The sequence below is a fragment of the Ctenopharyngodon idella genome, chromosome 22, assembly GCF_019924925.1.
Source record: "Ctenopharyngodon idella isolate HZGC_01 chromosome 22, HZGC01, whole genome shotgun sequence".
Lineage (NCBI taxonomy): Eukaryota > Metazoa > Chordata > Actinopteri > Cypriniformes > Xenocyprididae > Ctenopharyngodon > Ctenopharyngodon idella.
This window is the reverse complement of record NC_067241.1, coordinates 23696413-23747472: the sequence shown is the minus strand read 5'-3', so window position 1 is coordinate 23747472 and position 51060 is coordinate 23696413. Positions and strand designations below refer to the sequence as shown.

The window sequence follows — 51060 nt, the reverse complement described above, 5'->3', positions numbered from 1 at the left end:
GCACAATGTCATCAGGGAATAACATTGTGTTAACACAGGCACCATGTGTATTTTCTTTTTAATGCCCTCCACATCAAAAGAATAATTTATTCATTGAGAATGAATTTACCAGAGTACAGGCAAGAACCTTATTTTCCCATGCTCCCCTGAGGCCGTCATGGCTGACTTGTGTCATATTTACAGTGTAATTGATTTTTAAATGCATTCTTCATCTTGTTTGCCTCCTGTTTCCCCACCCAGAGCAATTGATCTCCCTGCACTCATCTGCCTCACACTTTTCTTTTTCATAAAGGAGAGGAGTTTGATAAAGAGCAATTTTGCTCTCCTTTTCATTATCACTCGCTCTATCTACCTCATTTGCCACCGCCGAGAGGACACTCATAGGGATCCGGAGCTGAAAGGGAACGAAAGAAGGGAGGTCAGTAGAAAGCAGGCACAGTCTTCTCACCCCTGGGAGAGATCACATGAGATCAGAAAGTGCCGGCATGCACAGTACTTCCTGTAGGAGGCGGAGAGAGAGAGGCATTGCTAATCAATCCATGGATGCACTGTAAAATCAATGCACTGTATAATTAGGGCAATCCAAGGGTAAAAAAAAATTGCTGCTCTGCAGTTTAGTCTCTCTGCAGTTACAGGCCTCTCTCTCAAAGTGGACGGCGCACTTTACCTGGAGCGCGCATTATGATATCTCTCTTTATTCCGGATACCTACAGTTTTTTTCTGAAATATTTAACACTTCATTGCTTGAGCCTCTTACCTGGAATCAGACATTGTGATTGTGTATATCCAGCGGCAGCTCAGATTTGTGTTTCCCAGTAGAAAGTGAGGTGTGTAAAAGATGACAGAATTTCATTTTTGTGTGGACTATAAATTCAATGCGATAGATGTCGTTGTGGAACGCACAAGCACAATGATACCCACTAATGCTTTAGCTCAATGCTATAGAGCATCAAATACAGGAGTCTTTGAAAGATTCAGTTACTGTATGTTACAGGTGGTACGGACGTCATGATTCAGTGCATACAGTCAGATGATGAATACAGTCAGTCACAGGCAATCCACACTCCAATCCAGAAGGGGGCGTGCACAGTAATGCAACGCTGTTTGCTAACCGCCACAACAAAAGAAGAAGAGACATCTATGCACCAACCCAAAACAAAAATGGCATGAGTTCAGATGGCATGCGAGAGCTTGTTAGCAGCTTATACGCCAAGTTTCAATTAATTTTTGCATGTCCTGAAAATGGGAAGCCTCAGGTGCTCCTCGTGGAAAGGTGAAGTCGACTCTTTTTCTCCTTCTCGCTCATATTTCTGTGATTTCTTGAAAAGCGTAATATTGAACTTTGTGCATCCGCCATTGTCACCACATGTTAATGAAGTTTTGTTTTTCATTATTGTATTTATTTTGTACTTTTATAAGACAAGAGATACGTTTCAGTTTTGTAGCTGATTGTGACCAAATACCTTTAGTTTTTATCAGCCCTACAAAAAAATATGACCTATACATTCCGTTTACTGCTTCATGCTTAATAGGAGGTTGTACCGTACCAACTACCTCAGGGGGGACAAAATGTCATTAGGTGGAACAAACTGTAATTTGCACTACTGTTTGTTTAAAATAAATGAAAAGAAGCCTAGCATTGGGGATTTGTTGCTTTTTCCTGTTGTACCAAACTAGTATCGAACCGTGACAAAAAAACCGAGGTATGTACCGAACCGTGACTTCTGTGTACCTTTACACCCCTACTGTTGTATTTTGTGTTGCAAGTGGAAGCTAATAAAAACAAAACTACTAAATAAAATGAAATTAATTTCTCCAAAAAAGAAAAAAAAAAGAGTTAACCATGAACATAATGAAAATTGGAGATGCAGTACACTGTAAAGGGAAACAACTTGGTTCGATTGCCTGGTCTGAACCAGAGTTCGATTTGGCTTCAGCATTCTGTGCTTTTTAGGGTGTTTTTGGTTCATTTAGATGTCTTTGGTCCGTGTTGTGTTCATATTTCAGACAAACCGCATCTGAGTTTAAGGGTGTGTTCACATTTGGCAGGTTTGGTTCTCATACTCATTGAAGTATAAGCGCGAGAGATCACTTCTGTCATCAGAGCGTGTTCAGACCTCACACACCGGATGTGCAAGGGAGTTGGACATAGTGGTGTATTAGAGGCAAAAAATGATATAAATACTGTTCGGTTTCTCGCACAAACTGATCGTTTCGTGTCTTATGACATCAATGTGTCGTCACGAGCCGCAGGGTTTAATTTGGATGTGCGTGTTTTTTTACTCTTATAGACGAAGTTCCCATTGACATGCATTATACGACTGACAGACTGCAACGGTTGGAGTTAAACATCATCTGTGTGTTCTACTGAAGAAACAAAGTCACCTACATCTTGGATGCCCTGGGGGGAAGCAGATAAACATCAAATTTTCATTTTTGGGTGAACTATCCCTTTAAAGCTAAATGAGAATCAACTGGAACTTATTACTGCAAACCTTGTTGAAGTTTCTCGTTTCTTTCAATGCCTCTGATTTTAACACAATCCCATGTAATTTATGTTCAATATTGACTGTACAATACAAACATCAATTGAGATCTCAAGGTGTTCTGCTGTCCTTCAATCAAACTGAGCTTAATACACAGGTGACCAGCGACTGGTGTATTTCTCAGTCCTCTGGATGTCCATTAGCAAGAAATTCTGCTCATATTAAAACAGGGCCAGCTGACCACTAATCCAGCGCCTCTGGCCTTTTCTCCAAACCGTCATCCATCCCTTTCCTCCCTCTCTTCCTCAGCCTGTTTAATCGCTCTAAAGCTTCTTTCCTCCTCTTTTACCTCTGTCTGCTGTGGTCTAATTTCTATTTTCAGGTTCGTTGTAAGTAGGGCTGCTATAGTGAGATTCAAGTCTGCTCTGCTGAGGTCTCAGGTCTCTAATACTCAGTTTAACCTCGTACAGGACAATGCAGATTCAGATTTCTAGTGGGTCAAACCTAAACTGGCATGCCTTATTAAACAAATTGCACCTTTAGGCAGGAATTTACATTGGAAGTTGTTTTTCAATCAGGAATGTGTATTTTTCTATAAATGTTCTCACACAGAGTAATCAGGATTTACAAAGCTTGGCACAATAATGTTAATTGTGTTTTAAAAAATAAATAGTTTTTTTTTTCAATGTCACCTTCTTGGTGTAGATCAACTCACAACCTATATTTTAATTTTGTCACCAGATTCATTTCGATTTTTTTCTTTCAGTATTTTATCTTTTATCTTTTCAGTATTCTAGCTTTTATCTTGCGTTTAGTATCTTTCTTTTTCATTACTAGTGTTCAAATGAATACTTTTATTCAACAAGGACACATTAAATTGATTAAAAAAAAATACAGTAAAGACTTTCTATTCGTCAAATAATTTTTTTTAACATTGATTATAATAAGAAATGTTTCTTGAGCAGCAAGACAGTTTTAGCTGCGTGAGATTCTCCAGTTTTGTTGTTGCTGGAATATATGAAGCGTGAGCTGTAAAGGCTCCGCCCTCTTCTGGAAAATCAGCATATTAGAATGATTTCTGAAGGATCATGTGACACTGAAGCTTTACTATCACATGAATAAATTACATTTTAAAATATATTAAAATAGAAAAGTTATTTTAAATTGTTCAAATGTATTTCACAATATTACTGTTATTAAACCATATAGACTGGGTGGAATGTGGATAATTTATTAGGGACAGTAGAAAAGATCTAGAACTAGTGCACCTTTTTTTTTTTTTACTATTAGACTAGTTCATTTCACCCAATATATTTGTTAGACAAAAGGTGTTATTTTCTAGCTTAGACACATTCACTTGTGTTGCTTAAGTGATGCATAATTGCACATGAAAAAAATAAACCGAAAATGATAAAAAAAAGTAGTGTGAATACCTATACATTGTATTATTTGCAGAATAATTTCCAGGCTGTATATAAACTTATTTGAGGTTGATTTACATTGTATGAACTAAGAATTTGTAGCATATATCAAGAGGACAGAGATGAAGTGCCCACTGATTAGTCGGCAAAAGCATTTTGTCAATGTAAGCAGGTTAACAGTGTTTGCAAAGGCATGAGTGACATCATCATCTAGTGTGTTGTATTGCGGAGCTCCAGTGTAAAGGAGTTTTGCTGCAGTGTTCTCCATACTGTTGCGAAAAAGCCTTTAATGCAGGCGTTCCACTCCCAATGCAGCAAGACACAGCAGTTCACCTACTGGGATGTATATATCGTTTCTGTCTAATATCATACCCTCATCCCAATGCACAGAGCGAATGAGAACCACTAACAATATACACACACATGCACACACAAGGACACGTAATATACCTACAGATTTGATAGGATATAAATACTCTATATATATTCTGTTGTGTGCATCCCACTTCCTTTTCTGGATGTGTGTGTAGTTACTTTTCAGTTTGTTCATTAGATATACTACACCTCACCAGATCTCCTTCTGACTGTGTCTCCCAATGACGCAAGTCCTCGCACTTGCAATGTCAGGTGATGACCAGCAGAGGGAGACTGCCATCAACCTCAAACCTCCCTTTGAAGAGTGCAGACGTGCAGATTTAATCAATTATAATTATCTAGTCATGATGTCTTACAGGTATATTGGCTTTCCACACAATTGGATGCATATAAGGTATACAAGAACAGGAGATTTTGCACTTGAATGAATGTGGACATGACTGTCCCATCACCAAAAACTGCAGGAAGTGAGATAAAGAGGGTGGAATTCAAAAGATGTGTTATTAACTTAGCAATGAATGAAATGAAAGGAATTTAAGGAGAAATAGGCTAATGGTAGTGTTTCAGTGGGAAGAGGGTGATGGTGTGGAGGATTATGGGAAAGAGGAGGATGCAAAGAGAGGTAGAGTGCTGACTCCGGCCTCCTCTCTCTCTGGCTCTTTCTTAATTACTGCATTGATTGCTGAAGCTCAAGGCTGAAGACCTGTCGTAGAGAGAGAGAGACGGAGAGAGGGAGGTAGGAAGGTGGATATGGTTTGATTGTAGGGTGAGCAAATGTATGTCAGTCCCATGCAACTCACTGTCTGAGCGCATCTGTGCGTCTGTCCTGAGACTTTTTTCCCCCTGTGATTTCTAGAGGTTAATGTCCTGCCATTTTTACAGTATAAATAAACTCCTTCTGCACCATTAAACAATTACAATCAATATGTATCAACAAGAAACCTAATTAGTTTTAAGAGACAAGCAATTAAATATTAGTGCCCTCTATAAACAGATTTACTGTGCTAATTCAATAACACTAAATATCAAAGGTGATACATGTTCAGAGATTGTCACTGTTCAAGATTCGCTCCAGCATGCGTACAATTCTGAAGCTGCAACATAGGAATATTGGAAAAATGTGCCTTTTTTTTAACCTACCAATTCCAAAAATGTACCTCTACATATACATTCACTGCTGTTTCCATTTGAAATGAACACTAGTAGCAGTAAAACACAATTTTTACACAAATAAGAGGGGCACAATATCTTGCTTTGGCATCAAAATACTTTTACCATAGTGCATACTTATTTGCATAACCCCCTCCATTTGTATGGCTTTTTGATTTAGTAAACTTGCTCTGTAGCTCACCCGGTACAGCGCTGCACTTATGAAACACAAGTCACGATAAAAGCATCCCTTGTTGGCAAATGCTATTCACACTAGCTCCGCCCACTAATGTCTGGTTGGGCCACTCAAGTTTTAAAAACGACATACAGAGTTCAATGTCTTTAGTGGCACAGCAGTAGTAATGAGTAAGGCTTGCAAACCTGGCTTTTAATGCGATCGACGCGGGTTCGAATCCACCTTTTGCCAAGCTCATGCTTTTCCATTTTCCCATCACATATCACATCAGAAATGCATTTGTTTTCAATAAAAATGAAAATAATTTTCTAAATGTGGAAATAAATGGCCTAATGAGTGTTTAATAATATTAAAAAGTATTGGGTAGGGTTAGATGAAGGTGTAGGGAGGGTTTTTATTCTTCCAATAAGGCAGCATCCATTTAATAGTTTTAATAAATATAATCATTTACATTCTATGATATTATTGCATCCTGTTAATGTACAAAAATACTGAGGTGCAAATAATATCTGCCAAAATAAAGTATAGATATCATCTAATTATTTACTCTATTGATACTTTTACATGGTGTAAATAGAATCTATCGCTATTTTCACCTAGTGTAAATAGCATGTCGCTAAGAAAATGCTGCTATTGTCACTTAGTGTTAAATAGGATATTTTGCTATTTTCACTTAGGGTAAGTGTTAATGTTAGTAAGATTTACGTTCATCAATTTTGGCTAAAACTTATCACGCTTTAGCGCCACTCACTGGATATTTCACTTTGAAAGTGCTGCTGAATCTGCAAGAAGCAATATCATAGAAATTTAGCCACAGGCACATTTTCCCAATGAGCCTAGGTTGGGAAATAATTTATTAAAAGCTATCCATGATAATAAATACACCTTATTCACCGTTTACTTAAGGGAATTTGAATGAGCGCTGTGTCATTAATTAGATGGTCCCTTTGGGTAGAGGATCAGGTTTGACAGTTTGACCTCTGACCTGTTCAATAGCCACCTGAATGATTATACATCAAGCTCCCTAACAGTATCCTCTAAGGATTTCTAAAAGCACAATCAATTCCGGGACGCCCTAAATGCACAAAATTAAACATTCTGTACACTTTTAACTAATTGTAGTATTTTTTATCTGAATAGGAAAAAATAAAACAAAACTGAAACACTCCCTGGGAAGTGAAATCTTAAAGACTCAAAACTACAAAAGGCTTGTCAGTAACGTAACTAAAATACCACTGCATGCTGAACTAAACAAACACTTGACATTTGACTGCAAGACAAAGTGCTGTACAGCTCTGAGAACTGAAAGTCAATAACTCATGCTCCAATGAGTTCATCTTACAGGCTGCTTTAGTATTCAATTGGGCTGCCCCTGACATTTGGGTTGTCCTACAGTCCCTCCCTGTGCTGGTCCTATATTCTCTCTCTTGAAGAGAATGCCTGACATGCTCCATCAAACAGGCATAAATTTAGCATGTCCCCCAAATAAACCACTGGCTGCAGGCCCTCTGAGGTGTGTTTGTAGTTTGACCATGCAGAACTGCTATTTTGTATTAAAGGTGAAGTTTTTCGGTGTTAAACTTTCTCATATTCAAGCTTAATATACAGAGACATGTAATTAAGTCATTTGTAGACTGATAAACCAGAAAAGTATAAACATTTTTTGTTTGAGAAGCAGACCAACAACAGCTCAACCAATAGAATGAGTTTAGGGCGGGGCTTCCCTTTGCACACCCTTTCTGAATGTATGTAGAGAGCAACATTGCCCACCCCCTTTTTCAGTGGCATTGGTTCCCGAAGTATTTTTTCCATTAATTTCACCAATAAGGATATTAAAAAAGTCTTTGTTAAAGCACTATAAGCCATGAACCAAGCCAACTGGCTACGAGGTGAATGATAACGTTACAAACTTTGATTTAAAGCAAAAATGTATTTGAAAATCGGACAAAAATACAATCCCATGAAGCATTGTGAGCAGCATAATCAAATTAAAAACGATGGAGAAAGATAAAACTAGATAAAAATGTTGATATATATATATATATATATATATATATATATATATACACACTATATTTATATATATATATACACATACATACATACAAACACACACACACACACATACACACACACAAAAAAAGTATATATACAAATATTTAAGTATTTTGAGAGCTTAGGTAGACCGACTCGATTACGTAATTCGCAGTGCTTCATTGGAGTGGGCGGAGCTAAAGAGCTCTTTTGCCATGTTTTGCATGTTTTACTCTCTGATTGGTGGAATTTTTGTACAGCATCATGGGTAATGTAGTTTTCACCAGGAATTCCACTGTTAAACAAGATTATTTTAAAAATAAGTTCAAATAATTGCGAGCTGATGGCTAACCCTAACGGAAGCAAATTCCATCGATTAACAACCTCGCAAGTCACAGTAGGGCTGTCTTTAAAAGTTTATTGTTAAAAATCAATTTCCCTATGGAGAAAATCAATTCCGGAACTCTTTTGCACTCTACTGGGCTTTTCCAGGTGTTTGTGATGAATAGATAAAGATTTTTAAAATATAATTTAGCAGAAACTGCCTGGGTATCAGCAATCAGGCATTCCGTCTTTATATATATTTTGATTTATAGATTTTAATCTGCAATGACATAAACATAAAGGTTCATTTATGTACAGGCAAAATGTATTCAGTGATGGAGAATAAAACATTGTGGTCAAGTTAAAAAAAAAATCCTGTCGTCGGCACTGATAGCTTTGTGGGCAGCTCGGGTGACCCAAGTTCAGTTCTAGCTCGTGGACCTTTCCTGATCCTGTCCCCCCCTTTCTCTCTCTTTCACTTCGCTTCCTGTCTACTCACTGTACTATAATAATAAAAAGGTAAAAACGGCAAAAATAAACCTTTGAAAATTAATAAATAAATATATGAATAAAAAAGAAAATAATGTCCGATTACCTGTGCCAGTTGTTTTCATGAGTTCACACTTACAAATGATCGAATAGAGTAATATTTGGCGTGCTGTCTGAGGGGATCAAGGGCTCCGAGCTCAAAATTTAGCCCAAACCCATGTACTCCCCTGTATCCCCGGCTGGGAATAGGAACCTACCGAGAGTGAGGAGTCGGGGTGCCAGAGGCATGCAGAAAACTGTTGAGGTAACTGGGTGAGTCGGCCGTGTATATATATATGCCTCCTCTCCAGCTAATTAGATCATTTGAAAGTCCTCCTCCCAATCTTTGTTTATAAAACATCATTTGTCGCTTGAATTCTGCAATCTCTCGAGACGCAGTAAGAGGCTGACAATTAGCTGAACATATACTTGTTTAATTAGTGACACTTAGCCTACATTTTAAAACCTTTATTTGAATATGACAACATTTTTTTTTTTTTTTTAATCTTAATTTGAATGTGGCAAAATACCTCGTTCTACAATATTTCTCTGATTAAATCGCTGACAGAGAATCCTCCCCCATCAGCCAATCACTGTGTGCATAGTTAGTAAGCGGGCTGACATCATCCATAGCAACGAGGTCAACCCCGCCCTTTCTCTTAGCTTAAGTCTTCTCTCTATTCCTTAGTAAAAGTTAGTCTCAGCAGCTTTATGAAAATGTTTTAAGAGAAAACTCTTAGCTAAGAACTTTTACTGCTATTTAGGAGAACTATAGTGGTAAGATAAAATGTTGTGTGAATACAGCGCCTGGTCTACAACAAGGAATATGGACTACTTACCTAAACGCTTACCTGTAGTGATTCTCCAACGATTTCCTACCTGCTCCTTGAGTCTCCATTTCTCCAGCGATCCCTCTTCCTCACCTCCTTGGATCTTCTACGGAAGTGTGTGCTCTCCACCGTCACCTGTCATGAATCCATGAGCTCCAACACCACCTGTAACACAGTAAAAGACTCTGGTTAACCATTCTGTTCTTAATTCATATATATTTTAGATCAGTTCAAAACTAGAAACAATATATATTCATGAGAGACATTTCCTTGATTTTGAAGATTTTATTAATTTCCTTGACTTTATTACCCAGTTTTAAATGATGCAAGAATGTGAGTGTTAGAAAAATCTTTTAACAGGTCATTACTTTCCATTTGGTGATTTTTTAAAAAACTCTCCAGTCCTCAATGTCACATGATCCTTCAGAAATCATTCTAATATGCTGATTTGATGCTCAACACAAGAAACATTTATTATTATTATCAATGTTGAACAGTGTTTTTGTAGAAACCATAATCTTAGAAATCCAAATCCATAATCTTCAGGATTCTTTGATGAATAGAAAATACAAAAGAACATTTATTAAAAATATAAATCTTTTGTAACATTTTAAATGTCTTTACTGTCACAATTTAATTCATACTGCTTGCTGTTTCTTTGACAAATAAAAAAAAAAAACACCTTACTGACCACAGATTTGAATGGCAGTATAACTTGACAATAAGTAACAGTCAAATGTTTATTCAACAGAGCAGCACAATGAGTGTGAAAGCATAAGGGTACATGGGGACAGAAAGCAGAGAGGGAGTTCACATGGGACCGAGTGACCTGAAAAACTCAAACAGGACTCACAGGTAAGACTGTAGACTCGCACGCAAATTTCAGCCAATCGGAGAGGGGCGGCGGTTAGGAGAGAGAAAGAAAAGAAGGATGTGATGCATTGTGCCTGTTTGTTTGTATTAAACGAGTCCAGGAGATGGGACACAACACAGTGTCTTTCTTTCTTCATCTGTTTATGAGTTAGTATATATTTAGCAATTACTTGAAAGGTGAAACTTCTATTTATAGGAACAATCAGACATAGGACAGGGAAATGATGGGGTAAAAGAGGGCGGGTGGAAAAAGGTTGGGAAACATGCTTCACCCACATGACCACCATTGCGCTAATAGAACTGCTAGGCCACAGCTCTGTAAAACAATTCGATCTAGTATCCTTTCCTTTTGAAAATCATTTCTGTATTTACTTTTTTCTAATCATTTAATTTCTGTAATCAAGCTTTCATAATCAAGTAATATCACAGACTGTTCTTCACTTCTTTGCACCTTTTCTGACGCGAGTGTACACGCACACAGTCTGCTCACTGACACATACACACACACACACACACACACACACACACACACACACACACACACACACACACACACACACACACACACACAAGCACACACACAAACCTTTTAAATTGAAACACATTGCCATAAATAAAGCTAAACTGCAACCTAAAGAGAAAGTGATAAAGTAAAAGGAAATGAAAGTGTCTTCCCCTCCCCCATCATTCCATCAGATGAATGCTAGCTGGTGTCCTGCTAATTTGTATTTAGCTGTCTACATTAACTGCAGTTCACACCAAACAGCTGTACAGCAGATATCGTCCCACTGTAATTTTCAGCGACTCAATATGCCGAAGAATGGTGCTGCCCTGACACAGAGTTAATCAGCCTATTTAGCATTAGCATGCAGTGTTTACTGTGATAAAAATGAGCATAATTTTCATTGTCTACAAAAAACTGTGACTGTCACACTTTCTACACTGCAAGCAACAAAACTAGAACCCTCCCTTTATAATCAGTGAAGAAGTCCACACTTTATTATAACTGGAATGATTTGGTTGTTTCTCTTAGGTTGGCTAATTAAGTCATGTAACTCCTAGAGAACATAAATCTATTGAACTCCATGATTTTATTTATTAACTAATTAATCACCTAGATACATTCATTTGACATCAATCGATTTATAATTGAGAATCAATACAACATCTTAAAGACAACCAACATTATTTAATTTATTAATTTCATTAAAAAACAAACTCCTAAAGAATGATTTCATTTAACGGTAACACTTTAGAATAGGGAACACATATAAACTATTAACTATGACTTTTCCCTCAATAAACTCCTAATTTACTGCTCAATAATAGTTAGTAAGGTAGTTGTTAGGTTTAGGTATTGGGTAGGATTAAGAATGTAGAATAAGATCATGCAGAATAAGGCATTAATATGTGCTTAATAAATAGTAATAAATAGCCAATATTCTAGTAACATGCATGCTAATAAGCAACTAGTTAAAAGACCCTAAAATAAAGTGTTACCACAAACAACATGAATAAATAAAAATGAAATAAACTCCTAAATGAGTTCATTTAACCCCATGATTTTATTTTAACAAATTAATCTAATATATAAATAATCTGTTATTTTCTACAATTTATAATTCCGAATAAATACAATAAACATTATTTGACAGTTAATATGAATGAATGAATATATTCCTAAAGTATATGATTTTATTTATCCCATGATTTCATTTTAACAAATCACCAAGATATAGTCATCTGACAATGGATCAATTAATTTATAAGAATCAATACAACTTTATTTGACGACCATAATAAATTTAGATATAATTTAGATAATTTAGATAGATAGATCAATAGATCGATAGATAGATAGATAGATAGACAGATTGATAGATCAATTGATAGACAGATGGATAGATAGACAGATAGATTTCAGCTCAGGTGAGTGTGAATCTGGTTTATGCTGTTGTCCTTAATTGCGACACTGCAGCAGGTCACCGCTGTGATGTATGTAGACCACAGAGGCCTCAGCGGGGCCACAGGCTGGATTTAGACGCTTCCCCAGCTGGAGGGTTCCCTGGTCAGGCAGTGCTGCCAGCAGCAGTCAGGTGGCTTGGGTTTCACTGGCAGGCATGCCCCGCAACGTTCCTCAAGGGCCTAGTTTGGCCATGTTAAGAGCGACCTTGAAATGCGACACGGAACAATAAACTATAAAATGGCATCCAAGCGTGTGGAGCAAAGGAGGGAAAAGAAGGAGGGACGGAAGGAGGGGAAATTGGGTGACACCTGTCATTCTGCGTTTGTTTTATAGATGTCAGTGGGCAGTTGGTTCGCTGGGTTTCTACTGGGTTTTTTTTCTACACCCCCCTCATTTCCCTCTTTGGTTGGAGTTTGGCAGACTCAGCAGAACAGGAGTAATGCTTCAGGCACTGACCTTCAGGGGCGAAAGAGGGAGGTGGGGCCAGACAGAGGGGTAAGAGAGAGATAGAAAGGGAGGGATGCCATTGGCAGCTGCAAGGAAATGCTTTACACGAATGCTAGGGCACGGGCCACAGAGGTTCAACAGCAGATTATGTGATCTACTGCTGCCCTCACCTCTTTTGCTTTCTATTTATGTTTTCTCTCTCTCTCTATCATTCTTTCTATTTAACCTCTACCTGTACTTCTATGACCCCATGTAAAAAAAAAAACCGATCTGTATAAAAAAAACAAAACAAAGACAACAAAATATGATGGAAATGTACATACTTGAATGAGGGACCAAGGGCACAATGACACAATTAGACAGATTTTTTTGTCTTTACAAAGACATTAAATGATAATATTGACTAGGACTTTATTGTGCTCTAGTTACATAAATGAAAATACTCATTTTGAGTTGGTAGCATGAGGGATTAACAGAATATGGATTACTGGGGGTAATAAAATAAACTGTGACTTCATTTGTAAATAAAAAATTACCTGGGACTTTGCCCATGGGTAACTAATTACCAAAAATAACAGTCATAAGGCATTAAACTAATGAATGCACAAGTACACACTCGTTTCCAGTTTTCCAGAATTTCATCTACATTTATATTTAATCATTTAGCAAATGCTTTTATCCATAGTGACTTAGAAATGAGGAAAAGAACTAGCAATTTATCATACAAGAGTCACCTATATCAGCAGTGCTGCAATATCATAAACTATAGTGGTACAAAAGCTGGAGAAGTTTAAATTAGAGAAAGAAAGAAAGAAAAAAAAAAAAACCACAGGAAAGAGAGGAAGAAAAAAAAGTTTAGGATGCCAGGAAAGGCTACCCAAAACCTGAAACTGGTCAAACTGTGTAATACAGAGGCTTCAGAACTAAAGGTAATGCTCAGCAAGCTTAATTAAAAAGAAAATGTTCAGTGTTTACAGTGGTGGGGGAAAAATGACAATGGCAAACAGATACAGATTAATCAGTATTTTTGTATTTATAAAAAATAAACAGCATTTTTCATATTTTTTTATTTGTCTTTATTGCAATGTGCATGACTATTTAAATAAACAAAAATGTGTGATATTGTTATTTCAACACAATTGTGATATTGCAGGTCTACACATTATTAAAAATGGATGTTTTCAGTAGATTTTAATCATGTTTCCTTAAAATTGTGTATACTTTGATATTCGTACAATGTGATTCATAGGAAAACATATGATTTATTATAAAAAAAAAAGCATTAAAGGATTAGTTCACTTCAGAATTCAAATTTCCTGATAATTTACTCACCCCCATGTCATCCAAGATGTTCATGTCTTTCTTTCTTCAGTGGAAAAGAAATTAAGGTCTTTGAGGAAAACATTCCAGGATTTTTCTCCATATAGTGGACTTTACTGGGGTTCAATGGGTTGAAGGTCCAAATGTTAGTTTCAGTGCAGCTTCAAAGGGATCCCAGATGAGGAACAAGGGTCTTATCTAGAGAAACCGTCAGCCATTTTCTAAAAAAAAAAAAAAAAAAAAAAATTATATACTTTTTTTTTTTTTTTTACCACAAATGCTCGTCTTGCACTGCTCTGTGATGCGCCATGCATGATGTAATCATGTTGGAAAGGTCACGCGTGACGTAGGCGGAAGTATTGATCCAGTGTTCACAAAGCAAACATGTAAAGTCAAGAAAAAAAAAAAAAAAGGTTAAACAGCGATGTTGGATGATTTTGAAGTTGGATGAGAAAAAGAGTTTTTCGCGGTACTTCCGCCTACGTCACACGTGACCTTTCCAACATGATTATGTAATGCGTAGAGCATCACAGAGCAGTGCAAGACGAGCATTTGTGGTTAAAAAGTATTTTTTTTTTTTTTTTTAGAAAATGCCCGATGGTTTCTCTAGATAAGACCCTTATTCCTCATCTGGGATCGTGTAGGGCCCTTTGAAGCTGCACTGAAACTGACATTTGGACCTTCAACCTGTTGAACCCCAGTGAAGTCCACTATATGGAGAAAAATCCTGGAATGTTTTCCTCAAAAACCTTAATTTCTTTTCCACTGAAGAAAGAAAGACATGAACATCTTGGATGACATGGGGGTGAGTAAATTTTAATTCTGAAGTGAACTAATCCTTTAATGTCCACCCCTAAATATAACCCTCAGTGGAGTGGGAGCAGACATTACAAAAAACGCACAAATGAGTTCATGCAAATTCATACGAATGTCATCACAATTTGCCAAAACGTAAAATAGTTAAAAACTGTCATGAGACCGTGTTGTTATATCGCCTAACCCTACAAGAAACCCTGATGGATATATCTGTCCAGTTTCAATAATGCCCAGATTTTACGTCGGACATCAAGTTACGTCCCAACAAAGTACCAAACTCATATTTAAAGTAGACTGGGCAAAATTTTCTTTATTTTGCATTGCTCATAGTTGCATTGCTCATGGTTTAAGGATAATGGGATATCAGGCAACATCCCCATTCTGTCAAAATACTGTAGGGTTCAATTGGACACACTGAATTGGATGTCAGCAACAAAATATATTGTAAACGTATTTATCATAGTAAGGCAAAAGTCAGGTCAATGTGATTTCACCAAGTGCGATATTAACAACATTCCAATTAACCCATAAGATTTGAGGGACAAGTTTATGTCAAGTTTAGGCATACAAGCAGGGTTAGGTGCTTCTACATCAGTGATATTCACCTGTCAGTTCCCTCTGATTGTAGGGATAAGTTATAGGTAGCGTTAGGTTTAGGGGTAGGGATATGTTAGGACTAAATTTTGGACAGGAATTTTGTTCCAGGATCAACAAAATATGTTGATCCAGGAATATGTCTTACTTGGCAAAATCGCAGTGACCCAAAAGTCAACAACAGTCAGAGAGGTGGTGGACGGACATGGTCAGATGTATGCTGTGAACAGTCTACAGGTGTCTAAAGTGCTTATGGTCTTGTTTTGGTAGTAGACCAGAAAAGGAGTGTGTATGAGTGAGTATGTGGCATTTTTTAGGCTTTTGTTGAGGGGGTCTAAGGAAAATAAATGTGTGTGTAGAAGGGAGGGAGTTGGATGTGATAAATCTCCTACAGGAACAAGCATGTAAGAAGCTGCCATGTTTTATGAAACGCAGTCATAAGCAACACTAAGTGAAATGCATTAAAGTGGCTTGAGTTTGCCACTGCAGCCATTAATAAGCAGAAATACACGCATGGCTAATTTATTAACGCTCCATGTCTGACATTCATTATGAGCCTCAGCGCTCTCTCTGGGCATATAAAAAGAGAGAGAGATTAAAAAATGAAAGCAAGCATTTGGAATGGGAGAGATTTGGCAGAGGGACATGCAAGGGTGTCAGCGATCTTGTCTGATTCACGCACGGTTATGGTGGAACTTAAATCAATGCGAGACCCCCGAAAAGACAAATTGGACGGTGGCCAAATTACAGATAGCGTGCTCTTAAAAATGTGGAAGTTTTTAGGTGCTTAAACATAAATTAGTACTGATGGGTGGGAAAGGGAGAGGGAAAGCTAGGGCAAAATTAGCTGACAGAACAAAAGTTGAAAAGTGTAACAGATCAGGGGTCAGAGAGCACACGGTTTGCTTGACTGATTGTCAGTCTCATTATTACGGTTTCATTTGGAAAGATGGAATTGGAAACTCCCAGAACCCATTTGATGTTTAAAGTGGAGTTATGAAAGGTGCTTAAGTTAGGGTAAATGCCTAATGATTTATTGAAGAAAAAAATCTTTTAGTTTTTATTTCCCATCGCAGTATGCATCTTCGAGCTGAAAACGTGTTAATATCAATCAGTGGAAACCGTTTTATCGAGGGCTTTCCTCATTCCAACCACTGAAGCAGATCTGTTCAAAGCTAAACGAATAGCCTGACTAAACTGCTGACAGCTGAACAGATAGCATCACGTCACAGGCCACACACACACACACACACACACACACACACACACACACACACACACACGCACACACAGTGCTTTACTCTAAACCTTGGATGAGGGGAATATTTTTGCTCACACAAGTTTGTGTTTTGTAATATGCAAACACACACAGTTTATAGCAGTGTTTGCCATTTTTTAACAGTAAAGAACCAGTCTTGCCCAACCTCCAACCACCAGCACCGCAACCTCAGAAAACATTTTTTAAACAGTGTTTTATGTCACTGTTTCTGACTAATAGAGAAAAACTTTTGGTTACACTTTATTTTGAGTTGTCCTTGTTACAGTGTAATTAGACATTTAAGTACTGAGTAATATTAAGTAACTACCTGTACTTACTTACTATAGGGTTATGGTTAGGATTAGGTTTGTTGTAGGGTTAGTTGCATGTAATTATGCATAACTTATAGTTATTACTATCATTCCGGGTCATTCCGTGTCAAATCAACCACATTTCAGAAATGTCGGGGACGGTCAAATTTTTGATTTTGTTAATATTTGTTAATATAACATTTTTATTCTTCAGACATTCCTCTTTAAATGCATTAAGTATCAGCTGTGTGCAAAGTGAACCACATTTGGTTTTCAATAACTGAAAATGGGTATAATTCAACCATTTGAACATGGAGCTGCTTTGAGATCCCCATATTTATGCGACTGAACTATACAGGGCCTTGAAAATGATGATTTCAAAAGGAAAGTTTATTAAGAATGAGAATTTAGAGGGATATTAAGATATCTTGAATACTTTTAGAGTTGCAGGCATTCAAACTTTGGAAAAGGAGTATTTATGGCACTCAGACAGGTATGTTCTATGCAATTGAGTTGATAGAAATACACAAGATACATTTCTAGTTTCAACATTATTTGTTCTTCAGATATTCCTTTTTAAAATAAAAAAAGTATCAGCTGTATGAAAAGTGACCCACATTTGGTTTTTGACCACTGAAATTGTGTACTCATGTCTCATATTTGAACAAAACTGAAGTTAAAAAAAAAAAAAAAAAAAACTGTCACTAGGCTTATATTGTTACTTTCTGTCTACTTTCTGTGTAGCAAAAATACATAATACAGTATTTTAATGCTGTTAAAAATGTAAAGCTAAATAATATTCTTACTGTCAAGACTTTGCCTCCAAAAAGTACCGAAACAATTTTTTTCAAGCAAAATGCAAGATAAAAAAGAAACTGCACAAAGGCTTCATTGGTTCTTCTTGTATCATCAGCACACAAGTTTAAAAGTGCAGCACTGAATTTCAAAATGTTATTTGTTGCTAATTAACAGAATGTCACAAATATTTCCTCAAGACTAGAGCATTGTATTTAACTTGGAAAATATCTCTTTAAGTCAAACCCAAAATTTCTGAGGTAGCAGTTATAAATACACCAGGCATTTTTCAAAACCACTGCAAACACTCACAATCTTCATGTCCAACAAACTGGATTCACTATTACACGTTAAACAACAACAGCTCATACTCTAGAACAATCCCATAACCCCATTGTGCTGAAGCATAATACAGCCAAGCTCCAGTCAGATGGGTTATCACTGCACAGCTCAGGGTTACAATCAGGTAATGCATTATAAATCTGCTACATCAAATCCTATTGAATTTTTTAAGGTTCCAAAGTGGCAGAGAGCAGCTCTGAAGCAGTGAAGAACATGCATAAAAGCCCTTTATAAAACACCAGTGTGTGAACTTTAAAGCTGAGTTGATATGCCAGCCTCATAAATTTGGTCCATATGACATTTCTAAGCGAAGTGAATTTTTTTTCCCCATCCGTTCTTTGTACTCACTTGGCAAGCGTGCTATCGATATTGCTGAACCCAACGAGAGCGAAAATGAGAAAGAGGCTTTAATGACTAGAGCCTCTGCTCTCAACAATCTTTTAAAAAATAAAAATAATATGGTTGAGTGTTTTACAACCAACTACTGGGAATAAGTAAGAAAATGAAAGAGAGAAACATATCTCTACAGTAAACTTTAACTGTGTTACTCTACTATAAGTTGAAGCAGGGAACGACTGGCCATAGGGAGCACCTGGAATCCAATTTAGGTATATATAAAAAAAGCAATACAGTATTTTAAACCACAGTATACTAGGTGCTACTGTACAGGCAACATCGTCTACATTCACTAGGGAGCAGGTAAGTTAAGCAGCTCAGTGTTAGGGAGTGGTTAACTAAAAATGTAAAGCCAACTACATTTTTCAAAACAGTGTAGCTTTTTCAGTAATGAACTACCTTTTAAATTAAGAACAGCTTACTGTATATCTTGAAAAGCTCTAATTTTAAAGTAGCATCCCCAAAATGTCTATGCTTATACTTCCCTCCTCACTTGCTGGAAATCAAACATGCCGAGGGATGGATGTTCAGTACAGGTCAAACTAATCAAGTCAGTCAAATAAATAATAAACGAATCAAAGTGCTCCTCTGATGCATAATTTGCTGAAAATGTATGTTTAATTGTGTAAAATTTCAACAGATCTCTATGACTACATTGCAGTTTGTATTCTTGACCAGATTAAAATTAATAGATATTTATTGTTAAATATTCGGATTTACACTTTATTTTACAGTGTCCATGTTACACATGTTGCATGTAATTACTATAGTAATAACTGAGTATGGTAACCTATACTCAAAATTTGTCCTCTGCATTTAACCCATCCAAGTTAGCGCACACACATTAGGAGCAGAGAGTAGTGAACACACACACACACACACACACACACACACACACACTCACACTGCAAACCGTGGACACACACACCTGGAGCAGTGGGCAGCTTTTTTTGCTGTGGTGCCCAGGGAGCGATTGGGGGTTAGGTGCCTTGCTCTTGCAGGTAATGAGAATCGAACTCGCAACCTACAGGGTACCAGTCTGACTCTCTAACCACACTGTAAACTCTAGCGCTCTAAATAATTAATTGGTTTGAGTACAGCAAACTCAAATCAAACAAATCAGTTCAATCAAATTAACTTTTATGCAACCTGGTCTCATGGAAAGGCATATCTGTGGGAATATTTTCGCGAGTCACAAAAATACGTACCAATACATACATATCACTGCAGTTTCCAACAGAAATGAACATAAGAGGCAGTAAAAAAGCAAGTGCTTTTAATTGTTTTCATACACAGTTACGATTACAGGGTCAGATTATGGATTAATAAAGACTTGTTTTTACATCTCCTTGCACAATATTATGTTATGACTTCAAAACGCTTTTTACCAAAGTGCACGATTTGTAAACGAATATATTTTGGACTTTGCATCGGTTAAAAAGCTCCATATATTTCGCTTTTCTGACATAAGTTTGCTTGTTAGCTCAGCTGATACGGAATTGGACTTAGGACGAGGAAGCTTTGGGTACGAATCCGGGAAAAAATGAGTCACGGTAAAAGAGCTCAAAGATGAGAGATCAAAACATGCTAAAACGGCATGATTATGAATGCTTTTTATGTCACATTTGCTTTTGTTAACACTATCGGGTAGGTTTAGGTGTAGTGTTGGTGGTACGTTATTTTAAAAAATAATGGGGCACTACACTTTTAGCGCCACTCACCAGACAAAATTTCAAATCAGAACTGCGGTGATTCGTATAAAAACCAACGTCATAAAAACGTACCATATTCACGTTTATCTGTTCCGGCAAAAAAAATTAACATGCTTTTAGTGCCACTCAATGGACATTTCACATTGAAACTGCAGTGATACGTACGTATTTTGCGACTCACGAAAATGTTCCCACAGGTATGTTTTTCTAATGAGACCAGGCTCTTTTTATGAGTATTTAGAACTTTTTTTTTTTTTTTTTGAGTTCACGAAACTGACAGATTTGAAGTGATCTGAATTGTTTCATTGTTTTGAGTTTTATGAAAATGTTTCTTTTAATTTAGTCAAACTTAAATTTACCTGAAACTGGGCTGGGATTTCTATTTCCCAGCATGCTTTGCCATGACACACAAAAGGGAGGATAAATGCTCAAATTAATTGTTATATAATGTTTTTTTATGCAAGATTAATGTTAAGTGGGGGATTTAGTAGTGTTTAATGCTTTGCTATCCCAATTTATTACACGGCTCTGTGAAATACTTGTTTCTAATTGGTCAATCGTGCCATCCAGCGGTATGTTATTCCCCGATAACAACCGCTAAAAACAGATAACACATGCTCATCCGGGTTATACTGAAGTCAACAGTGCTATACGCTTGCTAGAAGTGTTTTTTCTTCATCGAAGTTTTGTGTTTAGTGAGCTAATAAACTATTAAATGTCAGTCAAATCAATATTTTGTGTACAGTTATTTAATTATGTCATTCTGTATCGTGGACTCACTCTCTCTCGTTTCATACAAACGCAGCTGCTGCCATTTTGTTACTGTTTTTTTGTACATTGTTGGATTCTAAGATAACAAACAGGTACAATTTTAAAACAGTTTCATCTAAGATCAATATCTCTTATCCCCATAATTATTTATGTAGTGAAATGCCGTATAATGAGTATTGTGACTGTACCGTATCCCTTAAATTGCCGCACTAGCAACTGCAGTCTGCTCTCTCCGAGGAGGCTTTTCGTTTAAAGAGCTAATAAAATATTTCGACTCAGATCAATATTTTGTGTCTAATTATTCACTTATATGGCAAGTAATAAGCGGGATAATGTACATTTAGCTTGTTATCTCAGAATAAACCCTTAAATAAATTATAAATTAAATTAAATTATAAATTATCACGTAATCTTAACTTTAATATAAATTTAAGATTACATAATAATTTTAAGTTTAATGTATGAATTAAAATGTATGAGTACAAAATTGAAATCTGCCAGTTCTGCTAACTTAAACTTAAAAAAAGTTTATGTAACTGATGACCTCAATTTTTTTGAGTTTTGCCAACTTATTCTGGTTTACAGTGCATTAGGCCACGACTGCCCCCTGTAATCATGCATAAATACATGCCACTAACCCTAAACCAAACCCTAACCCCATATTAAAGGGATGGTTCACCCAAAAATGAAAATTCTGTCATCATTTACTCACCATCAAGGTGCTCTAAACCTGTATGAGTTTCTTCTGTTGAACACAAAAGAAGATATTTTGAAGAATGTGGGTAACCAAACAGTTGATGGACCCCATAGACTTCCATTGTATCTTTCTATTCATCAAAGAAGACTTCTTTCAAAAACATTTAAAAGATCTTACAGACCCCAAACATTTAAAAACAGTATTCTATATGGGTGCACTGGCATCATATAAAGGTATATTGGTATGACAACGTGTAAGAACAGTACAAAAATTGTGAATACCCTCAATAGGAAAACGTAATATTGATCAATTTCAAGAAATACGCAAAGTCATGATACTCTGGGCTTGGGAACATCCTCTGTTTGACATGACCCATTATGTGAGAGTAAAATTTAGCTGTAATTTTCAGACAAATGAAATGACCCGCTCATATTCAACACAGTACTGTAGATTTGCTTGCCAATGATGTCTTAGGCCTGTGAGCTCTATTAAACAGTTTCCCCTCCATGGAGAGAGATTCCCACCTCATTATGTAGCTCAGAGTTTCCTCATGGACAACTGCTTCTACATTAAAAACATCTATCAGTATTCTGCATCCTGCTTGAACAGGAAACTTACATAAAATGACATTTTCATTGTTCCCAGTGGGATGCTGTGGTTACCCGTGCCACACACACACACACACACACACACACACACACACACACACACACACACACACACACACTCTCTCTCATAAGCAAAGCTTCTGCTCATCAGCAAGTCACATCAAACTCATTCTCTTCAGCACATCTCATTTCATGTCATGCTCCAGGACCAAACACTAGCAGCGGAGTGAGGTGGTAAAAAATGACTGAAAAAAGAGAGAGTGAAAAGAAAACAGACAATAGACCCCTGCAGTGTGTTTAAATTGGGCTAAATTACAAATACAAATACACTCAGATCACATTCAGGCTTCTCTAAGGATTTGATAAAACAGGAAGCAAAAGTCATTTTTTTTTCTCCCACAAATCCAACACAAATCTGTTTTATTATAAAAAACAAATATAGTATATAAAACACATAAAATGCACTTTTTACAAACCCAATCCAAAACACACTCTTATGTGTTTTGAAATCCAATTCAAATTTAATGTTTGGTTTTTGACTAGTCAAATAGAATTTCAAGTAGTTTTTTTCACTGTTGGTGAAGCAATGGCGTTCACAAAGTGCTGTAGTGTCTTCAAATCATTTATTCACTCACATGTGTCATTCACTATGTATTGAACGGTTAAATTAATAAATTAATGAGCATTTTTGGGCACAGTATATGCAGGTGCTGCTTTATACTTGTCTCCAGCCCTTGTCTCAGACCCAGACTTTAAATCTTAAACTATGAAAATAACAAAATGCTTTAAAACTATGATGCCCTAAAATATGCACAAGGAAATGTAATATTTATTGTGTGAAAATATTTTTTTCCCAATCATTTTTTACACAAATTACGACTTCCCTACAGTTGTGCCATTTTTTTCCACCACAACAAACAATTCTGTCCCTAATAAAGTTTTTTTTTTCTTTAATGAGTTTACTTGTTTACCATGAAGGCAACAGTAAAGAGCTTGAGATTAATTCTGTATAAAGAAAACAAAGCAAAATCAGGACAAATACCACTTGTGCAGCTGTCATTTTGTCAGATTATGCAAACATGTTAAAACTGTGTTTATGTAGGATGCATCAAATATTGTTTATGGAAATAGCCACAGCAAAGAATTTTATTCCAGTCACATCATTTCATCACTCCAGAATGAAAGCTATTCTCTTCTCTTGGCTTTGCGTTAGTCATTAAAGCAACCAATGCATACTTTCAAAGTGTACAAACCCGATTCCAAAAAAGTTGGGACACTGTACAAATTGTGAATAAAAAAGGAATGCAATGATGTGGAAGTTTCAAATTTCAATATTTTATTCAGAATACAACATTGATGACATATCAAATGTTTAAACTGAGAAAATGTATCATTTTAAGGGAAAAATAAGTTGATTTTAAATTTCATGGCATCAACACATCTCAAAAAAGTTGGGACAAGGCCATGTTTACCACTGTGTGGCATCCCCTCTTCTTTTTATAACAGTCTGCAAACGTCTGGGGACTGAGGAGACAAGTTGCTCAAGTTTAGGAATAGGAATGTTGTCCCATTCTTGTCTAATACAGGCTTCTAGTTGCTCAACTGTCTTAGATCTTCTTTGTCGCATCTTCCTCTTTATGATGGGCCAAATGTTTTCTATGGGAGAAAAAGATCTGGACTGCAGGCTGGCCATTTCAGTACCCGGATCCTTCTTCTACGCAGCCATGATGTTGTAATTGATGCAGTATGTGGTCTGGCATTGTCATGTTGGAAAAGGCAAGGTCTTCCCTGAAAGAGACGACGTCTGGATGGGAGCATATGTTGTTCTAGAACTTGGATATACCTTTCAGCATTGATGGTGCCTTTCCAGATGTGTAAGCTGCCCATGCCACACGCACTCATGCAACCCCATACCATCAAAGATGCAGGCTTCTGAACTGAGCGCTGATAACAACTTGGGTTGTCCTTGTCCTCTTTAGTCCGGATGACATGGCGTCCCAGTTTTCCAAAAAGAACTTCAAATTTTGATTCGTCTGACCACAGAACAGTGTTCTACTTTGCCACTGTCATTTTAAATGAGCTTTGGCCCTGCGCTTCTGGATCTTGTTTAGATATGGCTTCTTTTTTGACCTATAGAGTTTTAGCCGGCAACGGCGAATGGCACGGTGGATTGTGGACAATGTTTTCTGGAAGTATTCCTGAGCCCATGTTGTAATTTCCATTACAGTAGCATTCCTGTATGTGATGCAGTGCCGTCTAAGGGCCCGAAGATCACGGGCATCCAGTATGGTTTTCTGGCCTTGACCCTTACGCACAGAGATTGTTCCAGATTCTCTGAATCTTTGGATGATATTATGCACTGTAGATGATGATAACTTCAACCCTTTGCAATTTTTCTCTGAGAAACTCCTTTCTGATATTGCTCCACTATTTTTCGCTGCAGCATTGGGGGAATTGGTGATCCTCTGCCCATCTTGACTTCTGAGAGACACTGCCACTCTGAGAGGCTCTTTTTATACCCAATCATGTTGCCAATTGACCTAATAAGTTGCAAATTGGTCCTCCAGCTGTTGCTTATATGTACATTTAACTTTTTTGGCCTCTTATTGCTACCTGTCCCAACTTCTTTGGAATGTGTAGCTCTCATGAAATCCAAAATGAGCCAATATTTGGCATGACATTTCAAAATGTCTCACTTTCAACATTTGATATGTTATCTATATTCTATTGTGAATAAAATTTAAGTTTTTGAGATTTGTAAATCATTGCATTTCTTTTTTATTCACAATTTGTACAGTGTCCCAACTTTTTTGGAATCAGGTTTGTATATATAACACTTTCAAAGTGAAATGTCCAGTAAGTGATGCTAAAAGTGTGTTTCGTTTTATCCGAAACAGATGAACGTGAATCTGGCCAAGTTTTAGTACACTGGTTGTGATATGTTTCACGGAAGTTCGGAAATTAAATGTCTGGTGACAACCCTACTCTACATCTAACCGATAGTGTTAACAAAGCAAATGTGAGATAAAAAATTTACTTAACGAGGCAACAATACCATTTTATCTTGCTTCTTTGAGCTCTTTTATCTTGACCCGAGTGCTCCCCATTGCAAATGCATTGCTGTCCAAGGTGAGCTACTGTTTAAAAAAAGCCATACATATGCATGGGCCAGTTGCATAAACATAGCCATTATGTTAAGACTCAGTCTTAAGAACTACTATGACCAACTAGCCGTTAGTTAGGGGTAATCAGTCTTACTTTTCAGTATCAAATAGGTCAATCCATGTTTTTATGTAACTGAAAGTTATTAATATATGAAAGAATTAAGAATATTTAATATCTAATCTTAGAAGTTCAAGCAGATGGAGCAGATTATATGAAGCAAATGTCAAAATTAAAAATTACAAATGCATGCACTATGGAAAATGTGTTTTGAGGTCAGGACATAGTTTTGTGCAAGGAATCATGTGAAAATAAGTTGTTATTAAATGATAATCTGCCTGGTAAAAATAATAATGTGAAAAGGAATAAAAGTTGTTGGTGTTTTATTGCTGCCTGATATCACTTAAAGGGTTAGTTCACCCAAAAATGAAAATTCTGTCATTAATTACTCACCCTCATGTTGTTCCACACCCGTAAGACCTTCGTACATCTTCAGAACACAAATTAAGACATTTTTGATAAAATCTGAAATTGCTGTCTATGTACGAGTCATATACAGTCAAACCAAAATGTATTCAGACACCTTGAACATTTCATTCATTAATACAGTTTATTCACTATAGTTTAAAAAAAATGGTAATAAAATATGACAAGATCTTAGAATTAAACTGTGTCAGAAAAAAATAATTTTAATTATGTCAGATAACATCTAAGCAAAACATGGTCAGGTCAATCAATTTTACTGGTAGTCCGCTGTATGAAGAATTTTTGGGTAAAATATGTCACAGTTTACTTTATTTTGCTATCCTCACTTACATAAATGAACTACAGTGTCCTGCACCCACTAGTACAAATATATAAAAAATATCAAAAATGTCTGAATAATTTTTGGTTTGACTGTACCTCTTGGAATTCATCCAAAATATCTTAATTTGTGTTCCAAAGATGAACAAAGGTCTTACGGGTGTGGAACAACTTGAGGGTGAGTAATTAATGACAGAATTTTCATTTTTGGGTGAACTAACCCTTTAGAGATTGACTTACAGATTCATTCTGATCAGATTTAAACAACAATCCGGAGTTGTCACAAAACCAACAATTTATTTTCAAGTTTCACATTTCTAAGCAGATCAACTTTGTTTTTTTCAGAATTAATGGCAAATCCTGCCTTTTTGGCAGTTTCACAGCTGAGAATCGCTATTGATTTTAATTTTCTGACTCTCTCTAAATCTTTAGAGGATTTTTTCACATTAAGTCCTGGGCAGTAGATTCAAATGCACCCAAAATATAATTAACCTCAGGGCCCATTTGAGCTCTTAGTGTGACAACTAATTCAATTAATAGTCAGATAATCGGCTGATGTTAAGAGCATTAACTATGATTTCTGCAAGTGTCTACTGCCAAAATGAAGTGCTAGATCCAAGTGAGAATGCAGCGAAATTATTTAAAACACACAGGAATTCATGTCAAAGAAAAAAAGAGGAGAGACCGAGGGAAGGAGGAGGGCGCTAGTGTAGTGGAAGTAGTTGCAGCAGTTCATCATCAGTGTCTAGAGGAGGAAAGCAAAGGAGGAACATGGCGTAACTGAAAGACAAAGAGGTGTAAACAGCTGGCATGCTGCTACAGCGTCACAATGCCAACGAAAGGAAACTTGCCTGCCAACATCCAAAATCAGGGCTAAAGAAAGACACCACCAGAGGAGAGCCAAAGGATTGTGGGATCCTGGCGTAGTCAATAGGGTGATGGGGCCAATCCTCAGGGACAACCTGCTAATTACAAAGGCAGACAAAGGTCAGGTGACCAACTCCTCCTGCTCTTCCACCAATTATTGTCCTTCTGTCACTAGCTTTTCCTGCTGAATTTGTCCCGCTTGCTCTTGTTCCTCATGCACTCTGGACGATTCCTCGACGGTTCTTGTCATTATTCATGTTTTCTTTAGTAAACAGCTTCTGGCACAGTTGTGTCATCATTTGGGCTCTGCTCGCTGAGCCGGTTTGGTGCAGTAGCAGACGCGGAGGCCCGTCCTCAGGCAGATGCACTGCGACTGGAGAGATGAATGAAAACCGCTTGGATTAATGAAGCGATTTCAGAACAGTTGAAGTTACTGACAGCTCCCCTAAACTTCTAATACTGCCTCTTTTACCATGAGTAATAGTCTCACACAGTCGCTGATAGTTAGATTACTGCAGTAACCACACACACACACACACACACACACACACACACACACGGGACTTGATTTTGTCCATTGGGAATTGATTGGAAAATTGTCGATTTCTAAATGCTAGGATCTCATGTGAGTGACAGGCTGCTGGAGGAGAGAAATTACTGCACAGCCCTCTTGTGCGGTGCACACGTCATCAGGGATGTTGTTGAGAGGGCAAGTTAATGTCCTTGATTAAACATTTTTAGTAAAAGTTGATATTTTGTGCTTTGATTCAAGATAGCAACATGCTAATGTTGAATGCCATTGAAATCAGTTGAGTCTGATTGAGGAATGCTATTTGTGTGGCGTGTTGAGTTACTGCCTAGAGTAAGTTTAGTCAACTAAATCAGTCATTGTGACATTCTCTGACAGTCCCTTAGAAGGCAGCTGCCTATGAGACAGCTCATTATACTCCAAAACAGAGTACAGCACTACAACAGTGGCTATTATAGAACCGAAAGAGCTCTATATATTAAATATGGCACAGTGTATAGTGTGTGTTTGTGGGTGGGTGTGATCACTCCTGTCTGTGTCTTCTCCACTGTCTGTTTACTGCAATGCAGGAGTTGCTGTTTGACTGTATTCAGTGGAAGGCGCACCAGGGATTTTCACAGAGACCTTTGTGTCAGTTCCTACTGGTGCGTGAGGAACATCATTGCTTGTTTTCTCCACTGTTATTTACAAGCTCTGTTCATTGATAAATGACTTCAGAGAGGCTTGAACAGAAGTGACAGCACTGAAACGCTAATTTGTCCTCATTCCTTACCTTTCTCTCCCTTCCAGTTTGTCACTCTCTCTTGTTTTATCTTTCTTACTCAGTGTGTCACTGACTCCACTCTATATATTCTTTAGAGCAGTAGAGCAGTAACAAAATTCCCAACAAACATATTCTGGCAGTTTCGAAAATTTCAAATCTAACATACTTCCTGACTTAAACACCTACATTTTTTTTTTTTTTTAGAAAAAAAAAATGCAAAGCCTTCAAATGTGATGATGAACCAATGGTGAGTGGTTGCAGAGTGTTGCTATGCAGTTGTTCATATGCATTTGTAGGAGTTTCCCTATCAGGTGGGAGGAGAGTATTTAAATGAATTATGCAAGGTGATTTACTAAGGTTTGCGCTAGTCAATTTACTGTTGTTTGCACCATTATTTAATGCCCCAAAAAAGCATGTCTTAAACCAGACGCTAATTTGCACTTCTCTTGGTAGATTGTGTTGGTCAATGATCCTGCTGCGTCTGTGTTCTTTAATTTGCTCATCGTCAGTAGATCACGTGCAGAACTTTCCACTCCCATTGGTGCTTTTTTGGAATTGTGCTTTCAAGCTAATTTGCTCTGTTTAGTAAATCTGGCCCTTGTTTTTTTCTGAAACCATAGTTCCAATGTACATTCGCAAACAGTATTGTAAACTTGTGTGGTTGGAACTACTGCAATATAACCTGATAATTAATTTGATCTCGAACCAATTAATTAGCAGAAGTTACTACTCCACCGTGGCAAGCAGGGCGGGGCTGAGAGTCGTGGGAATGGAGCGAGGCTGGTGGCACGAATGTTAATGAGCGTACCTGCTCGCCACACACAGGTCTCGAATCACAAAGAGGAGCTTCGGAAGGATAAAAGGAGGAGTGAGAACAGTGAAGGACGAGAGAGGACCAGGCCTGGACTTTATGTTGTGTTTAATATGTTTATATGCGGCAGTCATCCTTGAAGGGCTGCCGCTTTACTTTCGTTTCGTTGTTTGTTTATTTAGTCATTAAAAGTAACGTTTAATGTTCGCCGGTTCTTGCGGTGTTTGCAGTACCTAGTTATGGATACTTCTGTAGGCTTTTTACATCTGTTATCAGGGCTTGATATTAACGTTTTTGCTCACCAGCCACTGTGGCTAGTGGTTATCCAAAGTTACTAGCCACTCAGCATTTTCACTGGTCACAATTTTGACATTGATACCATGGAGAAAAACTGCCATATAGATATTTTTTATATTACCTCATAATTTGGCAGCAGGTATATTAGGCTGCTGTCACTTTAAGACCTGACGCTGTTCCATTACACATGCGTTTTCTTTCTCAACTGTTTATGTTCACTTAAAACATAACTGACTGTGTTTATGTGAATACCCGCCAAGACTGGCATTTTGACATTATTTTGTGTGTATTTGACTGTTTACGTGCAATAAGCAGTGAAAAAGATCTCAATTTAGTACAGAGAGGCGGCTTTATGTGCGCGCACTTTGGGGGTGAGCACAAAATATGCAGGAATGAGTAAAATTATGCTGAAATTCAAGCCCTGTAACACCAACAATATTCATCTTGAGCAAATGAAACGAGCAAGTAAGGGGAGGAGGGTTTGTGTGCCGCCTCGCTGTCAGAGAGAAGAGAGAGAGAAAGCGCATGTATCTATTCTGTGGAAAATGAGTATTGGAAGTGTTTCAGATATTTCACTATCAATATGTATTGAAAAATTGATATTTTTGACAACACTATACATTGCACTTAGTTTATTATTTCAGATGCCTTTTTAAAGACTACAATTGAAAAATATATTATATATAAAATTCAACCCACCAAGGTGGCTAGGAGTGAATGCGTTACACACCACTGCTGAAATACGCCTGCATTTGGCGGGTTGGCAGCTGTTAATGTCAAGCCCTGTCTGTTATCATCCACCAAATTAAATAAGTCTGATCTCTTAGAAAAGTAACACAACTTTCGTCAAAAAGCCACATTTAGTTATTATTGATGTCTGCAGCAGAAATGCCATTGGAGGAGTTACATGCCAAATTTTAACACTCAAGTTTAGCAGTAAAGAACAAATCCCTAACTCTTAGTATGAATGACAATAATAATAGTCAAGCTTGCCTCAGCAAGCACCACTAATAAAAAGAATGTAATAAATTCAGAGACATTAAGTGTGTTGAACAGGAGAGCATGCTGTGGTGCAGTACTGCGTGTCAGTGTTAGGGTGGGGACTCAGGACTGCTGCTGGAATGGTGAGAGATGTTAGCTGTGGTGTTGCTAAAGACGATACGATGACTATAGAGGAAATGCTTTGGAGAGGGTGCATGAGCAGGTGCCACGACAAGGTCTTATATTGTGCAATTAGTACTAAAGGGAAATGTGCAACAAGGGATAAAAGCTACCTCATCCACTTAAAGCTCAAAGAACACTTCAGTTTTAATGTTCAGGCTAGAACATCGTCATGACTTACATTTCATCACGAGCACAGTACACGTGCGTAATCCGATTTTTCTAACCACACGTAAGCTGTATGCTCAGTTTGTAAATGCACCTTGAATGTTTTTTGCACAAATTTGTTTGTCTACAAGGTGTTGAAATTGGCCATCCGCGTCAAAACTGAAGTAAATTTTGGATTTAAATCTGCATGTGCTTTTGTTCTATTAGCTGCAACATTTAATAGGACATCTTGAGGCTTGATTTCTATTTCTGCAGTGTTATACAGGATAACCCCTCCAACTTTGAAATCTGATTAGGCCTGCTCCGCATTCAAATTAAAATGAGATGACGAAATTGTGGGGAAAACATACAAACCGAACCTAAACCTAACCATAAAGTTCAACTCCATACCCAAACCCTAAACCTAACCAAGATAGCGTGAAGGCCTGTTCACACCAAGATGAAAATTTGGTGTGAAAATTCTGTACAAAATACACTTTCATTTGAATGAATGGCTGTTAATGCATCTGTTCAGCCTGACATGAACATCTGCATGCTTTCAATGCAGTGGATTTTTTTTTTTTACAGAGAGGTGTTTTAATTTCTTTTCTTTCGCAATTGAATAAAACTGGACAACTGATAAGATTTGCTCTTTTGGTTGCATGCCCAGAGCCGCTGTTACATAAAACCATGACTTGGTGGCGCTCACAAATGACTATTTTGCTAACTGACAGTGAATATCAGAGGAAGAATCTCTTGTCTCTGTACTCTTGTTTTTGGTGTAGTTTGATACAAACCATAATGAATACAAAAATCTGAACGGCTTTTTAAAAAAACCAACCTCCTTTCTTCTTTGTGTCCCAGAGTAACCAGGGTATTTCTGCTTTTCTAAAAGTGCCACCTACAGTCAGAGAGTGAATCAGCATTTTCATCCAGCCCGTTTGCCTTTTTTTTATGCATTGGACCGAATTACCATGTCATACATTCAGCAGGCCTTAAAATTAATATGGTTTCGTACATGATTTGAGGAGAATATATTTATCTTTAAAGTTGCATTTGGATGTAGCAGGAGGTGCCAAAAGCTTGGATCACGCCAAACCTCAACGGTTTTTTCGCTCTACTAGAAGGGTGTACGTTGGTGTTCAGTGGTAGTCACTGGAGTCGAGCGTTGAAGGCATTAACATTCTGGTGTGCAGGAGAGCCTCTGAAGGTCTGGTATCAGTCAAGCTGCCCTTTTCAAGCCTGAATGACCGGGCAGTGGCAGAGGAGGCCCCAGGAGAGAGCGGGAGGGACACCCACACACTTTCCTGCGACAGCCCGCAGAAGAGAACAAGTCAATTTAACAGCAATCATCCCCCTTGATCACAGCCCGTCTGTAACCTGCCATCTCTGCAATGATTTTATCATATTCTCTCCGTCACACGCTATCTCCGCTGTCTCTATTTTGCTCTGAAAGTCCCCCCTCTTCACTGCAATATCAGTGGAATAGAGATGCCTTTTATAGTTTTGCTGTTTCATGAATTGTTTTATAATAGTTTTACGGTTAAATTTAGCTGTAAACTCTACAATAGCCTGTTTAATGTGAAAACTTACCCCAATACTATACTAAGTGTTAAGGATTTGTTAAACTCCTAGCTGTTTTTTCCCAGGCAATAAAAATGTAAATGTTCAATAGCTTTTTTGAAAGCCAAGACTTCAAGAGATGTGCATATACAGAAATATTCACAGACTAAACAAACTAATTCGAGTAAAACTGTGACAACTAGCCCCAGTCCCCCTATTTCTATAGGCTCACACAGAGGGGCTATTTTGGTCCCCTGTGAAAGTTTGGTAAACTCAGCTGGCCCCCCTGGCCCATATCCTGTAGGTCTGTGGCAGTGTGAGGAGCGAGAGCTAAATCATAGGCTGACAGGGACCTTTCCTTTAATAGATGCCCCCTGTGTAACCAGCCCAGAAAAGGGAAGAGAACAGCAGCCATTGCTACGCACATAGATACAACCATTTGCTTGTATCTATGGACAGGTACAGGCTGTATGTGCATGCATACCTGTACGCACACACACACACACACCCCTAAAAGTGGTAACTGTGGCTAGTTGTCCCTTTTTACTCTAGTAAATATTTCTGAGGGTATAGGTTCATTTTTGAAAGCCAATCGCTGTATAGACACACACCTAAAAGTCTCTATATATTTCAATCGTGACAACTCTCAGAATAGTTTTAGCATGTTATTGAATATGGCAATGTTAATGTATTTGGTCTTGGTGGACTAGATCTGCTAAGTATGGACTTGCTACTGCTAATAGATACGTAGACAAGCTGCTGTGAGCATGTAAGATATGCTGCTGCTGCATAAATAGACATATATAAATCTGTAGCAGATCTAGGCAGGTGGAGCTGGGGGAGGTGGAGGGTATCAGAAAAACTAGCGTGCTGCAGGACTAGCTTCCAGCAAACAATAACCCAAACTATTTAAAGGTGAGCTATTATGGCCCTTTTTACAAGATGTAATATAAGTCCCCAGAATGTGTCTGTGAAGTTTCAGCTCAAAATACCCCATGTATTTTTATTATATCATGTTTTAACTGCCTATTTTTGGGTGGGAGAAAAACTCCCTCGTACTCCCTGCCCCTAAGCTCGCGATTCCAATACACTGAGGCATAAATAATACAGGAGAAGCTCACACAGCAAATATAACTCTTAAAATGGATCATTACAACCTGTTCTTGATGTAGCATGTCAGATCATGTAGGTATGGCATGTATTTTGAGGATGTTTGCTAACATTCAATTCTGAATGAGTTTGATAGCGTGATGCACGGCTAACGTGGCTAAAGCCTCACACTGTTGGAGAGACTCAATAAGAATGAAGATGCGTTTATGAATTATATACTGCAAGCATTTCCAGGTTAAAAATGAAAATAACGACATAGTTCCAGTCTCCGTGAATACAGTAAGAAACAATGGTAACTTTAGCCACATTTAACAGTACATTAGCAATGTGCTAACAAAAAACATTCAGAAAGACAATTAACAAACATCACGAAATATATATATGAACTTGAACAGTTGGTAACGATCCATCTTTGAGAATCAACTTCTGTGCAAATCCTGTTTTTCTGACCCTCGTGTGCAAAACAGTCTGGTGTAAAATGACTTGCACATACTGGTATATGAATTTATCTGGACACATTCCCTTCATAAATAAAATTACACCACTGCGTCTTTAGTGGCTCAGATGCCAGGAGTTTATGGAGACTCATATGTTTACAATTATAGCTGTTAACAGATCAGTGATAATGTTTACATAGCTGAGACATATCACAAGCTCAGGGACGGCCGTTCTTGAGTGCTGCTGTCCTGCAGAGTTTTGCTCTGACACAACTCACCTTCTTTCACGTAGCTTTAGTAATCCTGAAGACATTCAAGTGTGTTTGATCAGGGTTGTAGCTAAACTGTGCAGGACAGCTGCACTCCAGGACTGGTGTTACTGGTACACCATTGTCGCTTGCAAAAACAAAATGGCGGTGCCATGGGTGGAAAGTACAGGGGAGCTAAATCTGAACAGCTCTTTTTTTTTTTTTTTTTTTTCACATGCTTGCAGAGAAAGGCTTACCAAAACAGTTACTGGGTTGTCTTTTTTTCATGTTTTCTGGGATGGTAGATGCACCTAGGACCCGATAATAGCACTTAAACACGGAAAAAGTCAGATTTTCATGATATGTCCCCTTTAAATTTTGAGCAAGCAATGTCATTGGCTGCAGGATCAGCAGAGGCCAATCAGCTTGTGCCTTGAAGTATGTGGTATTATATTTTATATTAATGGCATTGTTATAAATGATTTAAATTTATTATTAATTTATTAACTAAATTATTAACAAAAAAACAACAAACAAAAATTACATTGAAATAAATAAGACTGACAGGAAAGGAGTAAAAAAACAACAACACTTCATCCATGACTGAGATGAATATTAAACTCTACACACACTCTCAAATGATCTCTGGGTTCCCAGTACAGTCTCAAACAGAGAGAAGCAGCGATTTGATTTTTACTTGATGTTCCCGCTGCTGGCTGTGGAGATGAACAGTTATATAGGCAGCATTTGTAATTGTTATCATCTTGATATGCATTATAGTGCAGTTACCCATATAGATTTGACTGTAATACTCTGGGCATGTTATGATGATTGAGAAGCATTTCATGACCACCTGGTCTGCAGGAGAGATGAACTGCTTTTCAAAGAAAAAAATTAAAGTGCCCTGGGACAAGCAGCTCTGTTTTATCTGCAAAGAAAGCTTTGGCATTTGCATAGCACTAAATGTAAGCATGTGAGTGTGTGTAAAGGTCTAGGTGCATTTCATATAGACAGGAACAGGTGATTGAGATGTTCTCACACACACACACACACACACACACACACACACACACACACACACACACACACACACACACACACACTCCTATCATTATGAGGACATTCCATAAGCGTAATGGTTTTTATACTGAGCTAAGGCGATTTGTTCCTGAAACAGTTATTGTTAGTCTCTTATAGATATATATATATATATATATATATATAGCTGGGTAGTAATGGATTACATGTAATCTGGATTATGTAATCAGATTCCAAAAATCAAGTACTTGTAATTAGAGTAAACTACTTTTTAAAATAGTCGTAATACGACTACAGTTACTTTTTTATGGATTACATGATTACATATTATTTACACAATGGCAGTAAGTTGTTCACAATTCACTGATTCTCCTAATTTTTCATTTTTTTAACATTTATATTTTTTTCATAATAAACCTGCCGCTTATATACGTTCGTGATTCTTTGAGTTTTTCTGGCAGTGAGGGGGAAATATAGATGAAATATAGATTAAAAATGATGTAGCAGTGATATTGCTGTGAATTTCATGTTTTTCATTATTTGTTTTTGTAATGTTGCTGTTTTCTAAATGTACTTAATTTTAAGTAAATATGTTTTAAAATCAGATGTGATTTTGTTTTATTCACTGTTACTACAGCAAACACTAACAGGTACATTAGTGTTAGTATTTTGAAGTATTAACTGTCCATACATTGCATTTTAAAAAGAATCTGTTGAGGCTCTTGTTGGTAATTAGAATATATTTTTTGGAATATATTTTTTCTTTGTATTTGTCAGTACAAGATTATCCTACAATATATGTGACATCAAATAAGGGTTAGCACAAAAGTAATCTAAATGTAATCCAAAAGTAGTCAGATTACGTTACCAAAAATGTGTAATCTAAGAGATTATATTACTGATTACAAATTTTGTCATGTAATTTGTAATCAGTAACTGATTACAAATTACATGACAAAATTTGTAATTTTGTTTGCAACTATATATATATATATATATATAGTTGCAAACAAAATTATTCAACCCCCTTAAGATATTTTGCTGCTGAGAACAAAATTTTATGAAAACAATCCATCAAAGACATCAGTAAACTATTATACAAAGTTTATTAATACACATTTGAGTGATTCAGAGAATGTAAAGTTGATGAAAAAATAAATAAATAAATAAAACTTGCTCTAAACATACGTGTACAAAATTATTCAGCCCCCAAAAGTCACATTTTATGCAGAATCTTTTATTCTTTATATCCTCCAATAAGTGCTTAGAAGCTTCTGTCACCTCTCTACTGCAATCTTAGCCCATTCCTTGCTTGAAAAAGCTTCCAGATCACTGATAGTCTTTGGTTTCCAGGTTACCACTGCTTTCTACAAATTCCACCAAATATTTTCAATGAGATTTCAATCTGAAGACTGTACAGGCCACTCAAGAACATTCACGACTGATCCCTGAACCAAGCTTAACTAGTAAGCTTAACTTAATGTACTGCCAATGTGAATTCACTCAAATGAATATTCATAAAATTAATCTAAATTTGCATTCCACAAAAGAAAGAAAGTTATACAGGTTTGGAATGACATGAGGGTAACAAAATTTTTAATTTTTGCGTGAACTATCCCTACAAGAGCCTGAAACTGCAGCTCCAAAGTGACCAGTCACATGACATGAAATGTGGATGATGGTATCCGGTCTTAAACTTCTTAGTTTACTCTTCTTCTAACTTTTCATTTAGCCAGTTCTTCTCATTCTCACTCCCAAACTCTAAAAACGCACACTGCATATATTTAATTAAATTGCGCTTTTTGCAATTCGATAATACAATTTTGGTTTTATTTTGTTTAGTCTTACAACCCTCCTTCTAGGACTTACATGCACCAGTTATTAATCACTGTGAAAACACTCTGATCTCCTGGATTGACTAGCATTATGGACACAGAATGGAGTTTGGCAATTACACCTCTTGGATAAAATATCAAGGTGACAATACCTTGATAGTGTCCATGTCAACAGATCATATTTCATTTCCTCAACCATGTCCCTTCAGGGTCAAATGGATCTGAAGTCCATTTGTTACCCTTAAAGTGTTGGTGACTTGAGGGAGGAGTTTAAAAATGATGGAGAGAATGTAAGGGGGTGTGAAAATAAGAAGAGATAGACAGTGACATCCTTTCACTTCCTCTAATGTAGCGTCACTCTTCGTGCCGTGCAGTTGGAGGAAAGAAAAGTGTGCAGGTGGGACAGAAAATCCACATAAACTCAGTGTATTCACACTGTCAATACACATTAGAGAAATAATCAAAACAAGAACAACACTGCTCTTCTGCTTTACGGGCACAATAACATTCCATATTAAAAGATTTTTAAAAATCAATGGAGTTATGCAGGGAATCATATCCAAATGGATTTTGAAATTAATATCGGAGAGCTTAATTTCTTTTCATGAAGTGGACTATCTTCTCTCCATTGCCAATCTAGAGGTGAGATGAGAGCTGCATTCAAAATTTTTATTCACAAAGGGTTTGAGGAAAAACGGTAGATACGTTTTGCAACAAGACTGGTCTAAAAACACCAATTTTATATCGAATTAAGTTCCTTTTTTATTTCAAAAAACATAATAAATTAAGAAAATATATTGAGAATTTAGCTTAAAACCATAAGAAAATTGGCACTGGTGTAAGAATAAATCAAATCAAATTTTGTTTATAGAGCACATTTAAAATCAACCTTAGCTGGCCAAAGTGCTGTACATGAAGGTAAAAAGAAAAATAAGAACAGAAAACACATAAAAGTTAGAGAGGATTAAAAGCACTAGAGAAAAGATGCATTTTTAGCATGGATTTAAATTCAACCAATGTAGGAGCTTGATCACTCCTGCATTGTAGGTGAGATCGTGGGACAGAGAAGAGATGTTGATCTCTTGATCTAAGTGATCTGGATGGGTTGTGAGTGATAATTAAGTCAGAGAGTTATTTAGGGGCTTGGTTGCTGAGAGCTTTATAAATGAATAATAACATTTTAAAATCAATTTGGTATCAGACTGGCAGCCAGTGCAGAGAACATAGAATTTGGGTGATATGATCTTGTTTGCAGATGCCAGGGAGCAAACGGGAAGCTGTATTTTGGACCACTTGGAGACGAGAGATGGAGGAGAGAGGTAACCCAACATATGAGTTACAGTAGTCGAGTCATGTTGAAATAAAAGCGTGAATAACTGTTTCAAAGCTATCCCTCCCTGCTTAAAGGGATAGGATTGACTTTGGCTGGTGTAGGTGGTAAAACTAACCATGCCATTGATTTGTTTGTCTAATTTAAGAGTACTGTCAAGAGAAAAGAAAAGTTTATAATGTCAGAGGTAAGGTATGGTGTGAGGGTTCCTAGATCGACAGAATTTCCATCAGAGCGATCATTTGGACCAAACTGGATGATTTGGGTTTTATCATTGTTAAGTAACATAAAATTATTAGTGAGTCACAGCTTGAGTTCGTGAAGACAAGCTTCTAATCTCATATATGCAAAGTTATCTTTATGTTTTATAGGTATGTAGAATTGGGTGTCCTCCACATAACAGTGGTATGAAACACCAAATCTACGCATAATTGATCCTAGAAGTAGCATGTATAATAAGAATAGTAGGGGTGCCAGAATCGATCCCTAGGGTACACCACAGGTGAGGTGAGTTGCCGAGGATGAATGAGCACCTGAACTAACTGAAAAATTCTATTAGATAAGAAAGACTGGAATCATTTGAGTACCAAAACTTCATTCAAGACAGATTCACAGAAAATAAGTCTATATATTTTATTTGCAATGCATGCAGTAAATTTATATAGGCCTCATTAAAGAGGAGATTACTAATGAATGGAAACAGTTCCAAAATGAGCTATGTTTAAACAAGTTAAACTGCGATCAAGCTTGTTGAAAAAGATGTCAGGTTTTGAATCATGCAATTGTAGTTATTTACACATGTTTTTAAATTAATGTAAATGTAAAATTTAATTTAAAATTGCTGTATTACAGATGAGAATTATGTTGCTTCTATGTCAAAATCCAGGGTAAAACTAAGAAAAAAACTAGTAAAACCTAAATTAGATTTTTAAGATCCATTTTGAATGTTTTTTTTTTATTATTATTTTGCAATCTTTACAATATTAGAATTTTTTTTCATATTTTATTTGTTGGTTTGGGATTCATTTAAGATTCACCAATGAACACTCAGAACATTTATAATCAGTCTTCATTCCTTCATTCATTTGATTGGATGTGTTCTGGGCTGGCAGGCTGACTTACTGGTACGATAATCTATGTTTTGAAAGGGCCCTAAAATGAAGCAGAACCATTAAAATGCTAGTTTGCTAAATTGGTTAGTGAGGAGAGTGAGGTTAGAGGTCAGGACGTTCTCTGTTCTCACTGACATTCATCTGGTAAAGTAGATGAGAGCATGTGATAGAGAGGTAGATGTGTGCTGACTGCCTGTCCTGTCCCACCACACCATGGGAAAATGTTGTGAGTGGCCCAACAGAGACAGAGAAAGAGAGAGGGACACATATCGCTGACTAAGCTCAGCCCTGAGCTAGAAGGGTTCCACTGGCACACATAAAAGTCAAGGAGATCCCTTTGACAGATCAAGAGAGAGATTTAGAAAAGTCTCACTGTATTGAGCAAAGGGCAAAAGAATAGATCAAACCACAGCTGCTCCCATGAGCGAAGAATGCAGGTCTCTGGCGCTCTCCTAGAGAGTGAACACTTCCTCTCCTCAAAATATGCAGTAAGCGATAAAATGGGAAGTCAGCGCAGAGCAAGAAAAGATATAAAGAGGTGGTAGCAAGGGCAGAGCGATAGAGAGACGACGAGAACAAATAGGAGGAGGAATAGGTGCTTTCTGATAGATGATTCTCTCCATTTTTATATACGTTTTTGTAGCGATAAGAAAATGAGTTCTTGTGGACGGGAATAAGGATTGGTGCTGTGGAGAGAAAGTGCTCAAATGGAGATGGAGGCCTGTCCTTCACATGTGACCATGGGTTTTGTTTCTGCTTATGTCATGTCTATTTTACACATACAAAACAGTGTCTACATTTTCCCCTTTAACATCTGTGTCCATTTTCATAAACAGAAGCTCAACCGAACCTGAATGACGCACAAGAACAAACCTCTTCCGGAAGCTCAAACGTGCTGCTTAACCAATGAGGTTCATTCTCGTGTGCTACACAGCACATTTGAGCTTTCGAAAGAGGTTAGTTCTTGTGCATCATTCAGGTTCGGTTGAGCTTCTGTTTATGAAAATGGAATTGAATTAAATCTGTTCATCATAAAAAGCAATCGAGCCTCTTCAGAAAATTTGGACTAAACCGCTTGATTCATGTGGATTAGTTTTATGATCTCTTTATGAACTTTTTGAAGCGTCAAAGTTTCAGTTGCGAAGGCAGTCTATGGAAGGAAATCTGACAGCATTCTGTCATCAAAAAGATCTTCATTTGTGTTCTGAAGATGAACGAAGGTCCTACAGGTTTGGAACGATATGAGGGTGAGTAATTGATGACAGAATTTTCATTTTGGGGTGAACTAACTCTTTAAAATCATCCTGGCCTCTTGGAGGTATTCTGAAGCCTCCTAGTGGGCCCTGGGCTCTAGTTTGAGAACCACTGATTGGTATTTAAGTTATCAAAAACATTATTAACATTACAACATTTTTACTTTATTGATTAATTGATTGAAAAACATAAATAATCTGTGCATTCTCACAAGGGAAACATCACTGTAGCAAAGTTTATCAGTGTCTCTCTAAAACGTCAATGTGGTGTTGTTCTTACATTTTTAAAGGGTTAGTTCACCCAAAAATGAAAATAATGTTATTAATTACTCACCCTCACGTCGTTCCACACCCATAATACCTTTGTTCATCTTCAGAACACAAATTAAGATATTTTTGATAAAATCCGATGGCTCAGTGAGGCCTGCATTGACAGCAAGATAATTAACACTTTCAAATGCCCAGAAAGCTACTAAAAACATATTTAAAACAGTTAATGTGACTACAGTGGCTCGGATCGCATGTCAAACTGCCAAACTGCTGAAATCACGTGACTTTGGCGCTCCGAATCACTGATTCGAAACAAAAGATTCGAAGCAGTGTTTTGAAATCACCCATTACTAGATATTGTTGAAAAGTCGTGTTTTTGTTTTTTTGGCACACAAAAAGTATTCTTGTTGCTTCATAACATTAAGGTTGAACCACTGTAGTCACATAAACTGTTTTAAATATGTTTTTAGCACCTTTCTGGGCATTTGAAAGTGTTAATTATCTTGTTGTCAATGGAGGCCTCACTGAGCCATCGGATTTTATCAAAAATATCTTAATTTGTGTTCTGAAGATGAATGAAGGTCTTACGGGTGTGGAACGACATGAGGGTGAGTAATTAATGACAGAAATTTCATTTTTGGGTGAACTAACCCTTTAAATTTGGACACTGTATGAATTACGTACTGTAGGTTTGTCTTTCATTATCCTCGACACACTGTAAACCCGAATAAGTTGGGCTAACTCAAAAAATTTGAGGTAATCAGTTACATCAATTTTTTTGATTTATGATGTTCCCAATTTTAAGCAGAACTATCAAGTTTTAAGTTTGTAGTACTCATGCATGACTGCTCCTAACTTGAAGTACTGAGTTAGCTAACTCATACACTTTGATAGCAATTAACATAAAATATTTAGTTAATTAACTTTTTTATTTTGAGGTCTTCCAAATCAAATTAGTTATTTACTTCACTGTAAACCCTAATAAGAAAATTCAAAAAATGCCAACATGCTAATTTGCTAACATGTTAACATGTTAACAATAGCATGGTACAGCACTTACTGAACGAGTACAGCAACTTAAAACATGTAACTTACATGCTCTCAAACCAAGCCGCATCCACCTCGTCACCATGATGGTAACTCTCTAAAAACCCATATTAACAGAAACTCTTCTAAATTAGCATAAAACATTATTCACTACTAAATCTCCCTTATCCATTAATTTTGCACAAAAAAAAAAAAAAAAAAAAAAATTATATAACACTTAATTTTATCATTTACTCTCCCTTTCGAGTGCTGTGAGAAAAGCATGCTGCCCAGTTTCAGTTAAACTTAAGTTAGTCTAAATTAAAAGAAATGAGTTCATACAACTCAAAACAATAAAACAGTTCAGTTTACTTAAAATATATCAGTTCTGTGAACTCAAAAGAAAAAGAAAGTTCTAAATACTCATAACAGTTAATTTAACTGAACTAATTTGTTAAATTTAAGTTTGTCCTACTCAAACCAATTAAGTATTTTGAGCATTAGGGTTTACAGTGCACTCACATGAAGAGAAAATGTCAAAGTTACAGTCCAAATCAAGGTTAAAACAATCCCAAAGTGTTGTTTAATAGCGTTTACCTATAAATTGATACCAATGTAACATTTTTTACACTAGAACAAATCTTCTAAAAGATTTATTCAAACCTTGGAATGGATCTAACAAAGATTTCAAAGAAGTCAATTTTCTTTTTCTGACCTGCCTCGATTCTCCCTCTGCATTATTATGTATGCTTTCTCTTTCTCTTCTCTGGCAAGAGGAAGGGCCCAGTAGGTCTGATCCGGTTATGGAGACGACAGATAGGGAGAGTGGCTGATATGGAGCTGTCTGTCTCCTCTTAATATTGGATTGTGTTGCTGTGTAATCCCTCCCCAATCATCGTCTATAAAACGCCTCCCCTGCCCTGTAGTCCGTCTCTGAGGAAGCGCTCTAATACTGATACTACATCTATTCTTTCACATTTTCCACACTTGGGTAGTCTTTGAGTGGGGAGTAAATTCAAACTTAACAATCCTTCCTTCTCATAGAGATTTACCATTTTTACAGTCCTCTAGAGTTTTACAATTTTAATTTTTCTTCTTCTGTGGACTAGCATCTTACATTGGCAGTTTTCTTCAGCTCAGGACACTGATCAGAATATTCATAAGCGATCGATCCACTTGGCCGCCGAGATCTCTTTCTCATTGCATCCTCTAGACTGTAATTCCCCTCCCCCTCTCATATTTCCCAACCTCACTCTTCCTTTTTTGGGGCAAAGGTTAACTAATGAAAAAGATAAAAATGAAGAACAAAGCAAGATGTAAGCAGTCCATAAAGCACAGTTCAAAAGGGATTATAAAAGGGAGAAAATTAAGGGTTAGAGGTACATATAATGTTACATCGTTTTGCTTTTCCTGCTCACACTTCCAGTTGTAATCTGTGTTACAGGTTCAATCTTATGCGATAAGTATATGTTCTTAATTTTGAAGATATTTGAAGATATTTTCCAAATATTGAAGATATTTGTGTAATTTATTTGGGAATTTTGATGGATTTTTGTATCTTGAATGTCTCTGATGTACCTTTTGTGTGAATTGTAACCAGAAATTCGCTAACATTTGTGCTGAAATTGTCCTCCTCGGACACCATAGCGATCAAGTGGGCTAGTAAGCTTAATAAGATGTTGGGCGGACATGCATGTTAGACGCTGATTGTTGGAGCCTATACTGTTTTAATGTGGATTTTATACTTTGCATCATTTGAATTGAACTGGACGCACGTTTGATGTTGACGAAAGGATTATCATATTTGTTTTGCAATGAATGTTTGTTGTGTAACATAGTGTTTGATGCTTATTTATGCAATTTGATGTGTTTACGAGTTTGTTTGAATATGAATTTGTTGTTTTTATATAGTTTTCATGGTGCTGTGGGGTGCTGTGATTCTATGCATGGTGTACGGAATAAAGATGCTGTTTGAATACATCGTGTTGTCATGCATTGTGAATTAAAAGAAACTTCACGCATCAGTTGAGGCTCTCGGATCCAAGGGGTTGTTACATAATGTATAATAATGCAATGGGGGAATATTTGTGTCATGATAATGCCAAATGTCTTGTATTACCAGTAAAAATTGGCACAGAATGCAAGAATATTCATATTTTTCTGTATTGTCAGCTTCAGAATCTTGAATATTTTTATTCTGGTATCAACATTGTCCTTTATATTGGGTTACCAGTACCAAGCCCAAGCCTATTCATTTCCACCCCCAATGTAATACCAAATTTAGCATTTTAATCAACAGTTAACATGGTCACAACATGAAGAATTTGAATAAAATTAGCTAAGAAACTGTGCGGAATCTTAAATATTTCTACTATAAAAAATATTTTAAAACATAATTTTCTCCCCCTCAGTGAAACACTGAGTTAGATATCTCTAACTCTTAATATGTCACTAAAGTCTAAAAAAATGCCTTCATAAATAAAGTATCCTACTCTACAGACTCACAGGGAAGAGTTTAGAGGCATCATTGCTATTTCACACAGGAATAAAAGCCAATCAAAGACAGACCAATAAGCATGAAATATGAAAAGGAGACATTTCCTGTTTTAAACACAGTGGGATCACATAATGACTTTAAATGCACCACCAGCCCAGACTCTCTACCACTACACACACGCACTCTAGAGAAACCCTCCCGTCTCTTAGACACGTCTAATCCTGCGTAATGAATTGGAATCCTTTTCTTTCTCAGTCAAGTAAAAAGGGATTAACTGTAATTAAATGAGTAATATTATAGTGAGTAAATGTCTCACACTGAAAGAGGAATGTGTTTAATGGTGTGGAATAAAAGAATTATACTAAACATTTGCTCTTGTGAAAACAGAACTGAATCTAATACTTTGTCCAGAGGCCTTTAAAAAAAACAAATGGTGATTTTTATTGATCAAATTGGTTCATTAAGGATGAAGTGTGTATTTTATGTGGTACTTTCCCTGAAACACTAGAGATGTCACTGTGAGTAAGCTCTAATGTTGCTGCTGTGTTAGGAAACCCTAACTGAAGTGTTCAAACTACAATATTTAATGCATACCTTCAGAATTACCTTCCTCTCTCACACTTTTTTATACTGGCATAAAATTTTATGATGTCATTCTCTATGTAAACTGGGTAAATTGGAGTCTTGAGCAGGTTATAGACAGGTATTTATACTAATATTTAATGTAACAAGAGGAAAAATATTTACATTGTCATTTACGTGTCATTTGTGGGTCAGGAATCTGTAGGCCGTGGGTCAAATAGCCAAGGGTATTTTTTAAATGTCAAGTAATGTTCATTGTTTATATTTTATTTACAACTTTTATGCATTTCAAATTTATTAAGGTGTCTCTAGCCACCCTGTGCAGGAACCCTGTGAAACAATGTTTGTCTATCCAATGTAAATTTATTTTAATACGTATTATGTGTATATGGGTCATTGATGAATAAGGTTTTTAAAGTGTAAAAAAACAAAAACATAATGGAGATGACTATATTTTCAAACAATGCTAACAGGCTAATAGCTAGCTTGCTAGCTAGCTAGCAAACGGACAATCAAACATTTTATATTTAGTACAAGTTTTTAAAATATTACAATATTTTCCATGTTTTATAGCGGTTGTATCAAATGATCTGATGTTTCGGGACATGCGTATGAGCAAGTGAAAACATGAAATAGTTAAGAGAGAGAGTTAGTTAATTTGCTTCACGACCATGTGGTCCTTTGCAGGTGTCTGAATGATGTCACATCCTGTCACATGATATTGACCGCATGACTTGATCCAAAATGGTGCCTTTATATTGGTTACTCCGAATGACATCAATGAAATTCATTTTTCCAGACATTCTTTCTCATAACAAAGCAACGACTTCTACACATAATTTTAATACCATTTTGCACTGTTGATATATGATGTTATAAAATCATGCTAGAATAAAAAATATATACACATTTATTACATTTTAAGTTATTTTATTCACTATGAAATGGCTGTACTGGCCTTTGGACGGTTAAACCGAATGACCTTTTGACACTTTAAAATCTTTAAAAAACCTTTATATGTAGCAAAATATAATTAAAACCTTTTGGATTCAATAAAAAAGATCTAGTTGTACTACCTTACATACTTTGGATGTCATATCTTTGTTTTGTTTTTTTATCATTATTAAGGCTGTTAGAAAGAAAAAAAAAGAAAAAATGACCCATCACGTCATTGACCCATATATGTGTAGCATTTTGGGACACTTCAGGAATTTATCAGTTGATTAAGAGAGACAGAGATAGAGAGAAAGACAGTAAAGGAAAGTGTTCAGAAGCATCAGTGATCTAAGAGTGGTGACCTTGTAACTGAGCTCAGTTTGCAAACAGTAGGAGCAATGGCAGGTTGAACAGAAAGACAGAGTGTAAAGGAAAGGGGGAGTGTTTGTGTGCATGTACGTGTGTTCAGGAGGATCAGCATAGTGCCGGCAATGAAATGTGACAGGCTCAACTGTTAGAGGCCATGCAGAAAATAGTTGCCATACGGCTGCGACAAGCACAGGGTGACAGAGCTACAGTTACACTTCTGACAGCTCTCAGTTTCTCTGTGTGTGTGTCTGACGAGAAGGGGAACAGGCAGAGAAGAGTGTGCATGTGTGAACAAGATAAAGTTAAAATGAAGATTAATGAGGGTGTTTCTTAACTATGGGCACTCTTGGACCTGTAGACTTTCACACTTTCATTAGTTTATTTAATTTGTCTACTAACTAATTCTACTAATGTAAAATGTAATTCTGTCTTTACTATTTTGTTTTTCTGAAAGTAATGATCATTTCCACCACAGCGTCATTACCATCACATCTCAAATTATGTGGTTTCATAGCATTCAATGCTGGAATTAACATACAATTTAACATACAATTTGCATAAATTTACATACAATTAAATATGATCAATACTTGCATCATTTGTCAAAATTAAAGTTTAATTGGAAAGCATGCACGAAAATATTCTGTTCACAAGCCCTGAGACATAAGTGTCCATATTTGAAGTAACATCTATGACCAGTCTAAGGACATAAGAAGGAACGTGGAGAGAAAGAAAGACTGAGGGCAGAGCAAGAGGATTAGAGGCGTCCAAATACGATTATCTAGATGGCAGTAGCTGCATAATTGCATTTATTGACAATTCTCTTCTTTATGTCCACGTCTTTCCTGCATGCAGCATGGATGAAATTGCTAAATGTGTAGTCAGCTCCTTTAGATGAACAAAGTGTAACAAGTGAAGCAGAAAAAAACGAGTCCATCTTGTATCTTCTCCCTCAGGGAAAATGTGTAAAAACAAATCACTCTTTCTCGATCTCCAGAAGCGTTCGTTTTATTCAGCTTCTCGGAAGCATTATAAAACTTCCTAAGCTCACATGGAAATAATACCACATTTTCTATGATGTGGAATAGATTGTTTTATGGTTTAGTTTGCAGAAAAAAATAAAATAAAAATCTGTCATTACTTACACACCTTCATATACAGTTTTTTTTTTTTTGTGGAACATAAAAAGGAGCAACTTCAAAGAATGTTCATGCTGACTTTTTCCATTTACAGTATGACAGTTCTACAGTTCACCTAGTACAAATGTGCCAGTCTTCAGAACAGGAAGAAGATCTTAGAATTATGGAAACTTGTTTTCGCCATGAAATAAAAAATAAAAAAGGTAATTGTGCAGTTATCGCACCAATTCTGATTTTTTTTTTTCTCAGAATTGCGAGTTATAAAGTCAGATTTACGAGATATAAAGTAAAAATTGCGAGTTATAAAGTCAGAATTGCGAGGTATAAACTCAGAATTGCGAGGTATAAACTCAGAATTGCGAGTTATAAGTCAGAATTGCGAGTTATAAACTAAGAATCGCGAGTTATAAAGTCAGAATTGCGAGTTATAAACTCAGAATCGCGAGATATAAAGTCAGAATTGTGGGATATAAAGTCAAAATTGCGAGGTATAAAGTCAGAATTGCGAGTTATAAAGTCAGAATTGCGAGATATAAAGTCAGAATTGAGAGATATAAAGTCAGAATTGTGTGATATAAAGTCAGAATTGAGAGATATAAAGTCAGAATTGAGAGATATAAAGTCAAAATTGCGAGGTATAAAGTCAGAATTGCGAGTTATAAAGTCAGAATTGCGAGATATAAAGTCAGAATTGAGAGATATAAAGTCAGAATTGTGTGATATAAAGTCAGAATTGAGAGATATAAAGTCAGAATTGCGAGTTATAAAGTCAGAATTGCATGTTATAAAGTCAGAATTGAGAGATATAAAGTCAGAATTGTGGGATATAAAGTCAGAATTGAGAGATATAAAGTCAGAATTGCGAGTTATAAAGTCAGAATTGCATGTTATAAAGTCAGAATTGAGAGATATAAAGTCAGAATTGTGGGATATAAAGTCAGAATTGCATGTTATAAAGTCAGAATTGCGAGATATAAAGTCAGAATTGTGGGATATAAAGTCAGAATTGCGAGATATAAAGTCAAAATTGCGAGGTATAAAGTCAGAATTGCGAGATATAAAGTCAGAATTGTGAGTTATAAAGTCAGAATTGCGAGTTTATATCTATATATCATGCAATATCTATAAATATAAATATCAATATTTATATCTCGCAGTTCTGACTTTATAACACAATTCTGACTTTATATCACACAATTCTGACTTTATAACTCGCAATTCTGACTTTATATCACACAATTCTGACTTTATATCTCTCAATTCTGACTTTATATCTCGCAATTCTGACTTTATAACTCGCAATTTTGACTTTATAACTCGCAATTTTGACTTTATATCACATAAGCCTGACTTTATAACTTGCAATTGCAAGTTTTAATCTCGCAATTCTGAGAAAAAAAGTCAGAATTGTGAGATAAGTCGCAATTACCTTTTTTTATTTTCTTTATTTAGTGGCAGAAACAAGCTTCCATATAGAACGGTTACAGAATAATAATAAAAAAAGGAAAAGAAAATAAAGAAGAGTGATTAGTATCCTGTTTCCCAGATTTGAGTGCAGTGGGCTTGTTTATATTTCCTTTAGTCAGGGCTTATTCTGTGAGAGAGAGTGATTAAACACTGCACAGGCTGTAATGTGTTTCAGCGCACTGGCTGATGTTTAATGCATGATGGAGATTACAGGCTGGCCAGTGCTTCTCTGCTGTGGGTTGTTAGTTGAACATCATGTTAGGTTAATAACTGTAGTGCTGGGGCAATATGCTCTTCCTCTATCTCTCAAATAACATATTCTGTTTGTTATGCATTTGTGTGTATGTGTGTGTGCATTTGTTGAACTACATCTGAGCATATACTATTAACAATTTAAAACAGGGTTTTCCAAACTGGGGTTGGCGAGGCAACTGTTCGTCGGTTGATGGAAAGTTAATAAAATCAAGTACCTGCATATCATGTGACCATTGACTGTTAATGTTTTGTTATATTATTAAAATATTAACTTAAAATTTCAGGGGGTACAACAAGAAAATACTTTAGGTCAAAGGGTTTCAGCTGACAAAAAAGTCTGGGAATATTAAAATGAAATCAAAATGATAAAACAGAGTTGTGTTGCTCCATTTTGATTGGATAAGCCATGTCAAAGCCATAATACCACTTTGTAGTCTTGTACAGTAAAGGCCAACATCACTAACTAGTAGTTCATAATTGAATGATCAGGACTGGAGCCTTCTGTTGAATTCATGCACAGTCACACATTTACAAGGTAACATGGGGTTTGTTTGCTTTTATTGAAAATGGTGTAAGCAGCATTTCTGCACTAACCGTGAGTCTGGCCAATCAGAAACACATACATTAAAGCATATTAGAGCAAAGTAAATGAACTGTTTAATCTACATCTGCTACAACATAACGAGCTGAGCACACAATCATTTCATCTAATTTGTTAAATGTTCATAATATGGACTCGATCCTGCCTTTGTATATACAGTATTACACGGGCATGGCCATTAACTTTCCATTCATTAAATAATCCTGAAAAAAAATGTATTATGGTTTCTATAAAATTACTGTATTCATCATTGATAAGACATGTTTCTTGAGCATCAAATCATCATATTAGAATGAATTCTGAAGGATCATGTGACACTGAAGATTGGAGTAATGATGCTGAAAATACAGCTATAAAATATATATAAAATAGAAAACAGTACTTTTAAATTGTAATAACATTTCACAATATTACTGCTTCAAATAAATGCAGCCTTGTAGAGCATAAGAGACTTCTTTCATACTTTTAAATGTTAATGTATGTTCCTTCTGCATGGTTGGTGCAACCAGTCTCTGAGGTTTCAATACATCTTTTGTATTATGAAATGGGAGAAAATAACCTTGAGATGTTTGTTGTATTTAACATAGTGCCCAACATATTCAAATTAGAACTCACAAACACACAAAACTGAAAATCTCTGAATCAGAAGTATAGAACTGTGAAAAGAAGTAGCTGGTTAAAGAAGATAAATCATAAAGAAGTAGAGAGAATTTCTGTAAGATCCTGCGAAAATACACGTCACCGGGGAAATCTAACCATTCTTTGTTCTGCAGCTCCAGGAAAGAGCCAAAGGGCCGACACACACACACACACACACACACACACACACACACACACACACACACACACACACACACACACACACACACACTCTCTCTCCAGCGAGTCCCACTTGAGTCATTCCTCTATACGTAACACTGAACACGGTCCCTGACATGCACAGACTACAGTATAAACTCTCCTGATACGGACATCACTGGACATTATAAAGCTTGTTCTCACCCTTCCATCTTTCTTTAGCTGTCTATACCCTCGGCCCAATCTCTGAGACAACGTGTGCTTATTTTCTCAGACCTACCGGGGCTCTGATCTCCGGGAAGTGTCATAGAGAGCAACATTCCGGCAGAGCTCTTCCGGGCCGTTCCCTCTCCTCTCCCCACTACCCTGGATCATTAATCATATTGGTATATCAAGACACCTGA

At 36.6% G+C, this 51060-nt stretch overlaps 1 long non-coding RNA gene across 1 annotated transcript; it reads right to left on the bottom strand.

The window, feature by feature from the left end:
* Positions 1–25881: 25881 nt before the first annotated feature.
* On the bottom strand, positions 25882–42855 carry LOC127504905 (uncharacterized). The gene is made up of 3 exons (XR_007927512.1): positions 42728–42855; positions 27255–27455; positions 25882–27177 (listed from the first exon to the last, which is right to left on the bottom strand). It is a non-coding gene; the product is annotated as an uncharacterized LOC127504905 (long non-coding RNA).
* Positions 42856–51060: the final 8205 nt, after the last annotated feature.